We start from the raw sequence: 59,717 nt of genomic DNA on the forward strand, positions 1-59,717 counted from the left end.
AAAAATGTCAATCTAAACAAAGCGTTCGGTACCGACCCAGGAATTATATTTATGGGATGAGATGATGGGTTAATTTAATGCTACAAGCAGCAAACCTACAAAAGTTCTTCCCCAATCTTTATGAAGGACGAGCTCCCAGGGCTAGAGCTGGTGGTAGTAGCTTAATTAGGTAAGTACCACCGCAAAGGTTTGAATTCTGGGTGCAACGGTCGGTGATGTTGGGCAGCTTCTCCCGACTCGCAGAGAAATAGTTGGGTCGTACGGTAATCAGTCCATGGACACCAGATACCTCTGTGTTGACAGAAAAAAAAAACTTTATGAAGGACGAGTGTTTGTGCGGTTCAGGTTTGGGCATATACTTCAATTTTTCTAGTGTAATAATCTTTCAAATAGTTAAATGGTGGACATTAATCTAGTGGCCTGCTTCTTTTTAGTTCATCGGTTAAGACCCTCACGACTGCTATTTGATACTGCTAATTAATTTCAAATGTAGATCAAAGATGCAACAAACTGATACTACTTATATTTGATGTTAGTCTCTCAACTCTTTCAATGCGAAGTTAAAACGAATAGAAAAGCTTTGACCAAGATTAATCGATAGCCCTTGCCATGATCAGTCACAAAGATGAAGGGCAAAGAGAGAAGATACCAATTTTTGGAAAATATCCAAGAAAAAGTAACCTATATAATTGTACTATTTTTTTTTAATTGAAAATTTTGTTCAATTCACTAATTTCCCTCTCCACCCTTTCATATTTGATTTTCTAACCGGCTCGAGAAGTATTTGTTAATACGTTATTTACTATCTCAAGCATAATCCAATTACTGTTTTTAATCACATTCAATTGTTAGCCAATCCGTTTATATTTTACTTTTTCTCATTTTTGCAACCTAAAAGAGTAAAAATCAGTTTCCGAAAGATTTTAAATCAAAGCAAAAAAGAATTTTTGAAGAAATTTTTTTTTTTTTGAAGGAGTAAGGCCAACCACACTAATAATAGTAAGACCCCCACTTACAGTAAATATTTTTTTTTTTAAAAAAAAGGACACACAAGGAAGACCCCACCAATTCACCAATCCAAACTATAGACGGCTGAGAGCTCACGAATGACGGTGGGCTGAATCCTATGGCGGTTGTGATGGGTTAGACTTCCCGAGAAAGTCTTAAGGACTAAAAAGTAAAATACGAAATTGTAGAATGGACCAATAGACTAAAGTCAAGAACATAGAAGGTCGGGTCTTATAAATAAGGCCTGAATACCTAAAAGCTCATAGCCGCATTGTATCAACTCAGCCCTGCTTAAAAAGGGTCCATTTAGGGTTTGGAGCTCTCATAATACCTGCACGGCTCAAGCCCATCTTTCTCTCTTCTCCCTCGTCCCTCCCTCCTCAAAAAAATTTCCCCCAATAATTCAAAAAATTCTGGTTTAATCCTCAAAACCTTAAACCCTAAACCCTACTCTGCTGCTTCGACGATTTCTTCCGGTCCTCCGTTGATTCTGATTTCGAGTTCCAACCCTCAGTCTCCAAAGTAAGTTCTTCTTCTCTCGGCGGTTTTGATTTTGCAACCGCTTGCAGTTATTCTGTTGGCGCCTTTTTTTTAATCTTTTCTTTTAGATTTTCCTTTTGTTATTTTTTGGGCACTGAATTTGACAATGTTGGAACAGATTTCTGGGTCTTGTATTTTAGAGTCACTTTGAGTTTCTACGAATAGATTTTTTGGGTTTGGCATATTATATGGTTCATATGTGATTGTCTTGCGCGCAATAGTTTATTCTTATTCTTCAATTTGGTTAAAAGAATTTTCTTTTTCTTTTCCCCCCCGCTATGACTCTTAAATTTTCTTCAGGTATTATAGGTTTTGGCTCCGTCCTGGTTTTTTTGCGCTAAACTGTAATTTGTTCTCAAACTGAACTGCTGTTTATCGATCAAAAGACATGTCTTTCATGTTGTTTTATTGGTTGCTTTTGTATTTTATAGCTGACAGAAAGGTTTCTTTGTGTCATATCTATTGTGGGGTTCATATGCCTGTTAAATTTTGTTTGCTGCGTACCTGTCTTTTATGTTGCTTCATCGGGTGGTTTTGAATTTTATGGCTGGCAAAAAGGTTTCTTTTTATCTTAACTATTTTTCTTTGGGGAACTGGGGATTTATGGGGATCTTAAATGTTGTTTGCTGCTTGTTTGCTCGCATTATAGGCGGTGAATTGACAATTTATCAATATGGATACAGCGTATGTATGCTAATGACTTTTTATCTTATGTAGTAAAAGATGAGAATTGAGGCAAGTTATAGTTGCTATTCTTGCTTACCTAGGAAAAAAAAAGATGGAGTTCGTGATTGGCTACTTATTATAGTCTTGTGATATCAGATATGGTATTTCACATGTACTAGGTCTTTTTATGTTATAGGTCTGTGAATGGCCGAGCCTATGGTTGTAAAGCTCAATCTTTTGAACAGAACAGAAAATGTATTTTTGTTCTGCATTTAAGAATGTTTCTGTGATTTTGTTCTGTCTAGCCTAGTTATTACCTCTTTTATTCTGAAATTCTGTTTCTATAAATTTTCTCTAGGATCTTCTTAAGCACACCTTCTGTTTCCTTGGCCTGGGACGAGAGTGCAGTTAATTTATAAATGTATTAGGTCTTCTAAATCATGATTTCCCTGCAATACTTAAACTCTAATTTTGTAGCTGCTTCTGCTCTTGGATTGATATACGTCAGTTACTATCCTTGTGCAGTTTGCTAGCTGTAGTTATATCATCATGAAAACTAGTATTGAGGTATATCAATTAGACTATGCCATCATTTTGGCCTAGGAGATTTGGTATTTGACGGGAATGTACGCCATCATGATTTTTTTGGGATTTTTGTTGTTTCAGGGTTCATTTATGGCTGCCCTTATTGACAACAACGGAACACCAAATTCAGATGCACAACCCAATAAGCGCAGGAGAAAAAAGTCTGTTGTTTGGGAACACTTCACAGTAGAAAACATTGATGCAGACTGTACCAGAGCCTTTTGTAAGCAGTGCAAAAAGTCATTTGCCTACATTACTGGTTCAAAACTAGCTGGCACAAGCCACCTCAAACGGCATATTGCCCTAGGAATTTGTCCGGTGAGCAAGCTTAATAAGGAGAAAAATCAGTCATCTCCCTACATTCCAAACCCCAAAAGCAATGGCTCAGCAGATGCTGTTGATAGAAAAAGGAAGCGGCATAGGGCTACCTCTGGACTCACAGCCATTTCCTTTGATCAGGAAAGTTGCAGCCATGAGATAGCGAAAATGATTATTAAACATGATTATCCACTTCACATAGTGGAAAACCCTGGTTTCGTTAGGTTTGCACGGGCTCTTCATCCTCAGTATAATTCAGTTAACATAAACACGATTGAAGCTCATGTAGTGAACATCTACTTGAGAGAGAAGCAAAATCTTTTGAGCCTTCTTGCTGGAGCTCCCGGTCGCATTAGCCTCAGTTTGGATTTGTGGACTTCAGATCAAACTGTAGGTTATGCAATTTTAACAGGGCAGTTTGTTGATTGTGATTGGAACTTGCACCGGCGGATCCTTAGTGTTATCACGTTGCCATTTCCTGATTCAGAATCTGCCTTCAATCATGCAGTTGCTGCTTGCTTTACAGATTGGTGTTTTGAGAACAAACTATTTACCCTCACTCTTAATCAATCCTTCAGTAGTGAGACTATTAGAGCAAATCTTAGAGGTCTATTATCGATCAAGAATTCGGTTATTGTCAATGGTCAACTGATTATTGGCAGCTGCTATGCTCATGCGTTAGGTAGTACTGCACAGGATGCGTTGTGGTCAATGAGGAACACCCTTGAAAAAGTCCGTCGAATTGTGAAGTATGTGATTACTTCGGAAGCTCATCGAGAAAAGTTTGCTGAAGTGAAACAAAAGCTTCAAGTGCCCAGCACAAAGAGCTTGGTCCTTGATGACCAAACCAACTGGAATACTACCTACGAAATGCTATTGGCTGCTTCTGAGTTAAAGGAAGTGTTTTATTTCTTAGATATCTCTGATACACAGAACCAAATAATTCCATCAATGGATGAGTGGAGGGAAGTTGAAACTCTATGCACATATTTGAAGCTTTTACATGATGCTGCCAGCATTTTAACTGCCGAAGTTAACCCAACTTCAAATACATTCTTTCATGAAGTGTGGAAAATTCAGCTTGAATTGATGCATGCTGCCAGGAGCCCAGATCTGTTTACTAGAAACCTGACTAAGCCTCTGAAGGATAGGTTTGATAGATATTGGAAGGACTGCAACCTAGTTTTAGCTGTTGCTGTTGTCATGGATCCCAGATTCAAGATGAAGCTTGTGGAGTTCAGTTTTTCCAGGATCTATGAAAATGAAGCTGAAACTTGGATCAAGCTTGTTGACGAGGGACTGCATGAACTCTATCTCGATTATGTTCTGGAGTCACTTCCTCCACCTACGTTCTTGGACGAAGCTAGTGAATCCGTCATAAAAGCAGAGATATCTCAAGATGATTGTCTACTTTCAAGTGCTGATGGTCTTTCCGATTTTGACATCTATATCTCAGAGATCATGAGTAGCAACCAAATGAAATCAGAACTAGATCAGTATCTGGAAGAATCTCTTTTGCCTCGTGTACAGGATTTTGATGCTTTGGGTTGGTGGAAGTTAAATAGATTGAAGTATCCAACCCTATCGAGAATGGCATCAGATGTTTTGTCTATTCCCGTCTCAACAGTTGCTCCTGATTCCGTATTTGATACCGCAGAGAGAAAGATGGATAGCTTCCGAAGCACCTTAAGCCCAACAACTCTTGAAGCACTTGTCTGTTCGAAGGATTGGCTCAAATTCGAATCTCCAGATACAAGTTTGGATATGCAAACTGCAATTGTTAGTGTGGAAAGATAGGTTTTTATAGGTATACATATTGAAGTTTTCTCGTATAGATTTGTTCTTTTTCGTTAATTCTTTTCAAGTATGGCGTATTCTTAGTCATTCCGTTTTCTCTGTCCTCTACTTACTGGTCGTTGGAGGTGTTTAAATACTTGGTACCTTTGTATTTGATTTAGAGATTCATTCTTTGATTCTGCTGGTCAATACAACATAAAGAGAAATTATACTAATTGTTTCAAATTTGAAAACCATCTCCTGAAGTTAAGTTGTTTAAAGCATGGATACATCTATCTGTTCAAAATAACTTTGGATTTCTACTAATTAAACTTGGAGCCTATTCGACAGAAACCTTTGAAGCCCAAGCCAACAGAAACAAGGACGGTGAAAGATAAAGTAAGTGTCCATTTACATGGCAGGAAATGATGATGGACGGGACTCTGAGATGGCTAGTTTCGCCCCTTTTTGCTCTGGACTTGAAGATAGACATGGGTTTGAACAAGGGATTCTCAATGGTCGTCTAAAAATTGCAACTTTAGATGTTCCTGCTTTTCTAGAGCGATTGAGTTTAATGCCCATGAAACAAGTAATTGGAGCACATATATCACCTTTTCAGATAGAAAATCAATCGTGGAGAAGGCCTTTAAACTTGCTTTCTTAGGCTATAAATAAAGACATTCATACTCTGATACCTCGGTTAGAACAACTGCAAGTTCTCTGGGAATTGCTCCATTTCAAATTGTAACGCTCGGATGTAAACATTTAAGACATTCTCCAGCTTGCTCACCAAAATGTTGAATTATTTATGGCCTCCAACTTGTATTTCAACCAACCGGTCAGCCCTCCGTCACCCAAATTACTGAATACTAATATACACAATTCAGATGGCCCCGGAAAGTACAGAACAGAACTCATTCGACGTTTTCCAGTTTCACCTCTGGGTTCCATAGCATGCCACTCCTTTCGCGTCCTAGGAGGACTGACTTGCATCATGCACCATTTGTACTCTCTTATGCACAATCGAGCTGTCAAAAAGACTATTTATTTTATCTCAGTTTCTACCGCTTACCCAATTCGTAGCCTACATACCGCTCCAGCAGCCCATCAAAATCTGGGTTATCCCTTCCAAAACAGCAAAACCCTGGACCAACTCAAGCAAATTCACTCCCTAGCTATCCAGAAAGGCTTAGCTTTAGACGTTTCAGCGTATTCAAAAATCATTTCTTTTGGCTGCGCTAAAGATGCTGGTGACATGGATTATGCTCGCCACGTATTTGACACAATTCTCGAACCAAATGTCTTCCTCTGGAATACAATGATAAAGGGTTATTCCCAAACCTGTTATCCTGAGTATGCAATTGTTTTGTACAAGAAGATGTTAGAGAAGAACGTGAAACCAGATAACTACACGTTCCCCTTCTTGCTCAAGGGGTTTAATCGAGATTTTCCCTTGGAATGTGGGAAAGGAACACATGCCCACATATGTAAATTTGGTTTTGATTCTAATGAATTTGTTCAGCAATCTTTGATCCATGTCTATTGTTTGTCTGGCCAGATTGATATGGCTCGGCTGGTTTTTGACACGAGTAAGAAAAGTGAAGCAGTTACTTGGAACACAATGATTTCTGGATATAACAGAATGGGACAATTTGAGGAGTCAAGAAAGCTTTTCAAAGAAATGGAGAAGAGAGCGTTGCCCACTTCAGTGACTCTTGTTTTGGTATTATCAGCTTGCTCAGAGCTAAAGGATCTGGATGCTGCAAAACACGTTCATCAGTGTATTCAAGATGGCAGGATTGAGTCAAATCTGACACTGAATAACGCTCTAATTGACATATATGCAGCTTGTGGGCAGGTGAATGTAGCACTTGGTATTTTTAGTAGTATGAACAACAGAGATGTAATATCATGGACAGCACTGATCAAAGGGTATATCAATGCTGGGCAAGTTGACAAAGCACAACGATATTTTGATCTGATGCCTCGAAAGGATTCTGTTTCTTGGACTGCAATGATTGATGGGTATCTCAAAACCAACCGATTTAAAGATGTCTTGTTGCTTTTCCGTGAGATGCAAGCTGCTAATGTTGAACCTGATAAATTTACTATTGTTAGCATCATCACTGCTTGTGCACACCTAGGTGCCCTTGAACTAGGGGAATGGGTGAGAACTTACACTGACAAATTAAACATAGACAGTGATATACGTATCGGCAATGCTCTTATAGACATGTATTTCAAATGTGGAGATGTGGAAAAGGCAACAAGGATGTTTCACAGAATGCCCCAAAGGGACAAATTCAGTTGGACTGCCATGATTGTTGGTCTTGCTACTAATGGGCGTGGTAGAGAGGCTCTTAATATGTTTGCGAAGATGCTGAATGTTTCAGAGACACCTGATGAAATAACTTATATAGGCGTTTTAAGTGCTTGTACTCATTCTGGCTTGGTAAATGAAGGAAGAAGTTTTTTCATCAGTATGACCACCCAGCATGGAATAGTACCTAACGTGGTGCATTATGGGTGCATGGTTGATCTTCTTGGTCGAGCTGGGCTCTTAAAAGAGGCACATAAGTTTATAAAGGATATGCCAATGAAAGCAAATACAATTATCTGGGGAGCTCTTCTCGCTGCTTGTAGAGTTCATAAAGATGTAGAGATGGCTGAAATGGCAGCCAAACAGCTTCTTCAGTTAGAACCTGAAAATGGAGCTGTCTATGTTCTCCTATGCAATGTATATGCTGCTTGCAAGAAGTGGGATAACTTGCGCGAGTTGAGAAGCATTATTATGGAAAGAGGCATCAAGAAAACACCAGGCTGCAGTTTAATCGAGATGAATGGTGGAGTTCATGAATTTGTAGCTGGAGACACATCCCATCCTCAATCTCAAGAAATATACTTGAAGCTGGAGGAGATGACAGAAAATCTGAAATTGGCAGGGTATCTCCCTGATACTTCAGAGGTGTTCCTTGACATTTCAGAAAAAGAGAAAGAAAAAGCAGTCAATCGGCACAGTGAGAAATTAGCTATTGCCTTTGGTCTGCTGAGCTCAGGACCTGATGTAGTGATCAGAATAGTGAAAAACCTTAGGATGTGTACAGACTGTCATCATGTAGCTAAGTTATTGTCAAGCATTTACGAGAGAGAACTGATTGTAAGAGATCGAACTAGATTCCACCATTTCAGGCAAGGGTCATGCTCTTGTAAGGATTATTGGTGAGACATGAAACGACTTCCCTAATGCATCATTGTACAATTTTCCTCCTTATCCAAGAGCAATCGCGCTATTACCTAGCCAACTCTTTCTGACTATAGCAAGTAAATGTGATTTAATAGTAGCATCTCACTACGAAAGTAGTTCACAAAGAAAACACTATGAAGAAGCTACCCCATAGAAGGGCAAATTACAACTGGTAAATGTGATGCTCTTAGCCACTCAACTATATAGAAATATACAACTAAAAATGAATTAGACCAACAAGTATACTTTGATAGGCAGCAAAAAAAATCCCCCAGGAAGAAGAGACAATCCCGTTCAATTAGAGCCAGGATCAAGTACAGGAAGCCTGCAATGAAGACTTATCGACTTGTCAGTTTGACGAGTACCAGGAACAAAGAACTGAAAAATCACAGTCAAGCAAGCACCCTGTGAAGTAATCCCATAGAAAGCACAATCAGGCTTCGCCAAATGACACTGAAGACTCTTGAAAAAATGCTTGACACTAACTTGCACAATCATTGCATCACCTCTCTGAATAGCCCTTTGGGTCCTAGTCTGAGCACTCAAATTCCCTTCCCCACCAGGCACCTCAGCCTGCTCACCTAAAACCAACAGCTTCCTAAACTCGGCTCCTAACGTAATCAAAGTTGTTGAAATTTGCAAATGCAAATCCCCATACTTGCTTATAGACACGTTCATCACATCACCAACATGCTTCATCCTATCAACAAACTGCTCAAGCTGATTCATATCCCTCACTTTAACCAAAGTCCTCGGCATTTCTTGTGCAGTATCCAACGCAGCTTGAAGCTCTGCCATGTCAGCCCTCGACAAAGGTTTCGAAATGGGCACATCTTGAATCACAGCAGACTTATACCCTTTAGTCTCAAATGTCAAAAAAGGCGTTGGCTGCTGAGAATGAGCAGGCAATTTCTTAACCAGTCTAATCTGAATCTGATTCGACACCACCCCACCAACGCCATGGCTACTAAATTCAGCATAAACGGTAATAATGCTGCGAAGGGCACGGTGGAGGAGGGAAAGATCAATGGCAAAGGCAATTCTGTCTTCATTTTGGCTAGAAATTCGATAATCTTCGAAAAGGGCTTCTTTTTTGAACTGGGCTATGGATTGGATCCCATCACCGTTAAGGAGATTGTGGAGGAAAAAGAAGTGATCTCTAGTGAGGTAAAGATGGCAGATTTTTCCCATCTTGTCTAGGGCTGGCAAAAATCTTTTTTCTAATAAGTTTACACCATGATCGGTTAAGTTTGCCTTGAACTTCATCTTTTCTTGCTGATAATGGTTTTAATGGCCTTAATATTGATGGCGAAAGGAAGATTTTTTTGGATTGAGTGATTGACGAATTTCGAATTCTTAGGGTTTTGTGGAGGGGTTTTTGAGCAGTTTAGAGATGGCGGGAGAAATACGAGTGAAGACTAGAGAGGGAGGGAAAATGAAGTCATCACGCAGTGACACGCACAGCAGCAAGATCCATAGGAAAGAAGGGAACGAGTTATTAAAGTACCCGCACCCTTTTAGAATGTACATATCTTGATGCCTTCGGTACAAGCACGTAGAGCTGTAGTCTGGTTGGGTGTTTTTCTGGATATGCCATGGAACAGACGGCATAATTGTACACGATACAAGAATTCAGCAAACTTTTGCCAAATCTTTAATTGATTGATACTTTTCTTCTTAACCTTTTATCTTTAATGTTTCAGTTTTTGTCACAGTTTCACATTTTTCCCTCTTCGGCAATATTAGCACTTCTTAAAATTTTTTTTTTTTCAGTTTTCCAAGTGAGATTCTTCCCTTCAAGGAAGCTGGCATTTTGTTAATACTGTCGCTTAATTAGAGATGTTTGTGTCTCTAAGCCAATTCTACATAGTACAAACATCATCTACGTTACAGGCTTTGAGCCGCATAATGCACCATCTATGAGTGTAACCAAACAGAAGCACGGATTCTACAAAATAGACATTCAAGAGAGACATAGGAAGAGAAGATACAAGGATATAGAGTCCTAGAATTAGACCAGCTGATCGTCTTGAAGACGAATCTTGCTGAGTATATCATCCAATGCTTGCAGGGTATACTTGTATCGATCATGAGATTTCCTCCCTTCTTCAACAACCTTTGTGATGCATTTATATAGGTTATCATACCTGTGAAGTGGGTTGTTACTGTCAATACCGTCGTAACCATATTCAAAATCATAATTGCGATGAATATCCTTTCTCCATCTTGAAAGGATGTATTGAGGCGGGATCTCCTCCACACCATTCTGGTTTAAAACACACAGTGCATGCCTGCACAAATAACCTTTGAAACTAAATAAACCACATAGGCAAAGAATCTCCCCATCAGATGTATTGTAAGAGACCTCAAAGTCTCTTGTTTCCCTCCTGTTATCCTCAACTTCAGCATGTTCTGTGACTAGGTAACTTATGACTGATCCATCCATGCTCATCTGCCTAGGATTAAAACAAGAAAGCATTCCCACCACTTCTTCTTGAAACTTCATAAATATGTTGCTTGTGTACAACTTTGACAGCTGCAACTCCAAATAAAATGTTGACTTTAACATCCCACAAGGATTTCTCGATTCCATGTCAGCCATTACCTCTCTTTGATCAATTTCTTTGAGAGCTTGATCATAGCTATTGAGAAAATCCTTCAAAGAAGTGTCTTTGGACAAATATCCCTCAAAAGGAGAAGTAACTCTTTCACTTTCTTTCATGGGAAACATTCCTGCCAGAAATGTCTCCTTTATATAGACTGGGACCCAGTGCTTACGGTCTTCATATAATGTTTGAAGCCATTTATACTGCCTAATTCCATGGCGATCCATCATATCCTCCCAGGCTGCTTCAAAATCAACTGCCCTAAATGGGTCGTAAACTAACCTAGTAAATGCCTCCATAATTGCTTCACATTCACTCACTCCTCCAAGTTCATGTGGAAGTTGCTTTAAGATACTTGTCATAGAAATGAAATGAGAAGCTCTGGGGAAAACTTCAGCAAGAGCAATTTTCAAGGATTTATTTTGGTCGGTGATGATAGCGTGAGGAGAGCGTCCTACCATGTATGTTAGCCATGCCCTAAACAGCCATATATATGACTCTACATTACCACCTGCAACCAAACCGCATCCTAGTAGCACAGAGTGTCCGTGGTGATTAACTCCAGTCAATATCACCAATGGCACCTCATGCTTGCTGGTTAAGCATGAAGTGTCGATTACAACAACATCACCAAAATAACCATACGTAGCTCTTGACCTTGCATCAGCCCAGAATACATTCCTCAGACATCCTTTCTCATTTAAATCCATCACGTAGAAGAAGTTCGGATTCATCAATTGCTGATGAGTGAAAAACTTATGTATTGATTGAGCATCTCCTTGCTTAAGTCTCAGCTGATTATTGAACTGATCAACATTATTCCTGACTTTACCTTCATCAACATTAGCACTTCCATTATACTCTGTATCAATAATAACTGTTCTGAACAACCTAATCTTCTGAATTTCTTCAGGACCATCGACCTGCAGGGGCCTTTTGCTTCCAAGGCCAACATTCCTGTGAGATTTATAAAATTTCCCACTAGTTGGAGTGAGTAAATGGTTGTGTTCAAGTTCCACTTCAATTACCCGCCATCTCTTGTTCTCCATCAACCTGAACTTTATCATTGCAGGGCAGCCAGTTCTTGTTTGTGGTCTTGGTCGGTTTGCTTCAGTTTTCTTCTTGAACCCTGCACTGCTGCAGCTTAACTTTCCCCTGTATTTCTCTTTGCTCTTTCTGTACCATGTATTGCTGACTCGGACTCCAAATCCTTGCTGCTGAGCATAACAATTGTAGAAGTAATAAACATCCTCATAGGTTTCAAACTCCATTCCAACAGCAGGAGGCAGGGGATTTTCCCCCTGAAGGACACCAGCCTCACCAACGTATTCAGTCATGGCACAATCTCCATCAATCTCAAAATTCTCTGCCTCATCATCATACACAGGCTCACTATTAAGTGACACTTCGTCCATCTAAAAAGCAACAAAAAGGGAGAAAAGAGTATTAAACAAGACCAGACACAAGAAGGGGGATAATCATTATAGCCCAGAAATTACATGAAAAGGAACAAAAACGGTTAAAAGCAGCATCTTTCAATGCTGTGCACTACATGCATAAGAACCAATGGTTTTCCTCTCCTTGATTGCAAAAGAATCACCAACAAAGAAACCTTCTTGTGATATAAGCCCTTCGCAGTTAGTATCATTGGCAGGATTATTGTTCACCATTTTTTTCCGAATTTTCACATTCGAATCCATAAAATCCATTAACTTGGTGAGATGGCATGAAGGGCATGAGAGATTTTGAAATTCTCATCACTACATTCGCAGCCACTGAAGATAAATATAAAATGGATGAACGCATAAATGCAAGCCAGAGTTTCTGACAAATTATCAGCTGAGAAGATTCTAGATCGAAAAATTAATCAAGCTTTCTCATTCTTGAACTACATTCGTCTTGTTTCTTCCCTTTTTTGGTCAGTGCAGCCTTTTGATTTGCTCAATCGCAAAAATCTTTAGTTAATTGCTATACCTCTTCAGTTCCTTTAATCAAAACATTACCATAGAAACAAGGTCCAGACTTGATCAATGCTTGAATAAAATGTTTACCATGACAACTGATCCCAAAATTAGCCACTTGTATAGTTCAAGCACCTATAACGTAAATAAGTCACGATATAGAAGTAAATTGCATAAATTTAACGGCAAAGTGCAGTCCGCAACAACTAATTTGGTTAATTCTAGACACAAATGTTAGTAGTTTAAGCTGTTCATGAAGAATTAGAGCAAAAAAACAAAGAAAGTTAAATTCTAGAAAAAGATACCAGCATTATAAACATCTGGGTTCATTTTAACTACCTTGAAAAGCACAGAAAAAGAAAGTGTTTCAGTTGGTCTTACTGATGGGGTACCTTGCCGGAGGAGACTGCAAACCGGTGGAGTAGCCGAGGTTCAAGCTGTCAGCTTTATATGGCTATGCGGGTGCACGGAAGCCATCGTACCTCAGGGATTTCTTTAACAAGTCTAGGCAAGATGTACTTGTTTATTATTTTTTTGTGGGCATGGTGGGTACGGAGGCCTACAATGAGTTGCATTTTTTTGTTTTTTTTTTTATTTGAAGGATGTGAGTTACTCTTACTGGAGTCAAATCTTTAGGACAAGAAACGGTTCAACAAAATCAGACCGGCACAGGCCAATAAAGAGAATTACACCCAAATGCTAATTCAAATTAGTTTTGACTAGTGTGTTTGTATAAGAGTTTTTCTTTCTTTCTTTTTTTAATCTCAGTAATATATTATTATCTTCCAAATCAGTAAATTAAAATGGATGTCCTTACCTTACTTGTTTGCCTCTATAACAAATCGATTCCGAACTCGTTTTGGTGTCAGAATTACACCCCGTATGAAACTTTTCAAGCACTACGCCGTACACATACGAAACTTAAAATAAACATAACCCCTCGGAAGACAAAAATGTTGGGAATAAGTAAAAAGAATATATCATTCAATCTTATGTTCAACGTTATGAACTCTGTGTAATGATTCTTCAAAAGCTTGTAATGCAACTTTATAATGTTCCAAGGAGATCACTCCTTCCTCTACAACTTGCAGTGCGCTTCTGTACAACTGACTGAACCACTGAATCCCTTCAGTAACAACAGCATTGCCGGACCCCTGTTCTGGAATGTGCAGACGCTTGTAGTCCTTCTTCCAACGCGGTAAAATGTATTTCAATGGGATTTCCTCCACCCCATTGAAGTTCAGAACGCATAAAGCATGCCGGCATAAATATCCATAGAAGTTGAAGCAGCTACAGATGCAGCGAACCTCAGCTGCTGCTCTATTATACAGAACTTCAAAGTCTCTGATCTCTCTTCTATTTGCCTCCCCCATAACACGCTCCTTCACCAAGAATATAACTACTGGCCCCTCAACGTGTAACTGTGTTGTGCTAAAACACGAATACATCTCCTCCACCTCCAATTGGAACCTCTTAAAAACTTCTCTAGTATACACTGTGGACAGCTGCAACTCAAATGAACATCTCGTTTTTAATTCTGGATTTGAATTTCTTGAGTCAATATCTGCAAGTACTTCTTCCTTGTGCTTTTTCTGTAAAGCTAATTCATATTTGTCAAGGAATTCCTTCAAAGGTGTCTGCTTGTGTACATATTTATCAAAAAATGCATTCAAGGTCTCACCAGGTCTTGCAGTAGCCATACCTGCAAAAGTAGTGTCTTTTAAGTAAACTGGAGCCCACTGAGATCTATCTTCATATAATGCCCGAAGCCACTCATGATCAGCAATTCCAAAATGCTGGATCATAAATCCCCATGCTGCTTCGAAGTCAAATGGTTTCAAGGCCTCATAAACTGCTTTACACAGTGCCTTTCTGATGGCATCATAATTGCGGAGTCCTCCCAACTTTTCAGGGACTTTTCTCATGATGTGTGACAAACTGAATCGATGTAGAGATTTTGGAAAGACCTCAGCAATAGCACTCTGCAGAATCTTACATCTATCAGAAATTATGGTGTGTGGATGATGTCCAGATGTGCAAGTGAGCCACGCTTTGAACAGCCAGGTATAACAGCCAGTCGTCTCACCTGAAAGCAGGCCACAACCCAGCAACACAGGTTGACCATGGTGATTTGTACCAACAAAAGCAACAAGGGGAATCTCATATTTGTTTGACAAAAATGTATTGTCAAGAAAAATCACGTCACAAAAGTAGCCACTAGCAGCCCTTGACCGAGCATCCACCCAGAAAAAATTCCTGATACAGCCATTATCATTGAGATCCATCAAGTAAAAGAAATTTGGATTAGTCAACTGCATTCGACAAAGGTAATTGTAGATGGCTTGTGCGTCACCCTTTTTCAAACTCAGCTGATCAGAATGATCAGAAGAACTTCTGGACTCTCTCACGGTAATATTTGAATTTCCATTAACACCTGCATCAATTACAAGTGCTCGATACAACTTCACTGTCCGTACTTCTGAATCAGAGCTTGACTGCAACTTCCTCTTGGATACAGTGCCCATCTTCTTAACAGCCTTGCAGATCTTTGAACCTAACAAATGGTTGTGTTCAAGTGTAACTTCAACAACCCTCCACCTTTTAGAATCTACTATTCTCATTCTTAGCATTGCAGGACAACCAGTTCGGGTTTCCTTCCTCAGGCGGTTTACTTCTTTAATTCTTTTAAAACCCTGGCTGCTGCAACAAAGCACAGCACCATACTTCTCCTTGCTATTTCTTTTAAACCATGAGTTTTTCACTCGAACACGGAAGCCCATCTCCTTTGCATAGCAACTGTAGTAGTTATAAGCATCCTCATATGACTCAAACTCCATCCCTACAGCAGGTGCAACAAATTCCTTTCTTCCATCAGGAATACCATTTTGAATGTCCAAATCAGCTCTTTCATCATCAATTTCTAGAAAAGTCTCACAGCCTTGTCCCTCAATTGCCTGCTCGCTGTTAACACCGTTAACAGACACTTCTTCCATCTGAAAATTGAAAGGAAACCAGATGAGTATATACACTCCAAAAGTCTTGATTCCCATAAGAGTGGTACAAAGTCCTCTAATATAAATTAACAATATTATAGAAGATTAGGGATACAGAATTCACGATATACAAAACAAAAATGAAAAACCCCTACCTAAATAGTGAAAACTACGGTCTACTGCTGCAGTTACAGAGTTCAATATCCAAAAGTTTGCGTGATATCCAGAGATATTCCTCTTGTTTCAACATTGATAATCCTGAAAGGTCACATTGCGGACACAAACACATCATAGCCAATGTATGTGAGTAAATTCTACACTGTAGTGCCAACGAGACAAGATTCAGAACAAGGAAACCTATTCTCCAGATAATTGACAAATTTCAAAAATAGGATTAGCCAAACTACAATGAAAGTTCAACTTATTCCTCCCAAGGAAAGACTGAAAATTTATTTTTCAAATAAGATTCGGTACCGTTCCGGCAGCCAAAGATTCCATTTTAATACTGAATTAGCCTGGAGAAATTTAAACATTCACTGAAGAAAGTAAACCTATACTAGCATACATATTAAAAGGTCAAAAGGAGATTTAGTCTTTGGCCATTTATCAACTATTACGCTGGCCATGCAGTGATAGCTCCCAGAAGAAATTAAGCATTTCAATGACTTTATATCTCGGTATATAGTTCCTGATCTTTACCTGTTGAGAGGGGAAAATAAGGAACTTTTGAAAGGAAATTATATTTAAATAGAGAATGATCTTGGACTTACTGTATATTGATCGGAGGTAGCGAACAAGCCGGCCGGAGGGATCACAGGTGCTTCTCCGGCGAGAGTGCCTGACAGGTTCGTCTAGACGGTCGCACGGTCGAACCAATTTAGCCTTTTTGTCGAACCATATGGCGGAGGAGTGAGGAGCTGGCTATGGTTTGATCCGGTGGGTTAAGAGTTCACCATGCTATGCTAAGTTCTTTTATTATTATATTATTATTGGTGTCCTACGAGTAAAGTTAATTTTCTACTTTATTCATTTCTTCATAAGCAGAAATGAAAACTTTCATCAATTTATTTAAACATGTTTATTTAAACCGCGATTCTAATTTTAAAATTGATGATTTTGGTTCTTCTCAAATGTGAAACGTGAACCAGACAACAGTTACGACGACAGTTCTTAAACTTTCGGTTTTAATCTAATTTTGGTTTTGGCTTTATTCCAGTTATGGTTCTGATTTTTTTTTTTTTATTATGATTCCAATTCCTTAGTTATATTTAAACACATGTTGTTATAAAATTGATTCTAAAAAATATGACAACGAATGAAGGAAACAAAAAAAATGAATTTATTATATTGTCATGTGTAAGAAAAAAGAAAAATGATGCAAATTTTATGAAAAAATACTTCATTGTTGATTGAATTATATCAGTCTTGAATTTAGAATAATTATAGAATCTAAATTTACTAATGGGATGGGACAATAGATTGTGGGATTAGAATTAGGACGGCTGGTGTTGGGTGATGACTGTTGATATTAAATTCTAAACTAGTCAAATAGGTTCAGTATCAAGTGTTCGGTTTTGATTCAAATTTTTTGTTAAATCTGAATTTAAATCTTTAGTCAACTCCAGTTCTGATTTTCAAATTACAGTCCCAATTCCAGTTCAACAAATTATTGGTCGAATTTTGGTTCGACTCTAATTCAAACTTGAATCGTGACCATCCCTGCTTAAACCTTTATTAAAGACGCTTTTTTTCCCCCAAAAAAAGGCAGTAAATTATCTAGAAATTCTTGAAAAAAAAAAAAGTCTGCTCCGTGACATCAATTTACTATGGTACCCATGCCAACAAAATACATATAAAAATCACAACTATGACATCATTCAAGTATGTTTCGACCGGAGATTATTTGAAATAATTTATCATTTGGAATAATTAGTGTATCATTTTTTGTGATATGATGTATGTCAAATAAAAAGGTGATTAAAATGATAAAAAAATTATTAAAAAATGTGTTCGTGATATAAGCAAATAGTTTTTATTTTTTGTAAATTGCTACTACCCAAACACAACAAATATCCTTTATTCTACTATACATGCATACATTCATACATTCATACATATATATATATATATATATACACGCGCGCGCGCGATAAGATGCTCCAATAGGGCACCTATTCCATGTAAGGGAACTATACAGGCAATATTGCTCTATACAACAAACTGACTGCTTGTATGATTGTATGGAAGATGGAACAATAGGGCATAGCTCCTGTACAGAAGAAGAACCACTAGCTTAGTAGCATATAATTTCATTGTACATGCCTGTCTGCTACAAGACGAACTTTATTCAAAGACTCCTTAAATGCTTGCCAAGCAACCGTATAATGATCTTGAGAAGTCATCCCTTCCTCGACAACTTGCATGGCACGTCTGTACAAGTGATCAAACCATTGCACAGGATTGGTAACATCAATCACGTTTGAGCCAATATCAGGTGCATACAAGCGCTTAAAATCCTTCCTCCACCGTGATAGGATATATTGACTTGGGATATCCTCTATACCGTTATAGGTAAGAATCTGTAAAGCATGTCTGCACAGGTAACCTCTAAAATTGAAGCAGCTGCAAATACAGCGAACTTCTAATCCTACTTTATCATACATCACTTCAAAATTTCTTGCATTATTCATGTCTCCTTCAGCATCCCGTTCTTTTATCACGTATGTGATGATGGGGCCATTAGCATGAATTTGTGTCACGTTAAAACAGTTGGACATCAGTTCCAACTCAACTTGAAACTTCAAAAATATTTCTTTTGTGTACACTTCAGACAGCTGCACCTCATAATTGCACCTTGTTCTTAACACGGGTATATACTTTCTTGATTCCAAGTCATCAAGAGCTTCCTTCTGATGCTTCTTTTGTAAAACTAATTCATAGATATTAAAAAATTCTTTCAAGGTTGTCTGGCTATTTACATACCCATCGAAGAAAGGGCTCATGCAATCTCCTGGAGGAAAAGTAACTAGTCCCGCAAAAAATGTATCTTTCAAGTAAACTGGAGCCCATCTTTCTCGCTCTTCGTAATAAGTCTGAAGCCATTTATGATCTCTGAGTCCAAAGTGCTGGATCATTTCCTCCCAAGCCATTTCAAATTCATCAGCTTTCAGTGAATTGTAAACTGTTCTATTAAGTACATCTTGAAAGACTTTCGATGCCCCCACTTCTAATTTATCAAGAATGCTTTGCATGACAAGGGGCAAATATAAATGATGGTGAGTCCTGGGAAAAACCTCAGAGATTGCACTTTGCAAGGCCTTGCAGCGGTCTGTTAAAACTGTTTGTGGAGGACGTCCCGACATACATGAAAGCCATGCTCTCAGCAACCAAATGTAAGTCTCCATGGTTTCATCTACAAGGAAGCCACAAGCTAACAAAATAGACTGCAGATGGTGATCTACTCCAACAAATAACAACAGAGGAATATTGTAGCTTTTTGACAAACAAGTTGTGTCGATTGCTACCACATCACCAAAATAACCATATGCAGCCCTGGACCTGGAATCAATCCAAAGCACATTCCTCAAATGCCCTTCATCATTTAGATCCATAACATAGAAAAAATTGGGGTTTGTCAACTGCAACCGACCAAAAAAGTTCGATATATATTCTGCTTCGCCTTGATGAAGTTTCAAATGCTTGGACTGGTCAACTTGGTTCCCACTCTCTCTTTCATTTGAGCTTCTGTTGCCCACCGTATCAATTACAGGAGTACGATACAACTTGATTGTCCGTACTTCCACATCAACAGATGGTTCCAACTTCCTCTTGCTCCCTGGGTCCATCTTCTTGTGTGATTTACAGTTTTGAACCCTTTCAGGGTCAAATGGATGGTTATGTTCGATCTTCACTTCATCCACCCTCCACCTGTTGGACTCCACTAATCTCAACCTTATCATTGCTAGGCAACCGGTTCTTGTTTCCTTTCTTCTACTGCTTGCTTCTTTCATTGTTTTGAAACCTTCACAGTTACAACAGAGCACTGCGCCACGTTTCTCCTTGCTGTTACGTTTTGTCCACGAAGATTTAACCCTGATTGCAAATCCAAGCTCTTTGGCATAGCAGTTATAATAATTATAGGCATCATCATAAGATTCAAACTCCATCCCAACCACAGGTGGAAGATAGTCCTTTGCCCCAGAGACAAGATTCTGATCGTCTATGACTGTATCTCTATCTATGCCGTTGTCAAGGTTACCACATTGAATCTCAAGCATCTGTTCACTATTATGATCATGGCCATTCCTTTCAAAATCAAGCACCTGCATGTCATTCTCAAGGTCATCCCTGTTAATTCCAAGCATCTGATCAGCAGTGTTAGCTATATCAACATGTTCAATTGCAAGAACCTGGTTAGTGTCATCTCCAAGGTCAGTACTTTCAAATCCGAAGACTTCCTCCCCATCAATCTCTTGCTCGCTGCCTTCATCTTGGTGCAGTTGTTCGCCATCCTCTGAACTCCCTTCCATCTGGAGTCCGAAAGGACAAAAATAAGTCGACCAGAAAACATATTTCCCTATGTTTCAAAAACAAGTTTTTCAAATACAATGCTACAATAATATACAAACAAAAACAACTCAAAAAAATTCCATATAAAACTTTTTCATATACACTGTTATAGTAAAGTTTTTCAAAAACACTCCCAAAAACAGCTAATCCAAATGGAGCAATAGTAAACCAGTACAACAAACCACGAATGACAAACTAGGTGAATTTCAAGTAGCTACAACTATATTAAACTTCAATTCCTTGAACATTTCTCCAGTAAATTCAACAATCATGCCACAAATGATAAACTGAAGTAAAATTAAAATTCCAAGAATTTCTATTCTACTACCACTTTGGGGTTAAATAAATTAAGTAACTATACAGCAAGCAGCAAGTTACCCAGCTTTACTTTCAACTTTACGGCAAGCCCCATTAAAACGAACTCACACAATGCGGCAATTAAGCAGCTAAATGCTCTGAAACTCCACAATTTTCCGGGAAGAAGAACATAACCCCCCAAAAAAAAGATTTATTAAACAATGATCCAACGTAGACAGCATAGGAAACGTGATTAATCGATAAGAGAGGACAAATAAGAGATTCTTACGGTGATTTCAATATCTGGGTTCGGCGATAAGCCCTCGTCGGCCGGAGAAAAATTGTGGTCGTCCGTCATGGTTGAGGTAGGAGCTGTCACGTGACTTGTGTCAAAGTCGGGCAGGTTAATGTTCTCTCGACCTAGTTCAACTTTTTCTTTATTAGTTATTGGCCCTTGTATTTTGTTGGTTTTACGCAAAGCGTAGGCCGAAGCATAAGAGCAGAGTAAATGAACACATTTAAGGCAAGAAGTAGAATTGGAACATCATCAAAGCGTTAGGGTCTTATATTGGAAGTAGTAGTAACAAATATAGAGGTAAATTGATTGATCTAGACATAAAAACAAAAAGTTGGTAATAATATGCTATAAAATGTGGTGAGAGAAGAAAAAATATTAAGCATAATGCAATCATCTATAATGATTAAATTATCTCTTCTTTGGCAATTAGAACATTATTTCTCTAAAATTACTTATATATATATATAACAAAGATACATAAAAAGCTAAAAGAATTAAACAAATAAAAAATTGCAAGCATGAAGAGAGTGATATTTATGTCTATTAGTACATGTATTGTTAATGTATACAAGATTAGTCTCTTATTTATTAAGATAACACTTCAATTAAATACGTCTTTGAACGAGAAAAGGTACTTAAAATTGCCTTAACATACTTGTTACTGGCTAAGAGGCAAACAGTATTAACAACGTTGATGAATGGAAAAGAAATAATCTTTAAATAGTCCCAACTGAAAAGAAATTAAGTTAATAACACAAGATTTTTGCAATTTCACTTGCTCAAAATATTCACTAACTTCCTTAGGGGGCACTGTGAAATCAATCAAAAGATACCACTTTTTTGTGAGAACTTCAATAGTATGAGGTGGAGCTTTCAAAAGTTTGAAAAGGCAGATTAAGTAGTCAGTGGTGTTGGTTATGCTCAAAATTCCCTCCACTCTCTCAACCTCATATCATCAAATGGCCTTCTTTCTGGGGTCTCCTCCTCCACCAACTCGCCTGAACTTCCAAGCTTCCTCATCTTGCTCCACCTCCTCATCTTCCTCGCGGTTCAACAGCACCGCTGGACGTGTCCATGGATTTTGGACTAGTAGAAGCAAAAGAAAACCAAGGTTTCCTAAAATCTTTGCCAAAGCTTCAGAAAAGGAGGACAATGACAAGCCAGCATTCAACCCTTTTGGATTTGTCACCGATAATCCTTCCAGTAAGAGTGCTATTCAACTCCCTGAATCCCCTGCCGAGGACGGCAATGTCGGCCAAATGCTTTCCGTAAGCAACTCCGATCTGCTTTGCTGTCAATACTACAGCAGTCTTTTTGGCCTTTGTATCTTAAAATGTGTATGCACATTCTAGTAGTTATTTGTAATTTACGTTTGTTTTGGCATTTTCGATGAATGCCTTAATGCCTATGCCCTAATAACTTAGCAGTCTTCCCCGCTTTAGCAACTTGAACAACTGAAATCTTGTCTCTGCCCCACTTTTTAGAAAGTTACAGTGGACTTCGATGTGAGCATAAAAACTGTCATGTCGGCTAAAGATTAGACGCTGCCAATCAAGATCTTTGCATTGAAATTTCCATGTAGAACCTTGAGCTAGCTAGGATTGTTGGAGTCTTGTGAATTGTGCAATTTTATTGTTTGTAAATCTCTCTCTAATGTTTGTTTGAAAGGGAAACAAAAACTTGTTGGCCTTTCGAATTAAAGCTGAAGCACCTCGAGTGCAACCTGAATAGAAATCACCACTTAAGGACTTGAGCTTATCAATCTATATCTCATTTTAGAAGGACAAAACTTATGCAGCATCCACAATGTCATGCTTGCTGCGCAAGGTGATCCCAAAGGCAAAAGTGAACAAGAAAAACTGCATTGGACAGTAACTCCTTATAAATCTTCTTGCTGATTTTTTTTCCTTCTGCATTCGAATTATATTTTCTGTTTAAGAAGATGCTTCCTGTGAGAAAGGTTAAGGTGTGGAAGGGAGATATCTGCATCGTCTTTCCAGTTTGTAGAGAAATGCTTCATTCAGTGTGATGTGATGATTTAGCATTCAGGGGTTAATGTACTTGTACTCCTGTTTACAGAGAATAGAAGACAAAGGAAGGGAATATGGCTCATACATCAAATCTGGAGGGCTAAGATGGTTTGTGAGAGAAACAGGTCAACTATGCATTTTGCTGCTGTTGGTTATTTTCTTCTACAGGACTCAAGAAAATCTGTCTGCCCTTTGCAGGGTCAGCTGCAAGCAGACGTGGAACCATTGTGTTTCTTCATGGGGCTCCAACACAATCTTATAGCTATCGTAATGTCATGTCTCGGGTCAGCTTCCTCTCTAAGCTAAACCTAAGGTTGTATCGAACTCTGTGCAATCAGAAAACCAGGATGCTACTGCAGCTTAAGTTTTTTGCCTTTTTCCAATTTTCCTCTTTATTTCACTTTTATAGTTCTGAGTTAGCCAACTGTTTTGCGCCTGTACATGTCTTTGAGAACTTGGCACATTTCTAAAGCAACAAAAAGTATTGACTCTAGAGAAGAAAAATTTTGTCGTACTTTAGTGAACTTATAAATCTGATAATGCAAAAGGAAAAAGAAAATTACAAAAGAATGCACGGTTAGCAATCAGAAAACACTACAGTGCTACATTGGTAAAATTATACATGTTTGAGCAAGTATTTATCCATTTATTGTTGACACCATCTTACATGGTGGTTTATCATTTCATCTGTGTTAATCTGTGACTAACATCTTTGTTTACCAGATGGCAGATTCTGGGTTTCACTGCTTTGCACCAGACTGGATAGGATTTGGGTTTAGTGACAAGCCACAGCCTGGATATGGTTTTGATTACACTGGTTGGTAAATTTTGCAAAGATTCAGATCTGACAGTATTAGAGAACAATTTTATGTGGCTCTATTGCTTCGTTTCTGAGATTATGAGAAATTCATTGTGACAGAAAAAGAGTTCCATGACGGATTTGATAAGTTACTAGATGTCCTTGGGGTCACATCTCCATTTTTCCTCGTTGTTCAGGTTAGAAAAGGTTTCATCAAGCTAAAGATCTATAGAAGTGATATTCTTATTGGTACATGCAAAGCAACACGTACCCTCAAAAAATTGTTTGATATTTAGTTTTTAATGTACATCGTACACTGCAAGTTTTGATTGCTCAAGAGTTGCAGGATTTGCCGTGGTGTATGAATATCATGATCTAACGGTAGTCAAATCACATTTCTAAACTCTCCTATTATCATTTTTGCGCAGGGATTCCTTGTAGGCTCTTATGGATTGACTTGGGCTTTAAAGAACCAAAATAAAATATCAAAGCTGGCAATTCTGAACACTCCATTGACAGTTTCATCTCCTATTCCTGGACTCTTTAAACAGCTCAGGTTTAATTTTTAAGTGTTGAGCATTGGTGTAAATTCATCAAGCAGTAACTTCGTTAAAAATTGATGAGTCAAATTATATTCTTCATATATAAATCTGGAGATGTTGATTTTACTCAATTAGTTTGAGAATCTATCTAGTGCGTCAACGAATATTGTCTTCTTTGAATCTCTCATAACATGTTGTCTTCTTTTTTGGGGGATTAAGTCACTATGGTTAACCACTAATTTGTTTAGGTTTGGAAGATAATATGCATATGTGACCCCCCCCTCCCCCCTCCCCCCTCCCTTTTCCCGGCATCCCCCTCTGTAGCATATTCAAACAGAAGTTTAGTGAGTTGACTTCAGTAATATTATACATCTTTTGTACGTTTCAACTGAGACTTGGATTTTCATGAAGTCATCCTACTGTATAACAGTTAAAAGCAGTTAATTCAGAATAATTGACATTACTAATTCTTGGAAGCATCTGCTTCCAGATTTCTCGTTAGATACACCCAAAAAGTAATTATAGGAAACTCAGAAGCAGCATATTGTCTGGCTAAACATTCCACGTATACCTGCTTCTGATGCAGTGACACTTTGGAAGAAAATTAGACAGTGACGTACTTTCTGACCATATGGACATGTTAATTGAACCCCTCAGTATGTTGTTTGACTGTATTGATCCATGCTTCTTGTTCTTGGTGAAATGGAAAAGGAGAGAAGTGGAGAGGTCAATCTGAAAACAGTTGATAACTGCCCTTTTACTTTTAACGTCAAACATCAAAAGCAACAGGCTGACACGGAAACTCTCTTTTCTTCTGCATCGGAAAAGAGTGTAAAGGCTATGTCATAGAGAGCTTTTGTTGATGATATGCTTTCATGTCTCATGGCCATTTTCTTTCATTCGGCTTATAATCCACAATTTGAAGAAAGTGGTTGACCTGTTTCCTTAATAGTCTACAAATGGTTTATCCACGGTTTGATTGCCAATACTTATTATGCTGATGAAGAAATGAACATCATAAAAAACAGAGATGCTGCCATATTTTTTCTCGAGGATCTTGTTTGCTATTCAAAGTATGGTATACTATGTTGTCTTAATTCTGTATTATACGCCACTAAAGCTTATATAGTATGTTCTTAGAAAGTATGCTTACATTACCGTTTCTTTCCACTATCTCTGTTATCTATAGGATTCCATTCTTGGGTGAGTTCACTTGCCAGAATGCTATTATGGCTGAGAGATTTATTGAAGCAGGTAGCGCGTATGTATCTGGAATTTGTTCTGGAAGTAACATTATAGATACTTTTTATTGAACTACAGTGAGATAGATTGTAACTTTGTATGGTAGGGTATGTTGAAACTTGAACGAATAATCTCAGAAAAGTATAACAAATCAAAACAGAAGATAAACCAGCTCTAATGGGATAAGAATTTGCTCTGGCCATCTTGCGTTACACATATAATGTCCAACAGAACATCCAAAATTCATGTATGTAAGTTATACACATTAAGCATTATGAAACTGGAAACGCTGTGCCTTTGCCTTTCTAGGCTTCCAAAACTAACTAGATCTTCGCATTTTTCTTGATTCATTTTGTGCTCTTTTGTTTTTTTAAACACGAGACCGGCTTTCATGGCAGTTATGTTTTGAAGCTGGAGAAGGCTGAGGTGTACAGATTACCATATTTGTCAAGCAGCGGACCCGGATTTGGTCTGGTTTTCACTCTAATCATCATGCTTCCTCTTTTTATTGAAAATGAACATGTTGGATTACCAGCTAGTCTTTCTCAGTTCACTGTTGCTATGACACTAAAAAGCATCATTTTTTTTTTGGAGCAAAAATGGTTTCCTCCGAGATACCCTCTCGTAGTAATGTTCTCTTGTATGTTTTGGTTTCCAGCACTGCTTGAAGCAGCAAAAAAAGTGAACTTCAATGAGTTGTTGGGTGAAATTTCATGTGGGTTTGCTTCAGGAAGGTAAATTTATGTATTTAATTTGTAATAGTGTTAACAGGAGTTGCAAATCCCTGTTATGTTTGTACGCTATGTATACCTACCTGTAAAGTATACCTTCAGGTGGAGAAGTCATTGCAGCTGAATGTAGCTAACAATGAATTAAACCAAGCATGTGTTTTGAAGTGAAGTGCAAAATCATGTTTTTGAGTAACTAATAGGCTGAAGCAAAAGTGTTAGGGGAACTTTCGGTGCTGCAAAACCGCATAGAATTATTCAGCAATAATCATATACACTACAGCTGATTGGGCCTGCAATTCTGAAAGTCGTTGAATCTAATGTTATCAAACGAAACCTTTCCACAGCAAATTTTCAAATCTTATACTGATAGCTTTTGTTGTTTAAGGCTGTTAGCACTGCTTTTGTTGTGCTTTTGACACTGGAATGATCTGCATACTGATTACAGGTGGGATAAACCAATCTTAGTTGCATGGGGAATATCGGACAAGTATCTTCCTCAATCAGTGGCAGAAGAATTCCAGAAAGGAAATCCCGAGGTTGTCAAGCTTGAGTTAATTGAAGGTGCAGGTCATATGCCGCAAGAGGACTGGTATAAAACTCAAAACTCTTTACTCAACAAAATTCCCGCTACGTGCTTGGTTTTTATTGCTGTTTTACCATTAACAGGCCAGAGAAAGTTGTTGATGCCTTGAGAATATCCTTCTGAACCGCAAGGAGCCAACCCATTGCGTACATCAACGACAAGCCCCCATATGTGACTGAACCTTGGAAACTACTTGGGGAAATGTACTTTATTGGTTACCGCAATTCTAAATTTAACATCAAAAGATCGCATACAAGTCAAATGTATTCTTAGCTAAAAGCTAGATTCCGCCTATAGTCATTTCTTGTTTTACTGCTTCCCGTGGTGGGGATTCACAGTTATAACTGTTGGGAAGGTCCAACTTAAGGCTTCATTGAATTAGCTAAATTGCCAATCATTCAAAAGGAGCATCTACAACTTCCTACAGAAACTTAATCATCAAAGTTTCTACGGCAGATCAAAACTAAAATGAGCATGAAGGGAATTACAACAGGTTTGAGGCACTGTAAATTCCTTACAAAAAGCAACAATACCATGCTTGGTACCTGATCCCTATTGTTTCAGAATAAGGGTAGGGAGTATAGACAAATCACAAGTGACGAATGCATATCATCAACTATTATACTTTCTTCCTGGTCAACCTCCTGGTCTGACTGGTATCAACCTTTTCCTTGGGTGCCTTCTGAGCCTTGGCTTCTTTTCCATTTTTCTGATTCCCATCGTAATTTTTGTCATCATCACTTTCAACTGGCTTTCTTTTCCTAGCAGAATTTTTCCCTGTATCTTTCTTGAACTCAATTCCACTATCATCTTTGCAGCTTCCCTTGGGCATACTTCTTGCAGTAAGTTTCTTATTTCCATTTTTCTTTGGATCTTCATCGCCATAGTCTCCATCATTATCATCATTGGAATCATCACCAGCCACATTGGGACTTTTCTTGGGCTTCGCTTTCACAGGGGCATTTGTACCTCTAGCAGCCTTTTTCCCTCCTATCACTTTGGATTTTCTAGTTTTTGCATCTTCCTCACTTTCTGGTTCATCATCATCATTATCATCACTACCAACACCTTTTTTAGAATTTTTGGTGTTTTTAGCTGAGCTTTTCTGTGGTTTACTTGCTTCTTTTGCAGCTTGTGCTCCCCCGAGTTTTTGAAGTTCTGGCACGTAAGCTGTCGTCTGAGGTAAAAGCAGCAGGCAGCTTCAGATAAGATACAAGAATATCATAATCTACAAGTTGCAAGAAACATACCCTGCCACCAGCATTGATAAACTCAATTTTCTTCCCTGGCATAAAGAGAAATTTATTATTATCCCAACGGTACACCACTCAAAACAGCTAAAGATTGTATGGTAATAGATGCACAAGACCAAATCTAAAAATCCCGCTTTTGTTTTCCAAATCAACGCATGCTTGGATAAAAGGAAAAACTACTCTCTACTCACTACTATAATCAGGAATTCAAGAAGAATAAATAGAAAAATTGTGGCACAACAGTGATGTGGCACAATTCAGGGCCTCTAGTCAAAGTTTTCCTTTGGTTAGCCTTCTATTACACAGGGCTTAAACTGGAAGTAGTGTAATATCAATATCTTGAAAAGTTGTGGCTTATCCCAACACGTTAAAGCACAATAAGCATTTATCGATGACACACGCAAGATACCACATCAGTCAGGAGTCAAACCATCAACAAAAGCCTTGCCAGGCTTCTTTTCCCGGAAATGGAATATCCAATTACTGGGAAACTGATTACTATCTGCCCCGACTTCAATAGCCTTTCCAATCACCTGTAAAATGGAATGTATTGTCAAGATGATGCATACTCTTAAATTATCTCACCCTTAACTTTTCCAGGCTTTTTCCCCCACCGATAATGAAACAACCATTGACGAGGGAAAGAACCGCAGTCAGCATCAACTTGTACAGCAAATTGTATAACCTAGAAGTATAGTCTCCATAGCACGACATGAATAATGAATTCTCAATGAAACAACCTATCAAAATAGAAAAGAAAAAAAATTTAAAAAAAAAAAAAAAAACTTGTGACATTGGATTGTCACCTCATTAATACAATTGAGCAATGTTCCACAGACTTCTATGGACATGCTGGAAGCACTTTGCAGGGGATGAATTTTAGCCTGTTCACAAATAGACACACAGAAAAAAATAAATAATGAATAAATAAAAAAAAACTCCCACTATACGGCCAAAAAAATAATATGTACTAAAGCCATGAATATGCAGTTCAAATTTCAAAACAATTAGCAGAAACTTAACTGGAAAATGTAGAAAATTCTCATCTTAAAAGAGCATTATCAGACAAGAGAAACAGAAAACAAAGAAATCACACTTGTACATGATTCTATTATGCCTAAAATTTTCTTTATTATTTTCCTAGAGGGATGTCATGCACAAAAAACGTTCCAGAGTTCCCCGTGTAACTACAAAATATATGCAACCTAAGGTTAGAACCAAATCCCAATGAACTGACAAAAATGATAGACACTCACCTGATATAGAACTTCATCAGCAACCCAGTTGCCAATTCCTGAGATAAAACCCTGAGACAAAGCAGTTCAAACATCTACCAGTTGAAAAGAGAATAATTACATTCACTAGACATGTTTTAAAGATACGTTGAAACAGCATTAACCATTCTCATCGTACACCGAACAAACTGCATCTGCACAGCTAGAATACGAGCATTACAAAGAACATTCAATAGTGGAATGTAAGATATTAATCAAATCCCACTAAATCATCTTATAAACATGTTTGTCCCCCAAGACTAGAATGACCATAACATCCTCGTAAAAAAGCGCCCCCTGCTCTCTCTATTTTCTAAATACGTTTTTCACAGTAAGTCCATCTTCCTCGTAACTAAATTTTTGGGGATATGATAGATTAACCAGGAGTCTACAATGGGAAGCAAGTCTCAAAAAATTCAGTTGCTTTACTAAATAACACCCACATTTGTCATTTACTTTAAGAATCTTCTAACTACATACTCTAACAAGACACAATGAAACAGTATCCCAAAAATATCAACCATCTTAAGTTGCAAGGTAATGTGTATTGGCAGATTAGAGGCCAAATAGTAGTCCAATCAACATTTCTGTTACACAATCTTAAAAGGTCCACACAAGTGACCAGAGGGGTGCAGAAGCCAAAAATATGCATTCCATTAACTACTTCAGCATCAATTTCATCAGTATCCAGAAAATAAAACATCAGTTAGTCAAGATGGAGACCATTTATGGGTAATTCAAATAATTAACCCACTACAAAAATATAACAAGGATTTCATAATGATAAAACAATGTAAAAGCAAACAATCACACGTATCCAGGATTATTGTCATTCTCTATTATTCTGAATCTCAAGCTGAAAGCAAACTTTTTAACCTGATCAAGTAAAAGAGCCTTGATGCCTAAATTCTTTTTACTCAACAACTTATGGAACTCATCTACAGCCATAGGCTCCAGCAATGCATCTGGACCAAGTTCAGATATTGGTGGTACTGCAACAGGCTGCAAAAGTGATCCATGATCATCATTTCAATGGAAACCTGCTCTAAGAACAAAAGCACATACAACATTGCGAAAATAAGACAATGAGTATTCGAATACATTGTCAAGTAAGCGAACTCTTGCAAAACGCCTCTTATCAGTGAATGAGAGCTCCAAACCATCATTTAACTGCACAAGAGAACAAGAAGAAACCCACTGTGTAAGAAGAAATACTTGCAAAATGAAAGAACATTCTTTTCCTTGGCATGATTACAAACTTTGACAGCTAAACATGATTTTTCGTTAATTCAGATACAACCAAGCAACTGAGAAATAGATAAATTAAGCATTGAAATATCAGACAAGATTTTTCTAACTTTAGAAGATGGATAGCAGATAAAGACTTAAAACTCCCTAGGGAAAAGTTTACATTTAGAAAAAAATTTACAGATGTTAGGCCAGCATTTTCATTGTTAAGCTGAGAGGTTTCAGACAAAAATGACAACAACATGGCAAAGCTGCACTAAAGAGCATTAACCAGGCCCAATATCTTCATGCATGCTCCAGAGAGATGGTAATAGGCTACTCATTCCACACAACCCAGGAATAGCTTCTGGTATTCTGAAGCAGAAAAACTAAAAGGTCAGAAGTACTTCGTGAGTTTACCAACCAAAGTCCATCTCAGGCATATGACAAGGACATACAGTTTAGGTTACGTGGACTCGCCTACAATAAGCCAAATATGCATGTTGAACGCTTAACATCCAACAAGGACATGAAATATGGTTTGACAAACCTATATAATGCTGTAAACCTAGCATGATATATCATTGTTCAAATTTTACATTCTTTCTATAGTAAAGTCTACTGCTAATTTATGGTAGGAAGTAGCAGTTGCAGTTCAAACTTAAAACCAAAGCAGGCAATAGTTTGATTAATATGAGGCAGCGATGCTGCTTACCTCAACAAAGAACTTGGAATACTTCGAAGGCCACTCATCAGTGTCTTTTACAGAAGACCTGCGAGTAATAAAGCAATTTATCCTCATCGGTACACAAAAGTTTTGAAAAAGAGCAACCATATCTGTAACAAAGTCCAATAATAGAAAAGTTCTTTCATTAGTATCAAGTGCAACTTAATTAAGCACAGGAGAAGATATGATTGGTTTCCCATGTTTCCTCCACACAAATTAATGAAAACAGGAAGGAAAAACAAGAATGGAAGGACTTAGTTCAGAAAAAGAACATAATCTGAACCTTAACTTCCACAATCGTTATCTTAGTGCACTCCCCAATAATCACCTATTTCTGTTTTTCCATTGACTCAGCCAATTTACTTCTGTCTTCTGATCTCCGTCTTTATCTAAATAATAAAATTGCAGAGCCTCGAACATGCATATACAGATCTGTATCCGCAACAATCTTAACATCAAAAAACCATTTTGACAGAAATCACGCAGCAGCTCACGCAGCAGCTTAATTCCAGAAAGAACAGCATTTTCCCGGGGAAAAAAATTTTCAAAGCTTTCCGCACAACATCTTATAAAATTACGAGATACAAGATTATCACTTTATAAACTGGGACCTAAACAAACCAAATAAAGAAGAGCAAGAGCAAGAAAAAACTTTTCACCTTTTATAGTTAGTAACTGCAACTCCCTTAATATATATCGCACCAGTCATCCCTTTAAACAAAAACACAAAAATGATAAACAATTTAAAAAAATAAAAATGTTAACTTTACTGCTGCATGAGCTTTAGGGTTCCTAGGGAAATGGGATTGTACCGAACTGGAAAGAGGGAAAAGGAGGGGAATTGAGTTGGAGCCACATGTTCTTCCCCTTGCGATGAGCGGCGACGATGGTTTTCCCATTTAGGGAGGCTTCGAAGTCCTTATGAGATACCCCATCGACGACCTTGGAGTCGTCGGCGATTATTGACTTAACAATCTTCTTGCCTAAGCAGTGCTCCTCTATAGCTCTTCGAGCAGCTTCGACTTCCGGAAGCTCCGGCATCCTCCCGTTCTCACAACAGTGTGTGTGGTGTGTGCCAATGTTTGGCGCGCTTTTCTGTTATGCTCTCTTCTTGTCCCCAGTCCAGTAACTCCGGGGCTTTAGCTTTGAAGATTTTTCACCCGATTCACCGTGGTCGAAACGACTTCGCATCGTCTTCGCAATTCTAGCACTTGGATTATCAATCTTTCCTTTCCACGGGGCCCAGCCTGCATCAAAGATTTTTCTGAGGCCCAATAAACTTAAGGAAAAAAGGATTTTTTTGACCTCTGGTCCATTAAAAAAAATTAGTAGTTGTTTGCTTTACATGTTGTCGGGGAAACGGCAATAAATTGGGAGAGGGAGGACATGCATCTTGCCAGCAGCCCTTTGGCCATCCCCTTAAGTTTTAGTGGTGTTGACTCTCCACCAATTGCCAATATATGTGGTCGTTTTCAGTGACCTTTTTTAATGGATTTTCTATTCTCATCGACTCCCCCTCTTAATAAATTAGGATAGATTAATTTATAGAAATATTATCGTTAAGACAAAAAAAAGAGGGCATGCATTCTTGCTTAGGCGTAGGAAGAAAAGATAAACAAAGATTCAGCTGACAAACAAGGCTACACAACCTATTTATGTTCATAATTCATTTTCTTTTCTATCAAGAGGAGGCAGAAGCCACAAATACGTGATGCATAAAAGTAGCCAAAAGATAATTGGGAAGGTAAAAAGGTGTATTGAAAATTGTAATGATGATGTAAGCAAATAAATTTGGGGAAATAAAGCCCAATCCAAACAAACCACTGAGTCAACCTGCGTAACTTCTATCAATTCCCGCCGTAAATAAAGAAACAGCATTATAAGTTGTAGCATTAATTTGGTAACTAACTTAAGTTGGCCCTATATTACACGATAGGCCGTACCCTAATCACGCATGTTGTCGTTGGAGGCATAATATGTTAATTACTGGATCATGGGTGACTGGGACAACTATTTCAGGATGGCACTGTATTTTTCGTTGAAAGATACCAGAACAAAGAACATGCCTGAAGCGTTGTATTGACTTCTTTCTTCACATCTTTGGTATTTCTGTGCGAGGAAAAAGGTTGAATGCGTCCATGCCAAACACTTTCTTTTACCATTTTATTTTATTTCCCCGATCACATTCTTATAAGCTCACTTACCGTCTCTCGTTGCAGCAGGCGACAAGACATATCAAAACAAGCCAAAGGGAACATCTTAAGAATATTCATGAAGTCGACCGTCCAAAATATTTATTATCTGATCTTGGCATTGGACAAAACAATCAAATTCCACGTAGAAGTCAGTTCCTTTTGGGGGAGAGTGATCCCAGATTCTTGATCGAGGCCTCTGCAATGACATATTGTTGATTCTACATTTACTTTTCGTAATCATCTTCTTATTTTTCGGTTTTGTCCCCCCGGATTGTTTGTTGCTAAATAAAAAATAAAAAAAAAATTGACCAACTAACTTTTGAGCTGATTTGCTGCTGTTCTCTTAAGTACCTCAGAAGCCTGCCCAAATAAGAAGAAAGAAAAAGCAGCGAACTTAGAAAACGCCTTTAGCGAAGAATTGTCGCATAAATCCAGCTTGCAAACCGTCGTCATTCACAATGGAAGCAGTTCAACCAGCCCAAAAACTCCAGCTTTCAAATTAATTTGGGATTAGCTCCGCCGGCAACAGCTACTAACAATTGAAGCAGAATACATTTGCATTATCTACCGTTTGATTTCATGAACTGAAAGCTGCTGAGAAAGTTTTATAAGTCGGTAATAAGGTCAAGAAGCGTCTCAACCAACGTAGGATACCACTACCATGCTGCTGAGACCATGTGTTCCACGTGCACCATAAAAATTGATTGTCACCGTACCAGTAGTCACCGTGACCTAACAACTCACTCATTATGCACTCATGTCTCTGAATCTTTCTTTCGGACATTTCCTTCAAAAAAAAGAAAAAAAGAAATTTTCGGACATCTCCTTCGGAAAAAAAAAAAAAGAGAGAGAATCTTTCGGACATGTGGACGGATTTAAATCTTTGTCAGCCTTTTTTCTTTCTCTCTGAAAGTTGCCAGATTTGATGGTGTTATAAATGATCAATAGCTTGAAAAGGATTGAGTACTGGTGGGGTTGCATGGTTGAAAGACGGGGGGCCTAATTCAAACCGTTAAAAAGGTATTTGCCTTTGCGCCTATAATTGTAGAGAATACGATCTGTACATAAGTATTTCACTCGTACCACGATTAGCATTTTTTTTCATCCAAGAATAGTAGTTTTTCAGTTTTTACTTTAGTTTCCAATATCTCAAATTTCTTTTAGTATATCTTTCAAGTAGATATCTTCCAAGTAGAGAAAACAACAATCTTCCAAGTAGATGATATTTATCTTAAAAAGAAAAGGTAGATGACTTGTATCTTAGGATTAATTATCTATATCCTAACACTGTATACATTGTTAATTTTAGATCAATGATAATTATGTAAATTTTGAATTTAAAATTTAATTTTTATATATGTGTCATGAATCTAATGGTAACGATGTATATGCACAGTTGGTGTCATATAAACCTTACTCTTTATCTTATTAATACAAGTATTTCTAATTAACCAATTAAAGTTTGTCTGGTATCTACTACTCCGTTTGGATTAACCTATTTTTCAAAAACAAGCCTTTCAAATACAATAATATAGTAATACACAAACAAAAACAATTCAAAAAATATTTCATCCATATAATATATCATCAATATTTCAAAAAACATGTATAATAGTTTTTCATATACACTGTTACAGTATAATATTTCAAAAACATTCCCGATTGGAAACAAAATCTACAAAAATATTTTTAAACTTGAACACACTCAGGCAAAGGCAGTTTCCTTCAAATTTACACATATTGGTTAAAGTAGAGAACTATAAAGATTCCTTCTCTCTCTCTCTCTCTCTCTCAAATTGTGATTTAAAATTTAACTAAAAATGTGGGTATCTCGTTTATCTATTCCCCCTCTAAGCTCCACTAGCTTTCTTAGCTTGGCAGCCTTCAAAATTTATTGGACTGTTCATTCATTAATACTCGCACCTAAGTAGACGACGCTACCAACCAACACCTAAAAGAAATAGCTTGAAGCCATTTAAAGCACAGGTAGTTAAGCAGTCAAAACCAAGAAGGAATGTCGTTGATGACTTCATTTAGTGATAATAACAATTACATCGTCATGTAATTTAAGAAGATCGTGAATCTGTTTATTTAAGTAATCAAGTATTTTGATGAGATTTGAAGATGTTTAACTAAAAACAAGTTGAGAAAGTAGGCCCGAGTTTGCGTGCTACCGTGTTCATCTTGATCTAAACCACTTCTAGCCTGCACGATTCCATGTTTCGTATAAAACACAACAATTGCTGCCTCCTCCTTTCTTTCTCTTCGTTTTGTTTTGTTTTGAGGAAGACTTTAAACAGCGATCTGAAAGTGAAGTGAACCAGGAATGTTACGATTGCTTGACCACATATTGTCCCTACCTCTTCAACCGCAAAATATATGTTTAATTCTTTATCTATTTCACACTTAATCCGAAGTCATACGATCGATGCTATTTGAAAAAAAAAAAATCATTGGGCGTGTTTAGATACATATTTTTTTCTCAAATATTATTATTTTATTTTACACATTTTATGATTATATTTTTTTAAAAAATTCACGTATATCATATTACAAATGATTAATCTTTCCTGCACTGACAGTGTATACGCTGTCATCGTTAGATTCATGAAATTCAACTTTTATACACACTTGCAAAAGTTGAATTTCATGAATTTAAGAATGACAGTGTATACACTGTGTCGTCAGCGCATATAAGATTTACTCTATTACAAAAATTATTGCAATTGTTGCTCAGAAATTAGAGCCAGGTCATGTGCTTTGAACTTTGAAGACGTTGGGCATTGGCTGAAAAGCTGCAGTAGATAAAATTTTATGCGCGTCAGCAAACGAGATTTTCGTGAGCATTTCCAAGCTTGCTGGTCGGAAAATGGACTCATTATTATTTAAAAAAAAAAAGGAGCCGAGGAAAACGATGAAGAGCAAGCACCAAGTTAACACAACATGAAACCCGTGTCATTGAAAAAATAAACTGTACGTTTTCGCTTAAAATTGAACCAGCATCTCTTCTCCTCCCAATGGACTCAAAAAGTGCCAAAAACAAAGTAGTCTCAGAAACAGCTCCCGATGGTTGAGAAAATAATACATGTAAGACTCTAGGAGGAGCGGAATCCAGCCAGCTGAGAAAACAAGAAACACGGCCACCATACCAGACCAGCAAAAACCCAGCCCATTTTCACGCCACGTGGCACGAGACTGAACCGTCTCCTTCGTTTCCCCACCAATTTTGTTTTTGTCTGAATGTATATGGGTGATGGGGCTGCCTGCTGCCCTTCCCCCTTAAAAAAAGGAGCATCGCATCTAGTGTGTGTTTTGTGCGTGGAAAAATAAATGAGATCAGCAGAGCCCCAAATAATAAAAAAAAAAGAAAAGAAAATTGTATTTTGAAAATAAAAATAAAAAAAAGGGTAAAAGAGAGAGAGAGAGAGAGAGTGTGTGTGGTGGTCACTGGGTCAGCAGCCATCAGTGTTGTGGTGTGTGTGCGTGTGTAAATTGTAATCTGTAATATATCAAGCAAGCAAGAAGGAGAGGTCAGGATTTCTTACAAATCCACGAGAACCTCAACCTAAAACCCTTATCCTATCTTCTTTCTTTCTCTACCCCTTAAGATTTTCCCTTCACCCCTTTTCTTCCTTTTTATCATCCAATACACCTAATAACACCTAACTCGTACTCCTCTTATCTATCTCTCAGCTCCCTAACTCGTATTCCTTCTTCTTCTTCTTCCTTTTTTTAGTTATGAAGAGCTCTTCCATCCGATTTTGCATGGGCATGCCGGCGGCCATTAATGCATAACTTTCACTAATAATCCAAGTTTCAATCCCAGTCGTATTTATAGCGAGGCTAGCCAGCTCCCTTCAACTCGTTTCTTATACATATTTCCTCTGAAAAAGAAAGAATTAGGATATGGCCCCAAGGTCAGGCAGGGGCAAAGGAAACAAAGCTAAGACTGATAAGAAGAAGAAAGAAGAGAAAGGTTAGAATCTCATATAAATGTTACTTTATTATGCCCATGTACTCCTATGCTGGAATGTTTCACATTACACGAATTCTTTGTGAATTCATCAGCTGTGGATTTTTTTTGATATCTTATCATTTCAGAATTCACGATTGATAGCGTCGTTTGATTTGTCTTATCACTTGCAGTTGTACCTGGTGTTCTTGACATAACTGTCATCACCCCATATGAAACTCAAGTCATACTCAAGGTATTTGATTTTTTGCCCATGCCAGAAAGGGTTTAGTTAGTTAATGTGAATGACCGGTCTGACGAATTTGCACTACTGTTTTCTTTGTTTGTTAAGCTTGCTCAGTTATTGATTAAAAGAGAATTTTAACTGTTTTGTTTTTTTTTTTTCATCTTTGGGAATCCAGGGCATCTCGACGGACAAGATACTGGATGTGAAGAAGTTGCTTGCTGCCAATGTTGAAACATGCCACCTTACAAACTATTCTTTATCTCATGAGGTGATGACGAATTCTTTTTAAAAAAATAAAAAAAAAAAATTTTCCGTCCGTATAAACTAAATTCATACTAGTATTTATTACAAGTTAAGTCCAGGTAGGTGTATATATTATATGCCTAGTGTTTGGCTGATGAAAAATTTTAATCATGCTTTAGTCGTCGGATTCGATTAACAAAATGGAATAGCCTAAACTGCAGGTTAAAGGACAAAAATTAAATGACAAGTTGGAGGTTGTCACCCTCAAGCCATGTCTGCTGAAGATGGTCGAAGGTAGGTGATGATTATAATACCAATATGTTCAGCCCTCGTGGCTCTTCCTAGTGCCGTTAAATCTATGCTATCTATATATGATTTGCTAGTCATTTTAAGAATCCTATGCATAGTAAAAATATTCTAGCCAATCTATATATATATATATGTACGGGCGCACATTCAAGTCTGCATTCGGCGCAGTACAGGTTGTTTGTTCCTGGCCAATGCCCAACTGGTCCTTGTCCATTACTTAATTGTTGGAATTTTCGAGGCTGTGTAGTGGGTTTTCTCGTAGGAGGGGAGGGGTCGAGGGTAAATGAACGATAAGTGCAAGCATTATTATATTATTGCGCTCTCTAAATTTTATATTAAACAAATAAAGCAAAGCAGGGTGCTTTTCAAAATGTTCTTTGGCTTATTATTATTAGATTAGATGATAATACAACGAGCCATCAACTTGGATTCCTGTGGCTGCGGTCCCGCTAGGTTAAATGAACAGCAGAAGAAGGCATATACTTTTTTTCTCAGAAGAAGGCATATACTTGGTCGCACCATTTCTACAGTTTTTACTATATCTATATATGATGTTATAAAACCTATTATGTTTATGCACCATTTGTTGCTCTTTTCCTGTTTTGGCAGCTTGCAAATACTTGTTATTATTTATTATTAGTATAAAAAAAAAAATAATGGCCAATAATAGTAGAAGATGACAATCAGAACTCGTAAACTCCGCATTGGGTCGACCATTCTTAATTTAAAGCGTTTCACATGAAAGATGTTTTGTGGAGTCATAATAGATGTACTGACCTAGCAGTAGCAGCAGTGTCTTTGTTTTTGTTTTGACTCCACTACACCCGTCAGAATCGATGTACTAGAAAGATGGGCTGGCACTTAGCAGGTCAGCAAGCTCACTTTTTCACCTACCACCTAAAAGAAAGTACTAGTAGTCTAAGTCAAGATTTTTTTTTTTTTTATTTTGGAAGGAAGTACAAGTCAAGATCAAAATGCCAACAAAATCCTCAAGGGGTATGGAGTATTGAACAAAATATTCTTCATGATAGAAGAAATAAAACGCAATTTGACCAAAAAAAAAAAACAAAACCCAAAGTGATTGTGTTGTTGCCTTTTTGGACCCTGATATGAGACGGCTCTGTAGTTTCTCAAAACACTCTTGATTGAGTCAAAGATCACCACTTTGAGTTTGATGGGAACATTTTTTCATTTTTCATGGTTTTAAAACGAGTTTTGGTTCGAATGATAAACGTTTTTGTTTACTGTTGTTTTGGACAACAAACGCACGATCCACGTGGTTGATGTAAAAATGCACCAACACGTATTATTGGTGCTTCGGCGTCCATCATTCAGATTTCTATTACCCAAAAACATAATATTGAGATTTTCCCATTTTGCAATTCAATTGTTCAAACTCATCAAAAATTAGTCAAAATTACTGTATGCTAATTTCAATCCCATGGCCCTACATAATACTAGTAGTACTGAACCAGTGGTAATTGCCACGTAGAAGGAATAGAGGGGGGAAAAAAAAAGTACTAGTAATTACCTGTCTTAAACATATTGTCCAATTATTCCTTCTTATTGACAAAATTGCCACTCACTTGTCTTTCCTCAGAGGACTACGCAGAGGTGTCTCAAGTGTTAGCCCACGTGCGGAGACTACTTGACATAGTCGCGTGCACTACACGCTTCGCCAAGACCAGAGGTGGAAGAGCCGCCACCGCTGGCGGCGGAACAGAATCTCGTGCCAAGAAGAACAAAACCCAGCAAAATAGTCCATCTGGCCGACCGTCCTCACCGGCTGATGGAGAAGTCCGGCCACCGGATTCTCCATCGCCGTCGCCGGCGCCGGCGGCAGCCGTAGGTGAAGGCTATGATATGGTGGCTATACACCCGATTCCGAAGCTCTCCGATTTCTACGAGTTCTTCAATTTCTCCCACCTAACTCCTCCAATATTAAGTGGGTTTTTTTCTCTTCCTTTTCCTTTTTCTACTAGTGGAGTATTTAATTCCAAAGTTCAATCTTTTTTATCCATTTTTTTAATGTAAACTGTATTCTTTCCATTTCGGCTTCATGCAGATTTGAAAAGGGTGGATCGTAAAGATGGAGAGATGGGGCGCGAAGGAGATTTTTTCGAAATGCAGGTGCATTTTTCTTCTACTCCTGTTGTTTTTGTAAAGATGTCGTTCTCCCCTCCCCCCCCAACCCTCCTCCTTCTTTTGTAGTATAGAAGTTTTAGAAATTGAGGACGTTGATGATGGAAATTGTGTGCATGTAGATCAAAATATGCAATGGCAAATTAATACAAGTGGTTGCATCAAGAAAAGGTTTCTATACTATGGGAAAGCAATTTTTACAAAGCCACTCCTTGGTTGATCTTCTGCAGCAGCTTAGCCAAGCCTTTGTTAATGTAAGCTATTTTCGTAATGCTTCACTGCTAACTACTTCAGCTGCTTAATTTGCATAGAGTTGATGATATGATCTTGCACTCTTCTTTCGTATGATTCCGTTTTGTGCATGGACAAGTTAAATGTTTGCTGTGGTCAAGCACAAATATTTATTACAGTATATTACAAAGTGTGCCATTTTCCTTTTATGGCTGAAACTTGGATTTTGTTCCGATTCCAACTAATATCTCTACTTAAGAGAAATACCATTTGAATGATGGCTAAATCTTGAGCAATAGTTCCAACTTCCAACTTCATTTCGTGGAAAAAAGGCATTTGTTTGACCGTTTTTAGACTCAGTTAATGGCTACTTTACTGAAAACTTGGATAATTTTCTCCAAATGACGTGACTTGGTTTTTTATCTTTGCATGGCATGTGAGTTCTCCAGCTACAGATGTGTTGAAATGGTACCTAATTTGCTTACTGATGAGTAATAGCTGTGACTTTTGTGCAGGCATATGATTCATTAATGAAATCCTTTATAGAACACAATAAGGTGACCACTGTTGTACTATACAAGCTTCTATTTTAAAATTTGAATACGATAAATTGGAAGAAGTGAACTGATTACAATGCACTCTTCAGTTTGGCAATCTTCCATATGGTTTCCGGGCCAACACTTGGCTTGTCCCTCCATCTGTAGCCGATCCTACATCGGAATTTGCACCCCTGCCAGCAGAGGATGAAAATTGGGGAGGCAATGGTGGGGGTCAGGGAAGGCATGGAGAGTATGTGTTGAGACCATGGGCTACAGAATTTGCAATATTGGCAAGCCTTCCTTGTAAAACTGAGGAGGAGAGGGTGGTCCGCGACCGGAAGGCCTTTTTGCTTCACAATCTTTTTGTTGAGGTTTCAACCTTCAAAGCAGTTTCAGCCATAGGTGAACTAATGGATTCCACTGCAAAAGGTAGAATCAATTCTTCTACAGGTTCAATATTGCTTGAGGATCGTGTTGGAGACTTGTCTATAACAGTAAAAAGAGATGCAACAGATGCGAGCTCAAAAGCAGAAGTTAAAAATATCTTCTCGGGAATTCCTAACCAATCCTCTCAGGAAGTGACTCAAAGAAACTTACTTAAAGGGTTGACTGCAGATGAGAGTGTAGTTATGCATGTGGGTAACTTCCACTTCTCTTGACACTGCTTTGTTATTCTTTATCACCTGATCCAGCACAATCTTTTGAATGCCAACAAACCATCTTGCCACTCTTTTATTGGAATATTTAGTCGGTACTCATCATACATGTTAACTATCATAATTAGTTGATAGTAAGATCCAGAGTTGATGGGGTTATGGTCCTTCAGGATCTATTTAACTAGAAGGAAAGAGTCAAAAGGTAGATTTGGTGGATTTTTTTTTGCACAATATCTTCTATCAAATTAAGGTCCTAGCTTGATTTTGAAAGAAACTTTTGGATCTGAGATGATTATGTCGAAAGTAGGTGTGCCACCACTCACAACTGAAACATTCTCCTGGCAGAAATTACAGGGAATTATCAGACAAAAATTTATTCCCCCTTTCTCTTCAGTCATTGACTTCCTTTCTGATCTTATCTGAAGAGGTTAAGAATATAACTAATTCTGTTGCAGGATACTCCCTCATTGGGAGTTGTTGTTGTGAGACATTGCGGATATACTGCAACAGTTAAAGTTATTGGCCATGTCAAGAGGGGAAGGAATTTAGTGAATAACATAGAAATTGATGACCAACCGGAAGGAGGAGCCAATGCACTCAACATTAACAGGTACCCATGACATTTCTGCTTTCTCCACTTTGAATCTATGAAGTCAGATAACGCTTCAAAATGAAGTTTCAGCTCAAAACAAATTTACAGTTCCTCTTTTTAAGGATGGAAGTTCATGTGGGTAGGAATCCGCCGACCTCATAATTAAACTAGAAATTGTAGAATTGTTGTTTCATTGGGTGGATGGTGGTGCAAAGCAGAAATCTGTACGGCCAACTTTGTTTAAAAAAGAGTTCATATGATTATCAGTTGATACAATGTGCAAAATGCCAAAGAAGTTGCACTTGCACTTGGTTCTGCAACTAAACTTGTACCTTGGATTTCAGAGGAAGTCAAACTCTATGGAATTAATTTTCAAAATGTGAAGCTTTATTTTTGCGTGGGGTCTCAAGGGGAACATTGCTAAACAACTTTTAATCATCCATAATTATAAAGTTAATCTCTTTTAGTAGCCTTGTTTAGTAGATTGAACACAAAGTTCCTGCTGTAATGTGTCAAAATTTGCATAAATGCTCTGGATTTTCATGCTTACTCCGGTTCTATGGTTTTTGGCAGCTTGCGCATTTTGCTTCACAAGTCATTTACTTCTGAATCATCTGGGGAAGGCCAATCACGTAACTCCCATTACTGTAACTTTGAGAAATCAAGGTGCATTGTTCGAAAAATAGTTGAAGATAGTTTGAGTAAATTAGCAGACGAAGCTATGCATGATAGGACTATCAGGTGGGAACTTGGTTCTTGCTGGGTACAGCATCTACAAAAACAGGAAACACCAACAGAAAACAGTTCAAAAAATAAAGAGGATGATAACAAGGTTGAGCCAGTGGTTAAAGGCTTAGGGAAGCAATTTAAAATGCTGAAGAAGAGGGAAAGGAAACCAAATAGTTCAAGTAGCATAGAAGAAAATGAAGAAAGTGGCGGAGTCAGCGGTTCCAACACCAAAAGCAGCATTGATGAGTTAAATAGCAATGACTCTGAATGTGGAAATGAGTTGAGGAATATTATTTCTGAAGAAGCTTATCAACGTCTGAAAGAAAGTGGAACCGGTCTTCATCTCAAGGTATTATTAGGCTTAATTCAACAAACAAAAGTCATGCTACTATACACAAAGTCAATTGAGTGATTCAACCGTTCCCCTCCCACACATGCTCACACACTAAGTGGGAGAAATTATGAGAAGAGGAAGGACACGAGTACATAGAGGGAAACTATTCTTGTATATAGTTTGTTTCATACTTATAAGGGTTCATCCTGTGCCTTTCATTTTCTTTCCTTTTGTGTTCAATGGAATTTGATTGGCCATTGAAATATACTTCTCCTGAGTTTATAAGCTTCTGTTAACAGTCTGTCGATGAGCTCATGAAGCTGGCCCATAAGTATTATGACGAAGTTGCTTTGCCTAAGCTGGTAAGATGTATCTTGGTTCTAAATTGGAGGGTTTTAAGAAGTTCTACCATTGTTGTCTGCACAGTGTTATAGCTCGATATCTTGTCTATTGTAGGTTACGGACTTTGCATCTCTTGAACTGTCCCCAGTTGATGGACGCACGCTCACTGAGTTCATGCATCTAAGAGGGTTGCGGATGTGTTCTTTGGGTCGGGTGGTAAGATACTAATTCTCTGTTCTCCCTCTCCCTCTCTCTCTCTCTCTCTCTCTCTCTCTCTCTCTCTCTCTCTCTCTCTCTCTCTTCATGCAAGTTACACATACTCTTCCTCATTCTGCTTGTTTGTATTGTTTACACGTAGAAAACAATCTTCATGAGTATCAAACAATAAATAAATCATTTTCATATGAATTGGATTGGTATTAATTTAGTGAAACTGCTTTCCAAATGAATTAGGTTGAACTTGCGGAGAAGCTTCCTCATATACAGTCGCTTTGTATTCATGAGATGGTTACTCGAGCTTTTAAGCATGTACTTAAGGCAGTTATTGCTTCTGTTGACAATTGGGCCAACTTACCAGTAGCAATTGCGTCATCACTTAACTTCTTGCTTGGCTCCTGCACTGCTGAGGACACTGGTTCAAACTTTAGTGATGATTATACACTCCATTTAGAATGGTTGAGGACATTTTTGGCAAAAAGATTTGGTTGGAGGCTGAAAGATGAGATTCTGAAGTTGAGGAAGTTGTCAATTCTTCGGGGACTTTGTCATAAGGTATTACTTTCATCAAACTTTTTTTAAAAACCCTACCTTATTTTAAGATGTTTATTCTTATTTGTATATATTTAATTCAGGTCGGGTTGGAGTTGGTTCCAAGAGACTATGACATGGGAAACCCAAATCCATTTAGACCATCTGATATTATCAGTGTGGTGCCTGTCTGTAAAGTATGCTCTCTTTCTCACTCTTTGGTGCATGTAGACTCTAGACTGCAATTGATCTTCTGTTTAATTTGTACATTCTATTGGTTAATGGCTTCGGAATAACCTGCTCTTAATATGTACCCTTGCAGCATGTAGGATGCTCTTCTGCTGATGGAAGAAATTTACTAGAGTCATCCAAGATTGCACTGGATAAAGGGAAGCTTGAAGATGCTGTTAATTATGGAACAAAAGTAATATACAAATCAAGTTTATGGTAAATTTCATTGGTTGATGGCCGCTTAGGTATATAATTTGATTTTAATTTGTGTGACTTAATTTGCAGGCTCTTGCGAAGATGATAGCTGTATGCGGTCCCTATCATCGAACAACTGCAAGTGCCTACAGTCTCCTGGCTGTTGTTCTTTATCACACTGGAGATTTTAATCAGGTGAAAGAAGGTTCTTTCATTTTCAAGTTGATGATTTTTAACCATCTTAGCATTATCTTTTCCATTTTTTCCTGCTTTTCTCTTTTTTTTTTTATAATTATTTTTGCTCTGACAATGCCATGGACAGAATAGTCTTTTTTTTTTTAAGAGAATGACAAATTATGCTTTTAGAGAAACAGTTGTATTTTACTTGTACTAGAATGACTCCAATCTAACATCTACCTGCAATGGAGTCAATTGAAGAAGTAGAAGCTATACCCATAAGTTTCCATCTAAAAAGCATAGGCACTTGTTAAATCTTTTGATTGCATGAGATTTGTATCTGGTATTTCATGCAGACAAGTGAAAGACACTTATATACTTCTCATTTCATTGTTATGGGTCTGACTTTGTGATTATCCAACGCGAAATATGACATCTTTCCTAAATATAGACCAGTTACAGGGGAGAAATATAAGTGTCATTACATGTTAGCTTTCTATATAAGCATGATATCAGAAAAGGAAACAATTTAAATTTTTGGTATATGATTTCAGCTTGTGTTACAATTATGTAGAAGTCAAAAAGGATGCATACCTTTAGATGCTTATTGCTGGTTCCTATTCCATTTCACATATTTTCATCACTCTACTTTTATGTATAATGAATAATTTTGGAGAAATGTTTTCTGATTTAATTGTTGGAAAGGTTGTGTGCATATATGGACCCATGTCCAAATAGGAATATAAGAGTAGACCGAAGTCAGGGGTAGTTCGCCACATTTTAAGCGCGCCATGTCCAAATAGGAGTATAAGATTTGAGTTCATTAACTGGATTTGCCATAATAAGTGTCTTGAAGTTAATGAAAATTCATAATATTACTTAAGGGTATGTTGGATGCTACACTTAGTGTTACTTTCGTGTCCATGCTTTGGTTGCTATCAACATAAGCCCATGAAAGTTTCTTCTGCCTGACCATTCCCATTTGTTGTGCAGGCAACTGTCTATCAACAAAAGGCATTGGATATCAATGAGAGGGAGCTAGGACTTGACCATCCCGATACAATGAAAAGTTATGGGGATCTTTCTGTGTTTTATTATCGTCTTCAGCACATTGAGTTGGCACTCAAGTGAGTATCATGCTTCAAATTTCAATTGCATGTTTCTTGCTTTTAAAAGTATGTTTTCTCCTCTTATTGATATCATATGAAGACATAGGCAGGATGGTTGTTTCAATAGAAAAGTTTTGGATTTTCTTATTAACATATCGCACTCTTTCTTTCACCCAAAGCATATGTAGTGCTTTTTGAAGTCCCTTTTCTGATGTTTCCAAAGCTTCAGCTCAGTGCTTGTAGTAACCCTCATTGTCCCACCTCTACCAAACTGAGATCTTTTCTTTTTGAAATGATTCAAATATCTCTTGCCCTGCGCTGATCTTTTCATTTTTTCTCCATACTGTTCCTTTCTCAACCCTAATTGTTATTATATGGCAGATATGTCAACCGTGCTTTGTTTCTTCTTCATTTTACCTGTGGACTATCTCATCCGAATACAGCTGCTACGTATATAAATGTGGCCATGATGGAAGAGGGAATGGGTAATGTTCATGTGGCTCTCAGATATCTGCATGAAGCCCTTAAATGCAACCAAAGATTACTGGGAGCAGATCATATACAGGTAGCTCTCTCTTTTTGCATTTTCGATCAATCACATACACGTATGTTAAAGCACTTTCTGGTTCATATTCGATAATGACTCACTTTTCCAGTACATAATGATTATGTTTCTTATTGCTTGTGAAGACTGCTGCTAGCTATCATGCCATAGCCATAGCTCTTTCATTAATGGAAGCATATTCACTTAGTGTGCAACATGAACAAACTACACTACAAATTCTTCAAGCTAAACTGGGATTGGAGGATCTCCGAACTCAGGTGAGCCCAAAATTATAGCATATGATTTACCTTGACGTGGTTATCAGGCTACGCTGCTTTGTCCAAATTGAACTACCCGCCTATTGGCTTTTGTACTTCCTCTTTTCTAGTGTTCTTACCATGCTTTTTGCATACTCATGACATGAAATAACAACAATTTCCTGAGAAGAAAATGATGATACCAATAATGTTGTGCACCATATGGTTTTGGGTATACGACGTCATGATCATGAGAAAAGTGGCGCTTCATCATGAAATTTTTCATGCCCAAAAAAAATAGTTTTTTTTTAAAACAAAAACTACAATGGACTATGATGATACAAATGATTTGTAGAATATAGTATCTTTTAAATTGGGTTAACACCTTACAACTGCACAAAATGTGGTGCTTTTGTTATCTTGTAGTCTAAAAAGAAATGTCATGTTATTGTGATGTCCAAAGTTGGAGAGTGATATAGTAATGAACTTCAGGATGCTGCTGCATGGCTGGAATATTTTGAATCAAAAGCCCTGGAACAGCAAGAAGCAGCAAGGAATGGAACCCCAAAACCTGATGCATCTATAGCTAGCAAAGGACATCTTAGGTATTAATATGGTATTCCCAAATTACTTTAGTTATAATTCAAGCACTTGTGCCCCTATGAACAAAAATCTTTGATCTTGTATTGCAGCGTATCTGATCTCCTTGATTACATAAGTCCTGATCCAGATTCAAGAGTCACAGATGCACAGAGGAAGCGACGTGCAAAGGTAGGTTTCTTTCCTCTATTTCTCTATATTTTTCTTGTTTATAAATTCACTTTTTTTTTTCCTGCTAGCCGAAGTCAGAAATGTGAAGTTAACTTTGAAGAAATTTAACTTTCCAACTCACTCAAGCTAAAGCTTATATTCCATTAATGTCAGACTGGAAAGGATTCAATTCCGACTACGAGATCAACTTTCTCAGAATGCATACATAGTTGACGACGTTCTTTTATGTGTGGTCTCTCAGGTGTTGCCTGTGGGTGATAAACTCCAGCAGGGGCTGCATGATGATAGAAATGATGAGTCCACAAGTGGTGATGTTATTGATATGATTGTGACTGCAGCAGGAAGTGACAATGTGGAAACAAAGGCAATCAAGGTTCCCATCCAGGAGCCCGAGGTCATTGATAGCAGCATTACCACTTCTCCAGTTATAGAAGAAGTTGTCCAAGATATCAGTTCAGATGAGGGGTGGCAAGAAGCTAACCCAAAAGGACGGTCTGGTAATGGGTCTGGAAGGAAGTTCAACCGCAGGCGGCCAAATCTTACGAAGTTAAAGCTAAACTCTGAATGGCATAATTTTGGAGACAACAGTCAGCGAAAGGAAGCTATTGCACAGGGACGTAAACCATCATCCAAGACTATGTCAGGTGATATTTCTCTGCAGAAGCAAGCTAAGACTGCTAGTCTTGGTGCTATTGAAGATTCAAGTAAACCACCAGCCAAGTCTTTGGATGCTAGAGTTTCTCCAACATCAGCTTCTAAAGTGTCCTTAAATCCTGCCAGTCTCACACCCACGGCTTCCAAGTCTTTGTCATATAAAGATGTAGCCGTGGCAGCACCAGGTACGGTTCCAAAGCCCTTTCTGGAGAAAGTAGAACAAAAGGTAGAAGAATTAAACGAGGCACACACTGATAACCCAATCTCCATTAGTCAACCCAAGACATCAGAGAATGGGAAAGAAAGCATAGCTCTAGACGATGCATTACCAAATCCTGAAGATACAGGATCACCAGTTGAAGGTGAGGTTAATGGAAGTGGTAGCAAGGCAGAGAATTCAACCCCGGAGTTTGACGATGACTTGAATCCAAATGATCAAGAAAAACATGCAGAAACAAATGGGAGCAAGCTTTCAGCTGCCGCTCCACCATTTAATCCAGGTGCCTGCCCCTTGGTCCACTCATTGAGCTCCCCTACGGCAACTAGTGTCTATGATGTAGTAGCAAGTCAAAGCATGCTCACAGAACCAGCGGGTTTCCCCTCAGTTGCGGCTAGAGTTCCTTGTGGTCCTAGATCACCTTTATACTACAGAACAAGCCATTCGTACCGAATGAAACATGGGATCTTAAATTACCAAATCCCTATAATGGAAAGAAATGAATCTGTTTCGCCAAAAACTATGAACCCTCACGCACCGGAATTTGTTCCCAGAAAAGCTTGGGGCCAGTCTGCGGCAACTGAAGGTTCAAGGGGATCTACTTCTTCTGATTCCTCTGGAGACTCCAATGCATCAGATCCTGAAGTTTCCTCAGAAGAGAAGCTTGATAAAAAGGTAAGCAACGGGCTCCAAGAAGCGAGGTCAAAGAAGAGTAGTTCAGAAGCTGAAAAGGCTGAGTTAGCGAGACAAATACTACTAAGCTTTATTGTCAAGTCGGTGCAGCATTCTTCAGATTCTCAAAGTGAGTCCCTTGTCAGTGAGAAGAAGCGGGAGGGTTCTGCAAATTCTGCTGAAGCAATTGCAAATGACAGTGCAATAATAAAAATCCTATACGGAAATGAAGGAAAGAAAGAAATGGTGTCTGAAGGCAACAAGAATGAAAAGCCAAAAATAGTGGATGTGAATAAGAATAGGCATGGGGATGGCGAAGGATTTATTGTTGTTACAAAACGGAGAAGAAATAGGCAGCACTTCACGAATGGGGTGAATGGGTTGTATAATCCACGATCTATATGTGCTTCAGTGCGTTGAAGAGGGTCAAGCTGTAATCCTGGAATGAACTAGAGCACAAAGAGTATGATAATATTCTCCCAGTTCAAGCATGGCGGAGATATCTTTGCATCAAATCAAGAAACAAAACAGTGGCGGCTCACTAGATAACCAGTTCTAGATTTCATTAATAGAGAATCCTGATTTCCTGTTTTGGTTGCTCTAGTAATAGTTGTAAAGTTTTCTTGCCCAGAAATTTTGTTCCCTTCTTTGTATATTATGCAGTAAATGTTTTCTCCTGCTCAAGCTTCTGTAATCCGACGACATTACTGATCGATCTGCCAAAATGATGAGTTATTTTTTAATCTGTTAACTTCGCTTCCTGTAGATTGATGTAACGTTTGTTGGATAATTGGCTACAACAATGTTAACACTATCTGCTTGAGTCGTGCGTAGCACTGTCCTAAGAAACTATTTCATGAAATTGAAATGTTTCCCCAGGATTAAACAAGCCTTCTTCTATTTATTGCGAACAAGAAAGACAAACTTTCTTCTTGTTGCAAACTAGAAGGACCAGAACTAGCAAATTAAAACCAGCAGATATATATATAAAAAGGATGAGAACAGAATTATCAGGAAGATATCAACTAACAAAAAAATAAAAGAGAGAGAGAGAGAGGGATAGAGCAGCTATCAAAAGATATTAACTGAAGCTGCTGGGGTGATTTTCTGAGGGAGAAGTGGATCCTATTTATAGACTTCAGAGTGAGGTGCAACCCTTCTCACTTCCGATGTGGGACAAAGACTGCAACCCTTCTCACTTCTCAATGTGGGACAGAGAAAATAATACTTCTCATTTTTTCGATGTGGGACAAAGAATATTTTTGAAATACTATATATTTTACAACAATCTCCCACCTATTTCAAAAAAATTCTTTGGATAAAGGAAGAATTTTAAAAGTACTCTGCTGGATTTGGTTGAAATGTAATTAGATTGGTGTCTTTTGGACTATGAACCAAACATAGATTGATAAAATATGATCTACAGAATTATTGGTGAAATATAAATTTCTATGAACCAATAACTCTTGATATGTGACAGAGATTTTATCAATCACATTACAACCCATAATTTGCTGTTAACGCGATTTTGCGCTTTTTGGCCGTGCGCCTGCCTGGTTATTCATGAGAGCTCTAAAGATTTGACCAATGAATCTTATAGGAGCGGCCCCACTCCACTCTCATATAGGTGAATTCATCAAGTGTGTATTGCTTTAACTACACCTCCCTAATGGGATATGAATTCATTAAGAGTTTTAACTCATCCTCACATTTACTCAAAGCACTTATCTCTGGAGGGACTTAAATTGAAGTGCTTTACCATCAATATTGACTTGTTATTACCCATATGAACCTACTTCATGGGATCACCAATCACATAGGTTGGGTTACTGTCTCTATTGACAACTTGTTGGTCGAAGTCCCATTTCTTTTGTAGTTTGAAGAATCAATTTTCTTCCTACGGGTTTAGTCAGAGGATCGGCCAAATTCAACTCTGACTTTACATAATCAATGGAAATAATTCCATCTCTAAGCAGCTGCTTTACGACATCATGTCTCAAGCTCATGTGTCGACTTTTACAATTATACGATTTATTTTTAGCTATGGCAATCGCTGCTTGACAGTCACAATGTATGGACACAGGAGGCAACAAATCCTTAGTTGAAGGAATGTTAGCTAAGAAATTTCTCAACCACTCGGCCTCAGTCCCTGTCAGTTCCAGAGCTACAAACTCTGACTCCATTGTTGATCTAGCAATGATTGTCTGTCTAGCAGATTTCCATGCTATTGCACCACCACCAAGGGTGAACACATAACCACTAGTGGATTTCGTATCATTTGAATCAGAGATCCAATTAGCATCACTGTAACCTTCTAATACAGTGGGAAATCCACTATACAGGATACCAAAATTCATGGTACCTCTCAAATATTTCATTAGTCTGACTAATGCAAACCAATGCTCACGGTTGGGATTATGAGTATATCTACTCAGTCGACATACAGCATAAGCTATATCAGGTCTAGTAAAATTCATCAGATGCATCAGACTCCCAATAATCTGAGCATATTTAGACTGAGCAATTGGGTCACCATTATTTTTCTTTAATTGAGTGTTAGCATCATAAGGAGTACTCACAGGTGTCACATCATAATTTTCAAACTTCCTAAGAAGTCTCTCTGTATAATGTTCTTGTGACAACATTATACCATCACATTTTCCTTATGATTTTAACACCCAATATTATTTTGGCTTCACCCAAATCTTTCATATCAAAATTAGAAGACAAAAAATATTTAGTACTATTTACAATATCTAGACTAGTACCAAATATAAGCATGTCATCCACATATAAACTGATTATCACATATTGATCATTTATAATTTTGACATATACACATTTATCCACTTCTACAGACGAAAATCCATCTTTCATCAATACTTGATCAAATTTCTCATGCCACTGTTTAGGAGCTTGTTTTAGGCCATAAAGAGATTTAATTAGTTTACAAACCTTATTTTCTTGTCCAGATACAATACATCCCTCAGGTTGAAACATATAAATTTCTTCTTCTAAATCACCATTTAAAAAGGCTGTTTTGACATCCATTTGATGAATAACAAGTTTATGGATAGAAGCTAAAGCAAATAAAACTCGAATAGACGCAATTCTAGTTACTGGTGCAAATGTATCAAAATAATCAATATTTTGTTTTTGAGAAAATCCTTTTGCTACTAAACGAGCTTTGTACTTTTCTATAGAGCCATCAGAGTTATATTTTCTTTTAAAAATCCATTTGCAACCAATAGGTTTTGCACCAGGAGGTAAGTCTACCAAAATCCAAGTTTTATTTGACAAGATAGAATCAATTTCAGATTTAATTGCTTCTTTCCAAAATTTACACTCAGGAGAAGAAATAGCATCGGAGTATGTTAAAGGATCATTATCAACAAGAAAGGTTTGGAATTCATTTCCAAATGAAAATTCTTTTCTTGGCCTTTTGCTCCTTCTTAATTCCTCAATTGGAATAATTTCCTTATTTATTTCAACAGGTGCATGAGAAATTTTACTAGACAGTGGAAAAATATGTTCAAAAAATTCAGCATTCTTTGTCTCAATAATTGTATTACAATCAAGTATATCACTTCTTAACACAAGAAATCTATATGCAGCACTATGTTCAGCATATCCAATAAACATACAATCAGAAGTTTTAGAACCTATTTTCCTTTTCTTAGGTTCAGGCAACAAGACTTTAGCAAGACACCCCCAAACTTTTAAATATTTCAAATTTGGTTTATAATTTTTCCATAACTCATAAGGTGTTTTGCCAGTCTTTTTATGTGGGATTCTATTTTGTAAGTGACATGCAGATAATATAGCTTCTCCCCATAAATTATCTGGAGCATGAGAACTAATTAACATAGAGTTCATCATTTCTTTTAACGTTCTATTTTTCCTTTCAGCTACTCCATTAGATTCTGGAGAATAAGGTGGAGTTATTTCATGTATTATGCCTTCCTGTTCACAAAGGTTATCTAAAGTTAAATATTCTCCACCCCTATCTGATCTAATTCTTTTTATCCTTTTATTAAGTTGATTTTCTACTTCAGACTTATAGGATAAAAAGGCATTATAAGTATCATCTTTATTTCTAAGTAAATAAACTTTGGTATATCTAGAATAGTCATCTATAAATGTGACATAATACCTTTTCCCACCTCTAGTCATTGTTTGTTTTAAATCACCTAAATCAGTATCAATTAAATTTAATAATTCAGTTTCTCTATGGACAGTTATACAACTTTTCTTTGTTATTTTAGCTTCCGCACATGTTTCACATTTGTCCATATTATCATTAATACCAGAAATTAGACCACATGATTGCATTTTCTTTATATAACCAATATTAACATGTCCCAATCTAGCATGCCATAAAGAAATGGAATCAACAATATAAGCAGAAGAAGATGCATTTTCATTGATCACATTGGAAATATTAAGTACAAAAAGTCCCTGATTACAATAGCCTTTCCCAATAAACACATTATTTCTTGTCATTATAATTTTATCAGATTCGAATGACACTTTCACCCCAACTTTTCCAAGCAAAGCCACAGAAACAAGATTTGCCCGAATATTTGGAACATGCAGCACATCATTAAGAGCCAAAGTATTTCCTGAAGTGAGTTTCAATAGTACTTTGCCCTTACCCAGAACTTTAGCAGTTCGTGAGTCTGCAAGGTAGACTACTTTTTCATCATCCCCTATTGAAGTATAGGAGGAAAACGCTTCTCGCTTTGCACATATGTGCCGAGTAGCCCCAGAGTCTACCACCCATTCTTTAACATTAGCTGCAATGTTCACTTGAGAGATGACTGCAGCAATTATTTCATCTCCTTTGGTTAAATTAACCTTAGGAGGATTACCATTTGCTTTGTCACCTTTATTGTATCTATACAGGGCAGCATAATGTTCTGATTTTCTACAATAATGGCAATTGCCTTTCTTTTTCTTAAAGTTGGGAATATTAGGCTTGTAATTGAAATTTTTTGGTCTATTATACTGGGACTTATTGGCTTGCATATAGCTACAATACACGTCAAATAATTCATTTAAGAGTGTTTGTAAAATAGTATGTCTACATACCTTATTGGCATATTGTCACGATTCTTGTATTTTGACATCTGTGGTTGAAGCAGGTTGGGACTCCGTTAGTGCATAGACCACTCCATGGATGTCGAGTCGTGAGTGTACTCGTTCTTGCCACCTTTTGAAATTTTCATTGGCAAAGACTTCAACTTTGGCGATATCTGGAAAAGGCTTGGCGAATGGTAGTGCCACTGCAACAGTTGCTGATGAAGGCTGCGGGGTGCTAACATTGTCAGATGCCATAGTTTCTTAGATTGTTGGATAATTGGCTACAACAATGTTAACACTATCTGCTTGAGTCGTGCGTAGCACTGTCCTAAGAAACTATTTCATGAAATTGAAATATTTCCCCAGGATTAAACAAGCCTTCTTCTATTTATTGCGAACAAGAAAGACAAACTTTCTTCTTGTTGCAAACTAGAAGGACCAGAACTAGCAAATTAAAACCAGCAGATATATATATAAAAAGGATGAGAACAGAATTATCAGGAAGATATCAACTAACAAAAAAATAAAAGAGAGAGAGAGAGAGAGGGATAGAGCAGCTATCAAAAGATATTAACTGAAGCTGCTGGGGTGATCTTCTGAGGAGAATGGATCCTATTTATAGACTTCAGATGGGTTGCAACCCTTCTCACTTCCGATGTGGGACAAAGGCTGCAACCTCTTCTCACTTCTCAATGTGGGACAGAGAAAATAATACTTCTCATTTTTTCGATGTGGGACAAAGAATATTTTGAAATACTATATATTTTACAACAACGTTATCATGCAAAATTAACAGCAAAGACAATATGACCAACTTCCCAGTCGATGATAACATCATACTAAGATATGGCCTCAATAGCGTACAATATCAACACTAACTTTTTTTTTTTTTTTTGAAGAGAAATGACACCCAACGTTGATGTGAACATATTGACTTCTGTAAACTAACTTAATGGTCGATAGATTGGTCTTAAAGTAGCAAAACCGTATGATTCAGAGCTCGAATTTCCACTCGGTTACCCGAATTTCCACATGTCACCATCCAAGAAAGAAAAAGAGAGGATGGTGTGGGAAGGAAAAGAAGAAAATGCAGACTCATTTCAACGCGATAGGCACGATGAGGAAAGTCGTTTAGACCACGCAAAGTCTAAACTCAAAACTTAGATGAGAAATTTCTGCAACAAATTTGCTAACAGGTAACATCTGCTAAGCAAATAATTTCCTTTAGGAGAAAAGGGTTTGATTTAGCAAGCAATTCAAGAAGAGGTCTCTTTCGTTAGACTAATGAAGCAAACACGGTTCTGTACACATATTTCTTGATTCCTAGGCAATCTAAAGTATTAAGTGTGGAATTGTCATATTCGGCTAAAGCGTGTAGCCGTAAAAATGTGGATCCCTGAAGAAAACCAAAGCTCAAAATAGAAAACAAGAGGGGGGTAAAGGTTCCTGATGACCCTGGCCCTGCGGCTCGGCCCTCCTTGTCATAATCTACGCAGAATTAAAGACCGACCCGGATGTCCTTTTCTTGCAAGGCTCGTGTCTCGTCATCATCTTTACTTCAAAGGATGAAGATTTTAAAGTCTTTTTTTAAGGGAAAAACTCAACATTTATTCTATGTTTGGAGGTCGACACTTTCACTGTTCTAACAGACTTCCAAAATAAGATACTTGACCTTAGTGTCATTTATGCACCTCTAATTCTCTTGAACGTATGTTACTACTGGATTTGGAACTATATGAATGTGTACAAAGGGAAATTTATACTTTATAGCAGCTAACATGACCAAGAAGTGTTTACTTTTACTAGTAAACAACGCTTATATTTCTACATCTCACACTTGGGGAGATCCAAACTGGTTTTCCCCGGCCGGGATCCATTTTAATACTGCATAGCAATCTCCATCTAAAGCATTTTGATTGAACATGAAATATATATATATATATGACCAATATAGACATTAACTAGAAAGACAAATAATAAAAGAGACGTCGAGAATTCGTTGTCGGCTGCGGCCATTGCACATACATGTTATCCAATATGTTTCTTTCCCTGACTGCTTCAACCATTCTGCTAATTAAGAGGGGTTTTGAATTTGAAGTTGTTTTGTTGGTGCATGAATTTGAAGTTTTGAAAAACATACGAGAATGACGAATTAAGACGCGAATTTAAGGTGGAAGCACTTAATCCTACGTACGGCACATCCTATATTGTCCGCAAACTGTCCCGTGTGGAAGTTCTCATGCACTATTGCCAAGAAAAAAAAAAAAAGAGACTTATCAATGCTACACTTCTATCTTCAGCATTGCTATTCAGTTGATGGAAACGCCTAAAGTCCTCAATCCAAGCAAGCAACTCTTAATTCCACTAACTCTTTAGGCCCATTTTACTTCCCTTTTACCTTTGTAAAGAGAGGCACGGCACATTGATAATCACTTTTTAATAAAAGGATAAAAACAATTTTAAGAAAGATAATAATGTCATAGAAATTTGGATAATTTTCCATTGAGCTCCATCAACTAATCATGTAAAGATTGTTCCTCCTGTCTGACATTCCCGTTTTACTAACAAGACTGAGCATATACAGATAAATGTTTGTTCACCGCTATCTCCCTCTAAATTTCTCTCTATATCATGATGATCATATGATTATTACCATTGAAAAGAACTAAGCACTTGAAGTAGGGTCTTCGTTCTCAACAGCATCAATATCAAGACTATTTGGATAACTTGGATGAATGGGAAACAAAGGCAAAAGCGGGGGTGGCTTAGATCCTCCGGGAGTATCACTACTAGTGGGGAGCAAATAATAACCCTTCTCATCAATCCCCTGCATCTCTTCATCCAACGGTGCTGAACAAGTTATCCTCTGCGGCGCTTTTGTATTCCCACATGCCAAATTTTCCATCGGCGACACCGTCACCTGGTCGAAGCTGAACCCAAAAACTCTTCTTGGCCTCGCGGAAGAACCCGAGGAGGAGGAGGACGATGAGGAGGAGGAGTAAGTGGAGGATGAGGATGATGATGACGACGACGACGATGATCCACTTTTACCACCACAGTCAAGGAGGCGGCCATTGTTGTTAACCTTGATCTCCGGCACACATACGCTCCGCCTTCGTTCATGGAGCTTGAGGCCTGGTCTCCGGGCACCCATGTCGCGGGAGGGTGGTTTCCCGGCGACAGGATGCGGGTAAACGGTCGGTGGATTTTCTTCGGGTAAAGCGGTGAACTTTTGGACCACGGCTTTGAAGTTGGAGACGTCAGTTTCTATATAGATTGTCCTGCGGCTTGGGGGTTTTTCCTTGACTGAGGAAGCTGGTAAAATTCTGTAGGCATCGTTGGTTTTCTTGTTGGAAGATGGAGAAGCCATGAAAGGCGAGAGAAAAAAGATCAAGGTAGTGAAAGATGATGCAAAAACTGCACTGAACAGAGAAGCGGAAAATTAGGCATAGATTCTGGCGATCTTTTTCATGTTTAGAAGTAAAGAAAAACCAGATATCAGCAGAGGTCTTGTACAAGTACAGGGAATTAAGGCATGAATGAATTGTTGCTAGTAAGTTTCCTGCAAATTGCTATGAACTTATATACTTTACTAGTAGTAAGCAGAGGGTACATGAAACTGGAGAGCTTTTGGTATGGGGAAAGAAAGGTGTTTTGTTTGATTTGTGGAAGAAGTTAGTCAAATAGTGGGGTGTTTATATACAAATCAAATGGGGGAATTTTACCAACCCCGGGCTCTGCCTAAAGGATTGAGCAACACGGGCTAGAATTTCAACGCTGGGATACCCTCATTAAATTTTGGTTTGAATAAATGGCATTTATTCCTCAATTAATTGTTATTCCAAATTGGGATATTTGTTGACTTATAGATAGGCCAATTTGATTTTTGTGTCATTACTTTTCCATTCTCAGAAGATTTGTTTGGTTTATGGCCAAGAAAAATGCAAGCAAGTATAGATTTTCTCGGCTGAGGTGACATTTTAGTACAAGAGTAAAATTAATAATGTACTTTGATTTTGAGTAAAATTAATGTTCTTAGGGGGGTTTGGGGTTGGGTTTGTAAGTCCCTGGAAGGACCTCAAAAGTTGCCGAGTTTTTTCTTTTGAGGTTTCTTCTGAGATTAGTTTATATATCTAACTTTCGTCAAAAAAAAAGATTTTGAGTGGACAACTACAATCTTAAACCTATAACAACATATATTTATTTATGGAGGGAGACCTTGCACTATACTACAATTAATTTACAACCATAACAAACCATTTATGGTGGAGAACTAGTCCATCAAAGTTTGGACTTTGGATGGATATTGGATACATACATACTGCTGTTGTCTTGTTGGATAAGAACTAACTCACAACTTTAACACGTACAAGGCATTAATGTCAGTAAATCAAATTGTGATTTGTAATTACATATTTTTCAACAACTGTGTTACGCGAATAAGAATATATAACCCGAAGAAAATGCCCTTGTTTTTTTTCAACACATGAAATATAAAAATATTCTTTTATCCCAAATTTATTAATTAGTAGAAACATGCAATGAAAAAAAGAGGATAAGTACAAATATGCAGCACCACCAAAAACATAGTGGAATAACGTATAAAAGAAACATCATGCTTAAAACAAATACTACAAGGAATAGCGTCGGTTCATTTGCTAATCATAATTTTAATTTAAGAAAACAAAAGAAACTAAGTCTTGTTGGATATACGAAGTTAACTTCTTCAAATAGTTTTGTTGTCTTGATTTACCAATTTTACATACGAAAAATATATTTTAGATTACCACAAACACCCAATTATGAGATTCAAGCACAAGCGACAAGACCTCTTACCCGAGTTTAACATAATAATATTATGTTAGACTTTAAATATGATTATGAACTATGACAAGTCTTCTTACTAATTATATGTTTTGTGAACGTAAAATTATGTTAGAAAACGTTAATGTTGCTTAATGCATATTCCAACAACTTAATTATACATCAAGTCTACTGATCAAGCATTTATCCGGGTATAATGCAAATTAGAGGAATCTTTTATTAAAAGCTTTAAACGAACTGAAAGATCATGGCGAAAGAGTGCAACCTTGTACTTTTGGTAGCATCAATAGAACAGTTGTTGTATTGAAGGCAATTTGTTACGAAATCATTTTGATGCCACGGAATTGAAATGATCCAGAGAAGTTTCTCAAGAATTGCCTGAAGAATAATAAAACAGTGGAAGGTTGGATTGAATGTCGATTGGGTGAAAAATGGATAGGCACCAGGCTAGTAGTAG

At 37.7% G+C, this 59,717-nt stretch overlaps 10 protein-coding genes across 21 annotated transcripts; 4 read left to right on the plus strand and 6 right to left on the minus strand.

The window, feature by feature from the left end:
* The first annotated feature begins 1,333 nt into the window (after positions 1–1,333).
* Positions 1,334–5,129, plus strand: LOC113768372 (zinc finger BED domain-containing protein DAYSLEEPER-like). Its single transcript, XM_027312709.1, has 2 exons — positions 1,334–1,530; positions 2,881–5,129. Exon 2 carries the CDS (start codon positions 2,890–2,892, stop codon positions 4,912–4,914), a length of 2,025 nt encoding a protein of 674 aa, XP_027168510.1. The 5' UTR covers positions 1,334–1,530; positions 2,881–2,889; the 3' UTR covers positions 4,915–5,129.
* A 681-nt stretch (positions 5,130–5,810) lies between these two features.
* Positions 5,811–8,190, plus strand: LOC113767504 (putative pentatricopeptide repeat-containing protein At3g15930). Its single transcript, XM_027311621.1, has one exon. The coding sequence runs from the start codon at positions 5,888–5,890 to the stop codon at positions 8,114–8,116; it is 2,229 nt and encodes a 742-aa protein (XP_027167422.1). The 5' UTR covers positions 5,811–5,887; the 3' UTR covers positions 8,117–8,190.
* On the minus strand, positions 8,174–9,580 carry LOC113767506. Its single transcript, XM_027311622.1, has one exon. It carries the CDS (start codon positions 9,401–9,403, stop codon positions 8,432–8,434), a length of 972 nt encoding a protein of 323 aa, XP_027167423.1. The 5' UTR covers positions 9,404–9,580; the 3' UTR covers positions 8,174–8,431.
* Positions 9,581–10,020: 440 nt separating this feature from the next.
* Positions 10,021–13,192, minus strand: LOC113768616 (protein FAR1-RELATED SEQUENCE 6-like). Of its 2 annotated transcripts, none has more exons than XM_027313048.1 (2): positions 13,097–13,192; positions 10,021–12,158 (listed from the first exon to the last, which is right to left on the minus strand). In XM_027313048.1, the coding sequence occupies exon 2, from the start codon at positions 12,156–12,158 to the stop codon at positions 10,149–10,151; it is 2,010 nt and encodes a 669-aa protein (XP_027168849.1). In that variant the 5' UTR covers positions 13,097–13,192; the 3' UTR covers positions 10,021–10,148. The 2 variants fall into 2 exon arrangements, with proteins under 2 accessions (XP_027168849.1, XP_027168848.1); XM_027313047.1 differs by having other exon boundaries at positions 13,086–13,192.
* A 490-nt stretch (positions 13,193–13,682) lies between these two features.
* On the minus strand, positions 13,683–16,624 carry LOC113768615 (protein FAR1-RELATED SEQUENCE 6-like). 3 transcript variants are annotated; one of them, XM_027313044.1, is made up of 3 exons: positions 16,468–16,624; positions 15,853–15,955; positions 13,683–15,697 (listed from the first exon to the last, which is right to left on the minus strand). In XM_027313044.1, exon 3 carries the CDS (start codon positions 15,695–15,697, stop codon positions 13,685–13,687), a length of 2,013 nt encoding a protein of 670 aa, XP_027168845.1. In that variant the 5' UTR covers positions 15,853–15,955; positions 16,468–16,624; the 3' UTR covers positions 13,683–13,684. The 3 variants fall into 3 exon arrangements, with proteins under 3 accessions (XP_027168845.1, XP_027168846.1, XP_027168847.1); XM_027313045.1 differs by having other exon boundaries at positions 15,853–16,016; XM_027313046.1 differs by lacking the exon at positions 15,853–15,955.
* Positions 16,625–17,908: 1,284 nt separating this feature from the next.
* Positions 17,909–20,928, minus strand: LOC113768303 (protein FAR1-RELATED SEQUENCE 8-like). 3 transcript variants are annotated; one of them, XM_027312594.1, is made up of 3 exons: positions 20,853–20,928; positions 20,107–20,226; positions 17,909–20,019 (listed from the first exon to the last, which is right to left on the minus strand). In XM_027312594.1, exons 1-3 carry the CDS (start codon positions 20,919–20,921, stop codon positions 18,007–18,009), a joined length of 2,202 nt encoding a protein of 733 aa, XP_027168395.1. In that variant the 5' UTR covers positions 20,922–20,928; the 3' UTR covers positions 17,909–18,006. The 3 variants fall into 3 exon arrangements, with proteins under 3 accessions (XP_027168395.1, XP_027168396.1, XP_027168394.1); XM_027312595.1 differs by having other exon boundaries at positions 17,909–20,226; XM_027312593.1 differs by having other exon boundaries at positions 17,909–20,273; positions 20,853–20,926.
* Positions 20,929–21,779: 851 nt separating this feature from the next.
* LOC113767649 (haloalkane dehalogenase 2) lies at positions 21,780–27,161 on the plus strand. 2 transcript variants are annotated; one of them, XM_027311812.1, is made up of 11 exons: positions 21,780–22,129; positions 22,941–23,016; positions 23,090–23,175; positions 23,615–23,708; positions 23,811–23,887; positions 24,119–24,246; positions 25,422–25,493; positions 25,873–25,943; positions 26,133–26,208; positions 26,651–26,794; positions 26,872–27,158. In XM_027311812.1, exons 1-11 carry the CDS (start codon positions 21,821–21,823, stop codon positions 26,909–26,911), a joined length of 1,173 nt encoding a protein of 390 aa, XP_027167613.1. In that variant the 5' UTR covers positions 21,780–21,820; the 3' UTR covers positions 26,912–27,158. The 2 variants fall into 2 exon arrangements, with proteins under 2 accessions (XP_027167613.1, XP_027167614.1); XM_027311813.1 differs by lacking the exon at positions 25,422–25,493 and having other exon boundaries at positions 26,872–27,161.
* LOC113767648 (formamidopyrimidine-DNA glycosylase) lies at positions 27,134–32,497 on the minus strand. 5 transcript variants are annotated; one of them, XM_027311811.1, is made up of 11 exons: positions 32,082–32,492; positions 31,929–31,980; positions 31,258–31,315; positions 30,417–30,485; positions 30,192–30,317; positions 29,298–29,348; positions 28,848–28,925; positions 28,634–28,726; positions 28,472–28,574; positions 28,039–28,073; positions 27,134–27,965 (listed from the first exon to the last, which is right to left on the minus strand). In XM_027311811.1, exons 1-11 carry the CDS (start codon positions 32,308–32,310, stop codon positions 27,408–27,410), a joined length of 1,452 nt encoding a protein of 483 aa, XP_027167612.1. In that variant the 5' UTR covers positions 32,311–32,492; the 3' UTR covers positions 27,134–27,407. The 5 variants fall into 5 exon arrangements, with proteins under 5 accessions (XP_027167612.1, XP_027167609.1, XP_027167608.1 ...); XM_027311808.1 differs by lacking the exon at positions 28,472–28,574 and having other exon boundaries at positions 28,627–28,726; positions 32,082–32,491; XM_027311807.1 differs by lacking the exon at positions 28,634–28,726 and having other exon boundaries at positions 32,082–32,488.
* A 4,581-nt stretch (positions 32,498–37,078) lies between these two features.
* On the plus strand, positions 37,079–50,105 carry LOC113767573 (protein TSS). 2 transcript variants are annotated; one of them, XM_027311718.1, is made up of 23 exons: positions 37,079–37,440; positions 37,611–37,672; positions 37,839–37,931; positions 38,116–38,200; positions 39,816–40,160; positions 40,281–40,345; positions 40,480–40,611; positions 41,104–41,145; positions 41,235–41,762; positions 42,239–42,393; positions 42,949–43,453; positions 43,738–43,800; positions 43,895–43,996; positions 44,234–44,551; positions 44,632–44,724; positions 44,850–44,951; positions 45,044–45,148; positions 46,124–46,257; positions 46,621–46,804; positions 46,930–47,061; positions 47,533–47,645; positions 47,733–47,811; positions 48,053–50,105. In XM_027311718.1, exons 1-23 carry the CDS (start codon positions 37,371–37,373, stop codon positions 49,772–49,774), a joined length of 5,229 nt encoding a protein of 1,742 aa, XP_027167519.1. In that variant the 5' UTR covers positions 37,079–37,370; the 3' UTR covers positions 49,775–50,105. The 2 variants fall into 2 exon arrangements, with proteins under 2 accessions (XP_027167519.1, XP_027167520.1); XM_027311719.1 differs by having other exon boundaries at positions 37,080–37,440; positions 38,128–38,200.
* A 6,849-nt stretch (positions 50,106–56,954) lies between these two features.
* Positions 56,955–58,027, minus strand: LOC113769485 (VQ motif-containing protein 11-like). Its single transcript, XM_027313942.1, has one exon. The coding sequence runs from the start codon at positions 57,804–57,806 to the stop codon at positions 57,102–57,104; it is 705 nt and encodes a 234-aa protein (XP_027169743.1). The 5' UTR covers positions 57,807–58,027; the 3' UTR covers positions 56,955–57,101.
* Positions 58,028–59,717: the final 1,690 nt, after the last annotated feature.

This window comes from Coffea eugenioides, chromosome 4 (genome assembly GCF_003713205.1).
Source record: "Coffea eugenioides isolate CCC68of chromosome 4, Ceug_1.0, whole genome shotgun sequence".
In the NCBI taxonomy this organism is placed as follows: domain Eukaryota; kingdom Viridiplantae; phylum Streptophyta; class Magnoliopsida; order Gentianales; family Rubiaceae; genus Coffea; species Coffea eugenioides.

Excerpts from the sequence above, each read along its gene's own strand:
- LOC113767504 (XM_027311621.1), top strand. The coding sequence starts at position 5,888 with ATGCACCATTTGTACTCTCTTATGCACAATCGAGCTGTCAAAAAGACT.
- LOC113768303 (XM_027312595.1), bottom strand. The coding sequence starts at position 20,921 with ATGACGGACGACCACAATTTTTCTCCGGCCGACGAGGGCTTATCGCCG. Across the intron at positions 20,227-20,852 it reads ACCCAGATATTGAAATCACC|ATGGAAGGGAGTTCAGAGGA; the intron begins GTAAGAATCTCT and ends TTCGGACTCCAG.
- LOC113769485 (XM_027313942.1), bottom strand. The coding sequence starts at position 57,806 with ATGGCTTCTCCATCTTCCAACAAGAAAACCAACGATGCCTACAGAATT.
- LOC113767573 (XM_027311718.1), top strand. The coding sequence starts at position 37,371 with ATGGCCCCAAGGTCAGGCAGGGGCAAAGGAAACAAAGCTAAGACTGAT. Across the intron at positions 37,932-38,115 it reads ACTATTCTTTATCTCATGAG|CCTAAACTGCAGGTTAAAGG; the intron begins GTGATGACGAAT and ends AAAATGGAATAG. Across the intron at positions 43,997-44,233 it reads TGTGTTCTTTGGGTCGGGTG|GTTGAACTTGCGGAGAAGCT; the intron begins GTAAGATACTAA and ends CAAATGAATTAG.
- LOC113767648 (XM_027311811.1), bottom strand. The coding sequence starts at position 32,310 with ATGCCGGAGCTTCCGGAAGTCGAAGCTGCTCGAAGAGCTATAGAGGAG. Across the intron at positions 31,316-31,928 it reads GCAGTTACTAACTATAAAAG|GTCTTCTGTAAAAGACACTG; the intron begins GTGAAAAGTTTT and ends TATTACTCGCAG. Across the intron at positions 30,486-31,257 it reads ATTCCAAGTTCTTTGTTGAG|TTAAATGATGGTTTGGAGCT; the intron begins GTAAGCAGCATC and ends TCTCTTGTGCAG.
- LOC113767506 (XM_027311622.1), bottom strand. The coding sequence starts at position 9,403 with ATGAAGTTCAAGGCAAACTTAACCGATCATGGTGTAAACTTATTAGAA.
- LOC113768372 (XM_027312709.1), top strand. The coding sequence starts at position 2,890 with ATGGCTGCCCTTATTGACAACAACGGAACACCAAATTCAGATGCACAA.
- LOC113768615 (XM_027313046.1), bottom strand. The coding sequence starts at position 15,697 with ATGGAAGAAGTGTCTGTTAACGGTGTTAACAGCGAGCAGGCAATTGAG.
- LOC113768616 (XM_027313048.1), bottom strand. The coding sequence starts at position 12,158 with ATGGACGAAGTGTCACTTAATAGTGAGCCTGTGTATGATGATGAGGCA.
- LOC113767649 (XM_027311812.1), top strand. The coding sequence starts at position 21,821 with ATGGCCTTCTTTCTGGGGTCTCCTCCTCCACCAACTCGCCTGAACTTC. Across the intron at positions 22,130-22,940 it reads ATGTCGGCCAAATGCTTTCC|AGAATAGAAGACAAAGGAAG; the intron begins GTAAGCAACTCC and ends TCCTGTTTACAG. Across the intron at positions 25,944-26,132 it reads AAGCAGCGGACCCGGATTTG|CACTGCTTGAAGCAGCAAAA; the intron begins GTCTGGTTTTCA and ends TTTGGTTTCCAG.